The sequence below is a fragment of the Dermacentor variabilis genome, chromosome 1 (assembly GCF_050947875.1).
Source record: "Dermacentor variabilis isolate Ectoservices chromosome 1, ASM5094787v1, whole genome shotgun sequence".
Taxonomy (NCBI): domain Eukaryota; kingdom Metazoa; phylum Arthropoda; class Arachnida; order Ixodida; family Ixodidae; genus Dermacentor; species Dermacentor variabilis.
In genome coordinates this window covers 3733245-3805333 of record NC_134568.1, presented here as the reverse complement: position 1 = coordinate 3805333, position 72089 = coordinate 3733245, and positions in this window count along the sequence as shown.

Sequence of the window (72089 nt, the reverse complement as noted above, 5' to 3'; positions counted from 1 at the left end):
ATTGTCGTTCATTGCTTCAACACTAAGGTCCTCTTCCTGAGTTAAAGCCGAATACCTGTTCTGTAGCTTGATCTGGAATTCCTCTATTTTCCCTCTTACCGCTAACTCATTAATCGGCTTCTTATGTACCAGTTTCTTCCGTTGCCTCCTCAGGTCTAGGCTAATTCGAGTTCTTACCATCCTGTGGTCTCTGCAGCGTACCTTGCCGAGCATGTCCACATCTTGTATGATGCCAGGGTTAGCGCAGAGTATGAAGTCTATTTCATTTCTAGTCTCGCCGTTCGGGCTCCTCCACGTCCACTTTCGGCTATCCCGCTCGCGGAAGAAGGTATTCATTATCCTTATATTATTCTGTTCCGCAAACTCTACTAATAACTCTCCCCTGCTATTTCTAGTGCCTATGCCATAGTCCCGCACTGCCTTGTCTCCAGCCTGCTTCTTGCCTACCTTGGCATTAAAGTCGCCCATTAGTATAGTGTATTTAGTTTTCACTCTACCCATCGTCGATTCCACGTCTTCATAGAAGCTTTCGACTTCCTGGTCATCATGACTGGTTTTAGGGGCGTAGACCTGTACATTCTTCATTTTGTACCTCTTATTAAGTTTCACAACAATACCTGCCACCCTCTCGTTAATGCTATAGAATTCCTGTATGTTACCAGCTATATTCTTATTAATCAGGAATCCGATTCTTAGTTCTCTTCTCTCCGCTAAGCCCCGGTAGCACAGGACGTGCCCACTTTTTAGCACTGTATATGCTTCTTTTGGCCTCCTAACTTCACTGAGCCCTATTATATCCCATTTACTGCCCTCTAATTCCCCCAATAGCACTGCTATACTCGCCTCACTAGCTAACGTTCTAGCGTTAAACGTTGCCAGGTTCATATTCCAGTGGCGGCCTGTCCGGAGCCAGTGATTCTTAGCACCTTCTGCTGCGTCGCAGGTCTGACCGCCGCCGTGGTCAGTTGCTTCACAGCTGCTGGGGACTGAGGGCCGGGGTTTGATTGTTGTGTTCATATAGGAGGTTGTGGCAGAGTACTGCACCAGGGTGGCCAATCCTGCTCTGGTGAGGGAGTGCGTTACCGGTTCTGGTCACCGGGATTCCGCATTTGTAACAGATGTCAAATTGTTTCTTGTAAAGTGCGCATCGAACGAGCGCAGCTCCATAGTTCACATAGCTAGAGACGTAATATCAATAAAAATGACGATTACGTTGTTTGTATTACCCATACGCTTGGCGTAGAGGACGCTGGGGTTGCGAGGAGTGACCAGCTTCCTAACGATGCCTTCCGGGCTTTCATCGGCAGAGATACCTCGGATGACTCCTTTCGAGGTGTTCACCGGTACTGCGAGATAGGCACAGACTTCATATTCCTTGCTGCCAATGCTCAGACTGCTTATTGCAACGTATTTTTGGGCTCTTTCTTTCGATGGTGTGCTGAGGACTATAATGTTCTGCTTCTGGTTGAGGAAAAGATTATCTTCTTCATCCGCTGTGCGTTCAACATTTGCAGCACGTCGTACGCTGTGGTAGATGCGGTCTGCACCGTGTTTGGTCACGTTGAGTCCGCCTGTTGGTCTAATAATGATCGTGTAGTCGTCCACAGGTAAGTTTGGCATGCGGCTTGCGACGATTAATTGTCGAATCTGCCGATTGCCCTTTTTCTTGTTTCAAGCAGCTTCGTGAGCTCACTGAAGTGGTGTTTTATCACTTCGGTGATTTCTTTTAAATTCGAACCAATGGCCTTGGTCCAATTCTTACTGCTGAATATCTTCGCCGTCTACACTTACCACCTCCATGTTAACCGTAATGGTCGTCGAGAGCCGGGTAGAGGGGTTTTCTCCGGCTCTGAGTGCGGCGTTAGGCTTGCTGTAAAACATTCCGTGTAGTAGAAGCGAGAACAAGAGCGCGTTATCAAATCATGAAAACGACAAACCAGTACTATGCCCGAGTCCCCTGCGCTACATGCAGCCGGCTCGCGCTACGAAGTGCGCTCACCTAATTATGAGCTCTTGACGGAAAACAACTTTGCTAAAAGTTACCGTTCAGTGTAGTTGACGCGTGATGCCACAAAGCACATACGCATACACAGACATCAAGGGTCAGGCAGACACCGCACACCGCTACAAGCGTTTACGTGCCTGGCGCACTCGTTGAGGATTCAAATTGACGCGGAACGATGATGCACCGCCATTGCGCATGCGCAGGAGCTCCGTGCGCAGAGGGAGTTCGCGCTCCGAGAACTGTGAGCTCCTTCTCCTTTTTTTTTGTCTATTTCTTTCTCTCTGCGCGCCATGCGTGCGGAACGGGTTGCTTTTCGTTTCCATATTTCTTTTTTTTTTCACGGATGAAGGAAATGCGCTGGCAGGTTGCATTGTAAACGCTTTCGGCTATCGTATGAAATTGGAGCGCACACTTGGGTGAATGCGCTGTTTGTAAAGCCGTTACAGGGCCCTTCAGGCGTTTGCATTATCGCCAGCAACGATGAGTAATAGAGTGCATTGTAGCATATCTTCCAGCATACCGCGAAATGTGATATGCGCACGTATGTTAGTGCAAATTTTCCGTTCCGATGATAGGTCAAAGCAATCAGTACAGCAATTACGTTCTCATATGCGTGGCCGCGCAGGCGTACCGCCTGCGAAGTCCTGGGCGGGGTCAGAGAATTTGGCACATATTTTAAGTGAATGAAAAACTTATATAAGTTTATAGTGCAGGATATCAGTGAACGAAAAACCACCCGATGATTGTGATGCAGCCGAGATATGAGGACAATGTGAAAGGTATCTGAGAATTGGACGACACACTACGCGCCCACCACATGCGCCACATCGGTTCATCGCACATTCACAAAGTCTGCGTTGTCAGCTACAAACATTACGAGTCTCTGTGCTGTTACCTTGATGCCTGTTTAGAATCCACTTGTACCTCAAGTTGGCGTTCATAACATCTATTTTCACCTTTGGATCGGCTTTTTGTTTTATTTATTCTACTGCCGGAAAACGTCATGCAATGACAACCGCAAAAACTTTCTTGTGATTGCTGAAAGCGACTACGTAGATCATATCATGTGGTCAACAAATGTGGAGGCATACACTATCTGTATACTAAAGTCTACAAATAGGCTCTACAGCAACCTCAGCAGTATACAACTTCAGTGGCTTATATCAAACACAGCTCGGTATTATCCACCAGTACTTGCGCTTGGTTACAACGTACACGGGTTGGGTCGAGATTAACGACTTTTGTCTATTTTCAATCTATAGACGGCACGTAAACCTGAAGCGATTGGAATTTTACAGTATCGGCTGTTTTCTACTTCATCTCACGCCTTACCACGATCAGTATACGGGCTGCTCGCAAAAGTTAACATTATATTTGGTGACGTCCCACCCTATGGCCTTTACCGGCGGTGATATAGGAAACCCTGGAAAATAATTCGAATATCAAAGAAGTATACGGGGTGTTTCACTTAATTTGAGCCAGACCTCAAAATATGCAAATGCTACAGCTGGAAAGAACCAAGGTAATGTTGTTTGCCGTCGCTTGGAGATACTCAGATTATTTTTTGAATTCCCCCTGATTAGATAATTAGTGTTAATTTCGCAATTATTATAATTAGATGAAAATTATTAATTATAAAATTGAAGAGCAACACGAGGAACTCCCGATACAGCTTTCTGTTGCTCAACAAGTGCTCCATAGAAATGTGCGTCGAGCACATTTCTATGGAGCACATTTCTATATAGAGAAATATATATATAGAATATATAGAGAGCACATTTCTATATATATATATATATATATATATATATACATATATATATATATATATATATATATATGTGGGGGGGAGGGGGTTGTGTACGTGATGCCTGCAGGTGCGTGTTCGTGAAGAACTTCGTAGACTGGGAATAGACAAGAAGAAATATACACGTTAGCGACTTTTGTCTATAGACAGTCTAAAGACCAAGAATGAGCCACAATAGATAGAGAGTGTAGGAATTTTGTCTATAGGTAGTCTACAGAGGGGAAGTAGACAAAAAAGAAACAAAGCCCTATGGACTTTTTTCTATAGACTGTGTACATACTGCGAATAGACAAAAATAAAGAGAAACGTTATCGACTTTCGTCTATGGAAACTCTATAGACAAATAATAGACAAAAATAAATAGAGACTGTATTGACTTTCGTCTATAGGTAGTTTATAAGGGGAACCAGACAAAAAGAAACAAACAGCTTATCGAGTTTTTTCTATAGACCGTCTATCGACTGCGAAGAGAAAAAAAATAGAAATTTTATCAACTTTCGTCTATAGACAGTCTATAGACATTGTGTAACAAAATTTCAAATCTATAGAAAGGCAAGGCCGTCTATAAAAAGGTCAATAGACTTTCTATAGACAGTCTAAAGTCATTTTTGTAAGGGATAATAAAAAACTAAAGCTAAATTTAATACCCAAATCACAAGTTGGCTCATAAAACTAAACGTACGCTGAAATGTGGGAACACGTAGGTGCTAAATGTGGTCACTGTCCACCTGAACTTTCTTTGCGGGCTACATTCTAGTCCTGTTCTATGTCATGAACACGGAGATAATATTGGGTAGAAGAATAAGTCGTACATTGTTTGCAATTTACTTGAAAAGAAAACCACTCACCTCTTAGAATTTTCGAGAGAAGAAACGGAGCCGTGCCGACATGCGTTGACTCGAAGAGCAGTCATCTTGATTATGTCACGGGGCATCAAAAGCAGTACCGCAAACAGCGCGTTGTGCGTGGTCTACTCGTATGCAAAAAGCGGCGCGTATGAAATGAAAAGAAACACTAAAGGTTTATTTGATAGTTTTTTAATGTAGTTACAATAATTTCAAACGGTTATATTTTAGTTTTGACCCGATTTATCTGATAGAGATCAAGAAGAACCGGAAATTTGTTTTTTTTAACCAGTTTCTCTCATAGAACATTCATAGATAATTTCTTTTGCGGTACCGAGAATTTTTGCAAATTTTCTTTAAATTAATAGCTTTTTTCAAAGGGTACGTTCATATCAATAGGACATACTCGCTACCCTTTTTAACCACACCACTCGCCACCTCAGGATTACACAATCGTCTGATCTTCAAGCGCATTTTCTGTAAGAGACGCGGCTTAAATTTATTTGCCCTGCATCGTGCCATAGCTCACTGGAATGGTCTTCCCGATGAAATTGTTTCCATGCCAGATCACTAGAGGTTCCGCAATCACTTGTGCACGCTTTTCACACAATGTGCCGGCTGCTAAGTACGAGGTCGCGGTATCGAATCCCGTCCGCAGCGGCCGGATTTCGATAGAAGCGAAATGCGAAAACACCCGTGTACTTTGATTTAGGTGCACGTTAAAGAACCCCAGATGTTCCAAACTTCCTGAGTCTCCCACTACGGCGTGTCTTAGAAATAAATATGGTTCTCGCGAGTAAAACGCCAAAATTTAATTTTTTTTTCACACAATGTGCCTAGTGCATATATATATATACTGCGCACTAATGCTTTTGTGTCCTAATTTTCTTGATATTTTCTTAAATATTCTGCTGCGATTATTTGTCGCAGTGCATATCTTCTACACCCAACTCACGTACCCCGCAGTTTTTTACAGCGAAGCTGTTAAGGGTTAATTTCCCCCCTCTCATGCCCGCGTGTAGAAAATAAACTATCGACATCAGCAACGGCTCGAGCGTCGTCGTCTTCTTGCTCTGCGGGCTCCGTTGCCACTCATCATTCTAGCGTAGAATGTCACTTTTGTGTTGTAGTAATGGGGAGACCCTATTTACGGGGATCAGCCTTTGCTTAAGGGGGTACGAGCCATTGAATGAATGAATGAATGAATGGTGTTTTTTTATTTCTTTTCACATTGAAAAAGAGGAGACAGGACTAAAAGCTGGGATACAGCTTGACGAGGGTCCCGCCCCCTTATACGTTTGACAGCAGAGCACTGCAGAAACATCACAAAAAATGCATCACTTGCAATAAAGCAATCTGGGAAAGAAATGCACTTGCAACAAAAGAAAAATCTAGTATAAAATTACACAAAATACATACATACTTATCAGGGGCGTAGCCAGGGGGGGGGAGCTTATGGGGCTTCAGCCCCCCCCCCCCCGCGGAATTTTTTCGGGCTGTCCATGCACCGCCCACCCAAGCAATGCCCAGGGCCAGAAATCATTCTGAATTTTCTCTAGAATGTCTTTTTCACGCTCGAAAAGACATTTCAGCGTGAACCTTGCGAACTTGGGCTGGATTTCGCGGCAGCGCCCATGCACCGGGAGTCACATAACGCCAAGCAGCGCCATCCGAGCACAAAGTTTCGAGGGCGTTTTGATGGCGAACGGGCTCGCCACGGCATCTTGCGGAGGCCGCGGAGTCTACGCAGCGTATGGATATCAATTCCAAAATTTATGGGCATAAAGTTCTCACAAACGTTTGATGGGAAAGGTGGATTGACATTTCCAAAGTTGTGCTTCAGATTTTCAATTGCAGAACTTTGTGGGTTTTATGTTACTATAAATATTGGACACCAAAGGTGCATTGACTTAAGTCTTACATCGGACCATACAACGAGACAAGCCAAATCAACTCACTATCAGACAAGTTTAGAAAGCCAGCAGCGAGGTCGGAGGGGATGAAGCGTTGTGGTGGTTAATTTGTGCCGTCACAACACATAAAAAAATATCAACATTCTTTTTTTTCACCTACGCCGAAGCATCTGTGTCAGGACACTACAGGCAGCCTAGGTAACCACGTTCTTATTTGTTTTTTTCTACTTCAACTTTTATTCGCGAGGACACATTGAGCCTTTTCAATTTTTTTGCCCTCGCTACCCTACCCGCGGGCTGTCAGAGGCAGCCAGAGCGCATGTGTTTTTCTCGTGTTGCTCCGACCACCGCGCGGCGCACTTCGGTGCGCGTTCGCTTTTCTCTGGCCGAGTGGATTTTCGCCTGGCAGACTTTTAGGCACTTTCTGGCTAGCAGACGAGAAAAAGAAACTATCGTCGCTCGCCGCCATCACTGTGAGGACTCGACGAATCGCACCGCGTTCGCTTGAGCGCAACCTCTCCGGAAAGTCTTGTCTCGGCAGCGTAGGGTACCGAGCTGTATGCATATGGTTCTCGGTGGACCAAGCGTCTCACGTTTTCTTCGATATTCTTTTGGTAGCTACATTAGGTGCCCAAAGGAGGCATTCGATTGTGGCCAACATACTTTGCGCTTTTTTCAGTTCGTTGCCCCGGCCCCACAAAAGAAAGAAAAAGACATTGTTGTGGCGCAGCGAATGGTCGTATGGTGAAAGTTTGATTTTGTTACTTCGTTTGCGGACAGTAATGGGCCACGGGACGCTTCAGTTGCCGGATAGTCTTATAATATAGTATTGCTATAGCAATTATATGGACACTCCAGGCGCATTCCTGCCGTTGCCGTCGCCCTCATGTTTCGTATAAAGTACAAGAGGTGAAAGTAATGGACGGGGATTGGGGGGGGGGGGGGCTGGAATGAGTGAGACGACGATGGTGGCTCAGTCTTGTGTGCGCAAAAGAGAAAAGTGGGGAGAAAGCGCGCCGCCTTCCGTCGCGCGCGATACATAGGGGGGTGTGGATGGAATGGGGGTGGGATCTAGGACTCTGTGAATCTCTAATTGCGCAACATGTTTATTTGCTTTGTTTGAAGCCTTGTATACAGTGATTTCTTTAGATACGTAGATTTATTGGAGACATATACGTATATTTAAATATCTTGTTGCGGGGTTTTGTGTATAGGCGCAGTGAACTTTGTTTCCAGTGACACTTTTTTGCCCTTTATCAAGCTATATCTTCGCACTGGTATATTCCATTGTATCTTCGCATTTCTAATGAACCAAGGCGAGTTAAATGAAAGTTAGCCAACCCACCCCGCGCAATAATTGTTCGGTCCATTATCTGCGAGGCATGCACGTGACACAGAGGCATCTCTCTATAACAAAAGTGACACGCAGGTGTGAGTATCAAGGTTGTTTAATGCTCTCATACACTGGACTGAACATGGTTGCGCGACATAATGGACGCTCTAAAAGTTGAGCAGCGTGGTGCCCTGAGGCTTTTGACAGCTGAAGGTATTTCCGAAAAAGAAATTAGTCGCCGTATGGCTGCCATGTACGTTGAACATTGCATTTCATTGGCCACTGTGAAGCGTTCGAGCAAACGGTTCAAAGAAGGACGTGAACGTTGCAAAGACGATCCGAGGCTGGGCCAAAGCCATTGTGCAATCACCCCTAACAAAATTGCAAGGGTTGATGAGCTGATGAGACAAGAACGGAGGATAAGCATCAATGAACTGGCAGAGCGTGTGAACATCAGTCGTGGTCCGGTTCACACCATAATTCATAAACATCTCGGTTATCGGCTCTTGTGTGCGCAATGGATGCCCATGATTTTGAAGCACCGCCAGATAACGGAGAAGTTCGGCGCTGCCTTGACTCATCTGATCCAGTTTCACAATGGGGGTGACGACTTGTTGTCTGCAATTGTGATCTGGGACAAACTGTGGTGCCACTATTACGAGCCTGAGACACGACGGCTAAGCTTACAGTGGAAACATTCGAATTCACCACGCCCAAAGAAAGCAAAGGCCGTTATTTCCGTCGGAAAGGTGGCGTTGACTTTTTTTTTTCGATCGTCAGGGGCCATTACTGAGAGAATTTGCTAAATCTTGAGAGATTATCAATTTGTTTCGTTATTGTAAAACGCCAGATCGGCTGCGTGTCACAATCAAGAACAAACTACGTGGAAAATTGACGAATGGGGTCATCTTGTTCCACAATGCCGCCTCCACGTCACTGATGTGGTTAATACAAAACTGGCAAAGTTCATGTGGGAAACGCTGCAACATCCGCCATACAGCCAAGACCTGTCGCCTTGCGACTTCCACTTTTTGGTGCATTTCAAAAAACAGCTCAAGCGAACCAGATTCGTGTCGGATGATGACGTGAAAGAGCCAGTTGCAGACTTTTTGAAGCAACAACCCAAGGAATTAAATGAGACGGGAATCACGCGACTCGTTAGACAACGGGACAAATGTCTAAATGATCATGGAGACTACTTTTAAATAAGGTACCCCGTTTGTCATATATTCGCATTGGCTGACTTTCATTTGACTCGCGCTCGTTTACTTTGCAGAACTCCTGCTTTTTATACGTGCTCTCTGTTGCGGCTATAATTTCGGGGAAATCACTCACGATACACGACCGGTGACAGCTGCTCTTGCGTAGTACGCTGGAACAAATGACACCATCATTGAGATTTTTCACTGGATGTTGGATATGTACAAGAATCTAAATAAGGTTCTTGAATGACAATGTTTCATTACAATATTTGTCCTCAGCTTGTTAATTTCATGGCCTTTACATTTCTCATATCAGAGGCATGCACTGCCTTGCTGGTTTCGAACTGATATAGTTCTAAAGTTCGCGTGATATTTCATTTACTTATTAAATAGAGAAAAAACATGGAAGCATTGATATCGGTTATTTTGGGCACAATTTTTGGCACATACAAGTATAATCTCTCATGAAAAAAGCATATTTTAATTTTTTTGATAGTGCGTAGCGTTCAAGAATTCATTTGCAGCATCTTTAGCAATGACAATGCAATTATTATTCATGTATTTGATCCCCAGACAAATTGTTTAAAAGGAAGCCTTAGCTCGCGCCCAACTCCGACGCGACCTATTCAAATACATGTAAAACGCAGAAACGCTTTTTTTATAACTCCTGGATCGCTTTTAATGAAATTTGTCGCATTTGAGAGAGAAAGTTAAATTCTAGTGTCTGTTGGAAGCGGAAACTCGATTTAGGCCCTGAACATTGCTTCAATATTTTGAAAAACTCGAAAGTTAAAAAAAGAAATAGAAGCACGACGTTTACAAACTAATAGCTCTGCATCAAGCACACATGTCGCTGTTCAGCAAACGGCATCTATTATAACAGTCAAAGCGGAGAAATTTGGTGTGTCAATTCATATCTTACGTGAATTGGTTACGTTGTGTACAAGGATTCTGCGAAAGCCGTATTTCCATAATGCTAAATTTCTGGAGATTCACGTGTAACATAGAAATTTTGTCCGCTGTAGATGTACTATTAGGTGCAATTCACAGAATTGTGATATCATTTTTCATTGCTGAGTGACATAGTTTTAAACTTGATAGTTTAGATTTCTGAAAATTTGCCATTTTGGTGTAATTTTAATAAAGCATTGACAAGCTAAAAGAATAATTCAAAAGCAACAGTCACTAGAATTTAAGCTTTTCTTTTAAATGCAACAAACCTCGTCAAATTCGGTGCATTGGTTGCCGAGAAAAAGGAATTCTCTTTCTAGATGTATTCAGATACGAGCACCCGAGCTAAAGCTTCCTCCTAAGGAGGAGACCGAGCTCCAATGTGAGCCCCCCCCCGAACGAAATTTCTGGCTACGCCACTGATACTTATATACACATACAATTTCGTATTTACACATATATACACACATGCAGTTACATACTATATGCACAAGCAACGTACACAGATCTATATACACGTATGGACAGGTGTGCTAACATGCACTCATGACTGTAACATGTGAATAAAAATATGTCATTCTAGTCTATTTGGCATAACTGACAAAATAGTCTTATTTCATTATTGGAGTTGCATAAAGAATCAAAGTTTTCCTGTGCGAGTTGATTAAGTAGAACGGGGGCTGTAAGTGTTAATGATTGGTTATCGTAATTGGTCCGAGGTGTGCGTACGTGCCATTCCTCTTTATGCCTAGTATCACGGATGCTACGGTTAGCTTTTAAATCAGCCATGGTAAACACAATATAGTTATTAGACTTCAAGTAGGACCTGTAGTTTAAAATTAAACGATAGTTGTATAAAGAGAATACAGGCAAGATTTCCAAACTTTGGCAACAGATTTGTCGTAGAAAATAAACGAGGGACATTGGCAACGTATCGCACGGCTCTTTTCTGGAGCAAATGCAAATTCGTAAGATTTAACTTGCTAGAAGTGCCCCAAACGAGGTTACAATATTGCAGAACTGACAATACTAAAGTATTATAAAGTAAAATCTTAATTTTAACAGGAAGAAAGGATTTCAATCGACCTATTATACCTACAAGAGAAGGTCGCTTTTTATTTACATTTTCCACGTGATCACTCCAACTTAATTCTTTAGCGAATGTTACGCCTAAGACAGAGACCGTATTAACAATTTCTAATTGATCCGTATCTATTTTCATGTTTATTGTACTGCGTAACTTTTTGCCTCTTTGCACATAGGCAACAACGTTTGTCTTGCTGGCATTTATTCGCAAACAGTTTCTATCGGCCCAATCTTCAAATTCTCTTAACGCTCTGTTCCACTGAAGCTATAGTTCAGTTTCTGACGTAGCAGTGATAAGCATTGTTGTATCAACAGCATAAGAATGGAATTTTGCCCGTTTTGACCTTTGTGGCATATCGTTTACAAACATTACGAACAGGAGTGGTCCAAGGATGCTTCCCTGAGGCACTCCAACTCTTACAGCCTTAAGACTGGACTTTTCCCTTTACAACTCTACATACTGTACTCGATGCGATAAATAAGATTCAAAGAGCTCCAAGGCGATACCACGGATACCATAAGCTAGCAGCTTAGAAAGTAAGATTTTATGATTTACAAGATCGAATGCTTTGGAAAAATCTATATTTATTCCCATAGGTAATATTTTATTGTTGAACGCTTGTAGAATGGTTTCTTTATAAATTAAAAGAGCTGTTTCGGTGGAGCGAGGCTTCCTAAACACATGTTGGAAATTGCCTAACAAATTATTTTTGTCAAGATATGATTATATTTTAGCGTGAATTATTTTTTCAATGCTTTTCGAGAATACTGGTAGGATCGAAATTGGACGATAATTGCCTAGAGAATTTTTGTCACCTTTTTAAACACACGTTGTACTGGAGCAATTTGCATGTCTTTCGGAAATTGGCCAGACGATAGAATCAAGTTGTAAATGTGAGTGAGAACAGGATAAATGATGTCAAGGACATGCTTTATAGGTCCCATTTGAATACCATCTGTGTCCTGCGATTTACTATTATTAACAGAGCTTATAAACGACAAGACCTCAGCTCAATTCGTAGGAGTGAAGGAAAATGATTTCGCTCTCATGTTTTTAATGGGCAGGGGATCATAATGACTAACTCTTGTCTTACGTGAAGGACAGATTTAAGTTTGAAGCAATTTAATTTTGAAGAATCCCAAGCGGTAATGCCGCGCGGATGCTGCTAACCACGCCACCGAGCACACTCGAGACATCGAGCGCGAGCGACGAACGCGGACTGCGGACATACCGTCACTGACGTCGTTGTCTCAGTTGCAGCCGCACGTGTGTGTGTAACCTCATTAAGAAACACAAAGACGTAACCAATAATTGATAAAGACTTTAATGAACCGTCGGGATTTACCCAGTGAATAGCATCGGGGCCACACGTTTCCGCTTCGCTGGTTGACCACCTGTACGGAGTGCTTGGGCCGATAGGTTTTCTTCTTAATTTTTTTTTACGTTGCTGATATTTTTTGCAGCTGCGCGCCATGCACGCGGGCTTGCCTTCACTTCGTATATTTTACGCGATTCCTCGCGGACGCGAGCATCGCATATAGCCTAAGGCGCTGCGATGCTAAGCACTAGGTCGCGGGATCAACTCCCAGCAACGCTGACCGCAGGCGGTGGAATGCTAGGGCTCCAGTGTGCCATTTATTATGTGCACGGTAAAGGACCCAGGTGGTCATAATTCATCCAGAGTCCACCCCTCCGCCCCGCCCTTCGGCGTGCCTCATAATAGTATTTAAGTTTTCGTACGTAAAGCCTCAGAATTTCAATTTTTTTTAAGCACTAACAAATACAACAGGGCAAGATGTAGCAAGTTTGAAACTGTTGAATATGATGTTTTCGAAAGCGACGCACAACTTTTCATTCGAGCGTGTGCAATTATGCGAGTAATATAACGAAAACAAGAAGCCGGCCGGCCGCCCGAACGCCTGTTTTGCTTTCACTCTTTCGTCCTGGCTTCCCCTGTCCAGCTTCCCCACACTCAGCCACACTGCATTCGCTCAGATGAAGCGAAGCAAGCACAACGATGTCAGATCTGACGGGGAAACCATTTTTTCAGGCGGGACATGCGCGCATGGCAAATTTGTTTTTTTCTGCGTCTGTCCGAGCCGCTGTCATATGTTTTACAACTCGCACACCAAGTACTGGTGCCCAGTGGTTCCTTGACCACGAAAGGTCCCTGATATCTTGCGCATAGTTTGTGACTGCGCATCTGCGCTGGCCGCTTTGCTGGCACCTCGTCTCTGAATCCGTACGTTGGCGCTGGACGATGACGCCCATCCTAATGGCGCTTCTTCACCTTCTGTGCGCGGGTAGGTGCCTTGGGTGCCTCGGCTCGTATGTTGCTCCACAACATCGTTATTGCCACGCAGTGCCTAGCATTTACGGGCCTGTCGACATTTAGTGATGCTTTCAGCTTCGACATTTGTCCGTACACAACTATATATGACGTTGTCCCAGCAGAACTCTGAAATGAAGTGTCGACGGCGTACGCAGCTACTCCTAGGTGCTGAACCCAGGCAGCTTCAACCGATTTATTGCTTTTACCGTATGAATACAACCGAACGCGGATGATTTAATTGGACCTTTCAGTTAGACCATTCGTTTGCTAATGGTAGACCGATGCAAAGTGGTGCCGGACACCTGCCGCAGAGAGACAGGTCCGGAGCTCGCGGCTTCGTAAGGTGGCTGCCCCATACGACATGAGCTTCTTTGGTAGACCGTGCCGCCATTATCATCGGTGCTGCAGGAAACCGGCTGCGAAACTGGCGCCGAGAGGAGGTGACCGCCACAAATTTCGACAAGTAATCCACGACAACTAGGATGTACAGGTAGCCAGAGGTTGGGGTAGGGAATGGGCCGATGTGATCAATGCCAACGGTGTCAAAAACGACCTCGGGCACCGGAATTGTGTGAGCCGACCAGGCTGACATCCTGCTAGACGTGTGAGTTGCTTGCCACGTATGAGCGCACGCTCATTTATATTCTTGGCCACCAGAAGCGTTCTTGAGCCTTCCTCAGCACGACTCTCTGACCGGTGTGTCCTCCTACTGAGGTGTCATGGATAGCGCGTAATATTTGTGGGCGCAAAGAGGCGGGAAGGACCAGGAGGTGTTGTTAGTCTCGCCGATGCTTTTGCCAGTGGCGACGGTACAGAGTGCCCTCACTCCTCACAAACTTGTAGCTAGGCGTTGTGATCGGCAGCGAAGTCATGATTTCACTCCGCTCTCTGCAGTTGCGTTGGGTCTTGGCGATGTCTTCCTGGCAAAATAATATGCAGACATCTTTCTTCGTGTGCGAGCCATCGACGCCTGGGTTTCGGGAAAGAGCGTGCGCGACAAGGTTCAGAGCACCGGCGCGATGTTGCACGTCGTAGGTGTGCTCTTGAAGGCGAATGATTTGCCGCGCGAATTTGTGCTTTAGGCGCTTCTTCGAAAACTGTCAGGTAATCGCTGAATTGTCGGTCACCATTGTGAACTTGCGCCGAAACGGATAATGTCTAAACCAGTCGTTGAGACTACAGACCATCGGTAGACCGTGAAATCTAGATCTAAAATCTAGAATCGCTGGATCGTGAAAGAACGAAATCGAGCTTGTTAGCAGGGTAATGACGCTCAGTGTCTGATAGTTTCCGGCCAGCGAAAGCTACGACGATGTTTTCCATACCATGAGAGCCGCGCTGCCTGTCCACGGCCTCAAGACCAACCTCACTGGCACCGGTGTGAACCTCTGTCTTCCATTCTTCACTGAAACGACCCAAAACCAGGCTAGTGCTTTAATGCCTGAAAAAGATCTTCCTGGCGCTGACCCCATTTAGAAACAGCTGTTTACTTAAGGAGGTCTGTTAGGAGAGCTGCCGTTGATGGAAAATTTGAAACAAACTTTCATAGTCAGAAACGGTCCCCAGAAAGGACACTATTTTTTTCACTAATCTTGTTGTCGGGTTTTTCACTACGGCTTTTCTCTCGCGAAGCTGTTGGACGCCATGCTCGGTGATGTAAGTCCAAATTCACATTTCTCGCGGTTTATCTGAAGCAAGAATCATACAGCGTTTATAGAACAGCGTCTAGGTTGTGCAGGTGTTCTTAATTTGTTGTACCAATGAGTAGAATATTGCCAAAGTATAGGATACAGGCTAGATCCTTTAGCGGAACTTGCACAGTGTTCATTGCGCGTTTAAAACTGCTTGAAGCTGCGCGGAACCTGAAAGGCATACGACTAAATTCGTACAGTCCCTAAGGAGTACGGAAGGCTTTTTCGAACTTGTTCCCTTCTGCGACACTTATCTGCCAATATCGGGCACGCAGATAGAGAGACGAAAAATATCTGATCTTTCGTACTGTGTCGATTGAGTCTTCGATACGGGGCAGTGCGTAAGATTCGGGTATCGTACACTTGTTCAGCTCTCCATAGTCAACACAAAATCTCAGAGTACCTTTTTTTTTCCGAACAAGTACAGCAGGTACGGCCGAAGGACTACGAAATGACCTGATAATGCCTGCTGCTAACATTGCAAGCACTTGATTGCTTATAATTGCATGCTCCAGTTCAGCCTATCGTCTTAGCGGTACGCAAACTGCCGTGTGGCTGTGTGTGGGAATTTGATGGCGAAGGAAGCGAGTTCCTGGCAATTAAGCAGTACCGTCAATGAAAAGCTCATTGTGCTGCTGAAAAGCGCAGGAGAGTGTCCGCACTGAAGGCTCATCTCTGCATCTCTGAGCCGTTGAGACTGGTTGCGTAATTGAGGGCAGCTTGTCCACTACACGGCTCGTGATACGATGCTCACCCCTAGGTTCTTTAATCGATGAAGTGTAGAGGATAGGTGAGCAGAGCTTTACTTCACAGACAGCCGGCCATCCGCCAGAATGCCTGTTTGGCTTGGTTTGCCCTCTGGTGGTGGCGCATACACACTGCGGGGTATTGTTGGTGTTGCCTCAAAACATGGCTCGTACCCACGAGGGGGACTGGCCACGCTGGATGAATTGAAATTTATTGCCAAGAACGCCCGTTTACTCCCGCTTCCTCGTCTTTGGCTTCCCCTCATCAGCTTCCCCATAGTATTTACATATTTAGGCATAAAGTTTTGATAATTAGCTAATAAATGAAGCAGAAGAAATTCACCTTTGTGCGCTAGACGATTGGCTCCGAGAATGTCGTTTCGCCCATTGTCGTCTCTCGCAGACCTAATATTCCAACAGTTTGCCACGCGTAAGCTGGAACACATGGTATATTCAGCGTGCCATCCATAAATCAACATCGGTACAAATTGGCTTGTTTTTTTGCCATTGTTCCGATCGGGATTTATCACACTCGTCTCCCGGACTTTCTTGAATTTATCCCTAGTACATACTAGGCGACATGTTGAATCGATGATTATACTACATTCCATTATTCGCTCATTTTGCTGTCTATCAGCTAATGCTTACCGAGAGTTGTTAAGGACTTTTACAGCCTAAAAATGACACAGCCTCAAACTAAAGTCTTTCTTTGGGCGCAATAACAACATCAAACAGTTTATTTCTCTCTAAAATTGTTGATTGTGAGATCGAGAGGCTTGGGTCTGTGTATGAATAGTCACCTTGAAAATTTTCAAATTTTTAGAAGCACTGGAGTGATATTGTGTATAGCATGATGATTATGCCTTCCCGTGGTTAAGTTTACTGGGCTGTTTCTTTATTTTGTACTTGTATCGCGATTCTCCTCCCATCATGGGCCCAGCCTTAATTCAATAAATAAAATAAAGAAATATCCAGAAAACAATCACGTCGCCAAAGCCGAACTTTGGTGGCACTATTAATAACGGTCGGTATTATACGCCGTGGCATTACTTTTTGTCTAAGAGCCCATCTTTTAAGCTAAGAGCTGTCACTGTGATTACCTTTGGGATATCGTAAATCTCGCGTAGCTGTAAACAATACGCTCCTGACAGTGGAGTTTCCCGGCGACGGCCGCGCCACCTGTAGTGTCGGAAGCGCAACCCTGGTACTGATACAATTTCAGTCGACGGCGTAGAATCCAGCTGGCGCAAGTATTGTTGTTATGACCGCGTGTGATTCGAAACTACTGAACCACGTGCGCCACCGTCCTGCGGACAAACGTTCTCATACCAGTGTTTTACGATGGAAAATGTGCAAGACATTGAAACGAGCCCAGGAAAAAATTGCGTGGGGACGGCGGTACTGCTGCGTCAAAGGCTGTAACGGCCGTGCAGGGCCCCCTGCTCTCCGAGTCTACATATTTCCTGGCCTGCCGTGGTTTTGTGCTCGGGCTTCCTTCCTGGAGGATCGCACTAGAAATTATTTTAGTCCATAGACTGAAGTTTTTAGTCCAGAAAGTGTCTTGCTTGGTATATTTTTGCAAATTGTTCATATCCTTTAGAGCTATTTATTTTGCTGTACGAAACGTACTGCGTGGTGGCTGCAGGTGTTCTAGCTTGCGTGAGTCGCTGAGCACTTCACGCTGTGTGGCTCTGCTTGGGTCCATGTTGCCGGATACGGTCACCCGAGTCTTGGCGGCCGGAGCGGCTCAAGGTCGTGCCGGTGCCTCGGCAGTTGTATACTCTTAGACAAAGGCGCACCCTACTCCCTCCCTCTTGGGTTGTATATCTGCCACACAACAATAATCCTCATCTGCCTTGCTTGGGTTCCCTTTCTTGAAAACACCGCGCCCGCTACTTTCCTATCGGGAATGATATGTCTTGCTGATAACGCGCATGCCATTCGTTATTGGGAAGTACCGGGCTCGCAGCGTTAAAGAAAGGAAATCCGGACAAGACAGATGACGTTTATTGTTGTGTGGCAAGATACAACCCAAAGGGTGTAATTTTGTTTTAGAGGGTAAACAAAGTACTGCGGTTGCTTGGCAGAACATAGCAGTGTTGTAACGTTTTTGTGCAAGTAGTTTAAAAGAACTTTTTACTAATTCTAAAAGATATGGCGTCTATCATCCCTGGCAAATGAGGCTTTGCAAGCGTGTCAAAACAGCACCACAGAAGGACACATTTGTCTACGGTAACTCAAAAGGTTGGATAAGAACACCCACACCTAACGCTTAATAAATTAAGCTCAGCCATGCCTGCACACTCAACTGAGCTGCTTGATCAAAGCATAATGTGATAGTTGAGTGCACTCAGGCCAGAGATACGCTGCAGTTGTGTTTGCCCTGCTGGGAGTGACACTTCGCCAGCACAGTCACACTGGTGACTTCTTTCATGCTGTGAACGTGCCCGGCAGCGTAGAGCTTTTCGCCTTTACGACGAATGACAGGGTGTATCCAACCGTGTAATTTTGAGATTGGTCTGAAACCACATAGCAAACTTGCGCCATTTGTTTGTTACAAAATTAACATGAACATGCGATCACGTTGGCAGATCCGCGTGGGCAGCGAAAGTAGCGTGGTCCATCAGTGTCAGTTTCAACGGAAGGTGCCGCAAGAGGAGCTGACGATCACTGCTCGGACGCGCCGCCTGGGCAGTGTCAGGAGCGTATACTGGAAGTACCTTCCGCACTTTACAGTAGCTCCAAGGGTTTGCGATGGTGGTCCTCAATATATCTTAATGTAGAGCATTCTCCGGCGAGCTCTTTGGGCATTTTGCATTGTCGTCGGTAATCGGTCGTCGGGCAGCCTCCGCACTGCAGCCGGCTGTGTGGAGAGCTAGTGCTTAGCTTTAACGTCATTCGATCTTTTCTCTCGTACACACCAGCTGCTCTATCACTTTAGCATCTGACTCTGCGGGGAAAATCAAGACAACGCTACTAAACGAAATATGCCAAAATAATGAATTATATAACGCATAGCAGGACCTAACTAGCGGCGTGACGGTTGACATTTAGAAAGGCTGGCGCCAAGGTTTTCCGTTATCGCCCCTGTATTTTATGATGAACGTGACTTAAAGAAATGGAGGTTAGAGCCAAGTAAGTAAGATAATATTATCCCGTTAACCCAACGTTACGCGGTGGATTCCGTATAGTAGCAGTACAAACATTTTTAAAACTTTCTATCTTTCCGCCCAGACCTTCTTAACGTGCTTTTATTACTGAACCAAACTTATTTTTACTTGCTCACTCGCCACGATCTCATGATACACAGATCGCTTTTATACAGTGGCAAATAGAACCACTAAATCTGCCGATTCGAGATGGATACGAATTCCATTAGACGAAGCAAATCAGAATGTTAAAATTGAAATTCATGACGCTTTTCCTTGAACTTTAAATACGTGTGGATTACGCCGGGTCATTGATAGTTTCATTGACAGAATTCGAACATTTATGCTTTCTTGGATAAACAGATGGTGCCCATCAAGTCAAGTAGTGGTTAGGATTACTAGGTTACTTTGGAGTCTTCCACCGCTGAAGATATATTTAGAAAGGTCAGTTCTGGTGCTGTCGCCCATATTTAGGTTCTGAGAAGGAATATAAAGTCTGTTGATCATTATTTTTTATTATGACACTGGTTTATAATAAAAAAAGACTTTTTGAAGGGCCTCTTCATAAACTTGGCGACACGTTCAATTGATGAAAATACTACACTCCATTATTCGCTCATCTTTCTGTCTATCAACTGATGCTTACCTAGCGTTATTGAGGACTTTAACAGCTAAAACATGACACAGCCTCAAACTAAATCTTTCTTTGGGCGAAATAACAACGTCAGGCAGTTTATTTTTCTCTGATATTGTCTATTGTGGGACTGAGAGGCTTCGGTCTGTTTCTGAAGAGTCAGTTTGAAATATTTCATATTTTGTAAAGGCACGCGAGTGATATTGTGCATACTGACGCAATGAAGTGGGGTCCCCGCACCGCGGGACGGCACGCGCAAAGGTCAGCACCATGAAAGACCATGAAGCGCGTAAGCTGCACGTTTTCCTTCTGGCCCGGCATTAAAGAGAAGCGTCTATTTTGCGAGACTCCGTCTTCAATCTCCGTTACATTTTACTGGTGGAGGTGCTGCGTATATGCTACCACTCCCAAATCAAACACCGTCTACAAGCGCAGTACGAAGTCCGCTCGAGCTGACTCCTGTTCATGTACGGACAAGCCGTCGACTTCAAGGACTGCCACCTGAGCACGAGCCTCTACTGAATCAAATAAGAACGATGACTACATCAGTTCCGTCTTCTTCCTCAACCGCCCCGACTGAGGTCGTCCACATGGGACGAATTCTGACGGCAGCTAATCAGCACATACGCCAGCCTCGATCGTAACGAGCGGGCTGAATCTGCACTTCAGGCGAGAGTGCAGCGCTCGAACGAAAGCGTCGCAATGTGTGTTGAAGATATGTGCCGACTTTTCCGACGTGAAGATCGGTCCATGCCGGAAGAACAGAAGCTCACGAACTTGATGCGGGGTGTCAAGCAGGAGTTATTCGGCGGCCTAATACGCAACCCACCAAAGAGCGTTGCAGAGTTTCTCGCGGAAGCCATATTAATGGAAAAGGCTCTTTAGCAGCGAGCAAGGCAGTACAACTGCGACTTGTCCATCCTATCACGTTTCGCTCTCGCTATAGCCTTGGACAATACCGAATCCTTGAGGGAGCTCATTATGCTTGTTCGAGAAGGGCTCCAAAAGCTTCAGCTGGGTCCGGCATCGGTACAGCAACTCGCTCCGGCTGAGGTAGTCCGTGAGGAAATCAGGCAGGCAGTCCAAGTTCCAGAGCAAAGCGAGACACCACAGCACGAGGTACGGCGGCCACAGCCTCGGAGTTCGTATGCGGAAGCTGCGCGAAGTTTGTTGTCCCCGATTTTTCACGATGTGAGCGACGTCCCGGACTTTCATAGTGTGCGCGCCGTCGATCAAGCAACTGGCGACTTCAGGCATCGCCGCACGCCATTTATGGCTGAAACACGAAAACCCCGCAAGAGCGACGTATGGCGCACTGCTGAATCGAGGCCTTTGAGTTTTCATTGCGGTGAAGCCGATCACCTCTACAGGGCGTGTCCTTACCGCCGAGCTGGGCTCCATGGATTTTCACTGAATGCGCCATGCACCCGCAATAGAGAACGCCCCCTGGAGATTGAAGCCTACCTCGCGAACGCCAGGACCGCGTTTGCCCCACGATTCCGTGACCCTCGGTCACCGTCACCCACCCGAAACAGGTCTTCCAGCCCCCTCTTCACGCCGAGCGCAAGGAGGCGTTGCTCACCCAGCCGTGCCTGCCGGGAAAACTGAGTCCAGCGACCTGCGGAGGTCAGGTCGCTGACGTTACGAACGCTGAAGATCTTCCACTATGAAGGCCGCGATATGACGTAATTGAGACGCAGAGAAAGCAGTGTAGTTCGGTGTCAGTATCTTGCGGCGTACCAGTTACCATAGGTGACCACATAGTCACGGTGGTAATCGACACGGGGGAGGATACGTCTGTTATGAGCCAGAGTCTCGCGCTTATACTGAACGAAGTTTCGACGCAATGGACAGGAACTCAGAATCGTACTGCAGCAGGGCACCTCATAACTCCGATCGTCCGGTTCACGGTATGAGTCAACATTAGAGGCTTCACGTATATTGGCGACTTCGTCACTCTTCCTGTATGATCAAAGGACCTTATAATCAGCATAGATTTCCTTCAAGCGAACGGTGCCATCATCGACCTGCAAGACTCTAGAGTCAGCTTCACTACTATACAAGCCATGACTTACTGTAATGATAACGGCTCTGACATCGCATTTCGCGTAGCTGACGATCATGTCACGTTGCCACCCAAGAGCAGCGTGCTTACCCTTGTCCGATGCGACATGGAGGACGACACTGAAGGAATTGCTGAGGAAAACATCCCCGTGCTTCTTGAGCGCCAGATTTTCATAGCCAGAGGGCTTCTTCAGGTGCGAAACACCGTCGTTTTCCTAACAAACTTTAGCAATAAATATCGGCATGTACCTCGAGGAACGACAATTGCTTTTCTTCGCGAAATCATTCATGTTACTGACATTGCCACATGGGTAATCGGATCGTCTCCGCAACCTGAGTTACCCAGCCGAAAAGAACGGATTCATGTTAACGCTGCTCTGCAAGACTATCAGAAAGACCGTCTACTGCGTCTCGTGAATGAATTTGCGGAATGTTTTTCAACGTCATCCAAAGTACGGCGCACGTCCATCACAAAGCACCGCATTATTACGGACGAGTCCGCACGTCCGGTTAGCCAGTATCATTACAGAATGTCTCCAGTGGAAAGGGAAACGTTCAAGCATCAGGTGAAAGAGATGCTCCAGGACGACGTAATCCAGCCGTCCACAAGCCCGTGGGCCTCCCCTGTAGTGTTAGTCAGAAAGAAATACAACACACTTCGCTTCTGTGTACATTACAGAAAGTTGAACCGTGTCACCAAGAGCGATGTTTATTCATTGCCACGCATCGATGACGCATTAGATCGTCTACAAAATACCAAGGTTTCTTTCTTCGTTGGATCTTAAATCAGGGTATTGGCAAATCGAAGTTGATGAACAGGATAGGGAAAATACAGGGTTTGTGACACCTGACGAGCTTTATGAGTTCAAATTTCTCCCGTTCGGCCTCGGTTGCGCACCTCCCAACTTTCAGGGGCTGATGGATACCGTGCTCACTGAACTCAAATGGCGAACCTGCCTCATTTATTTGGACGACGTCGTCGTATTCTCGAGGACGTTTGACGAACATCTCGCACGACCCGAAAGTGTCCTCGCTGCTATCCGTACTACGGGTCTCACCGTCAAGCCTGATAAATGCTCTGAAGGAAAGCTCGCAGAACTGGCGGGGACACGTGCTTCACGGTGTCGACGCTGCTGCGGCAGACGCGTAGAAGGCTCCGCCATGCGGCGTGGTGGAGAACGACGCAGTGACGGCTGCAGGCGCCGCGGAGGGCGCTGTGTGCGGGCCGACGCACGGGTCCGCGACGTCGAGCTCGGACTCGTCCTGACACGGCGCCGCCACGTTGGGGAAGTTACTGCTGGCGGTGGTGGTAGTGGTCGTCGTCGGTGCGGTCTGCACGCCCATGTCTTGCTTGGCCTGCTGCTGTCGGTGATGCTGCTGCTGCTGCAACTGCTGGACGTGGTCGAGGGCGGAGGAGGCGACGGCCTGCGGCCTGACCACGCTGTTTCTGGCGAGCGCGAGCCAATGGAGGCAGTTGGAGGGCAGCAGGTCGTAGTTGAGGCGAAACAGCTGCTGCGGGGTCGCCGCGCTCGGCGCGCTGCTGCGCGTCCAGCACTCCTGGAGGGCGTGCGCGGCCACGGCAACCGCGGCCGCCGACGAGGAGCTCCCGAACGGCGGCAGCGAGGGCCGGGGTTCCGCGGCAAGCAGCCCGCCGTTGCCTCGGCCGCCGGCAAAGTCGGACAGCGGGGGCCTGGGCTGGGAGATGACGCCGCTGTGATGCACCAGCGACGATAGGGTCTCCCTGTTCTGGTGCAGCAGGGCACCCAGCTCGAGGTGCGCGCCCGGCGCCAGGCAGCTGTGCGGCTGCCGGGCCGACGAGTGCCAGGAGCCGACCGGCGGCTGCTGCGCCGGCTGGTGGCTGGGCTGCGGCTGAGGGGGCAGCGACATCCACACGCCGCCGGAGAAGTGGTCGTGCACCACGATCTTGGCCGACGCGTAGACGGGCCGCAGCGAGGAGGGCGCGTTGGTGAAAAGGAGGGCGCGTTGAGGAGGGCGTGTTGCCTCCGCCGAATCGTATGTCTTCAACACACAGGAAGTGCTCGCGCTTTGCTGGAAAGTTGACGAGCACATGACCGAGGTTGACAAGGTGGGCCATATCCTAAAACACATCGCGGACGACGCCTTCAACCCTGACCACGTAATCCTGCTGAATGGCGAACCCCAGACGACAAACCGCTCTGCTTTCGCTGCCACGGCGTTGGTCATGTATCCCGCAACTGCCGCACTAACTGGATGCCGCCGTACTGGATCTCATTCCCGCTCCTTGCCCATACGCCTCACCGTCTCGCCATCTGTACCCTACTTCCGATACCCCTTACAGCGGCTCCTCCGTGCGATCGCCGTCTCCTCAACGCCGTCGCTTCCCGTCACCCCAACCTCGCCGCTTTTCCTCGCCAAACTAACGGACGGAAGGCCATGCAGCTCTTGGAGCTAGTGCTGCTTCTCGTTCGTCCTGTCCAAATCCTCCGTTGACGCTCCTCTCCAACAGGAACCTAATTTAACTAGACGTAGATGGTGTTCCGTTGACGGCCTTAATTGATACTGGAGCCCAAGTGTCCATAATGAGCGCTAACCTATGTCGTCTGCCTCAAAAAAGTTCTTACGCCTGCCATCACTCGAGCCGTACGCGTCGCCAATGGCACCACTGTTGCCGTCAGGGGTATGTGCACTGCTCGCATAGTAATTGCTGGCCGCCAAGTTCGAGTCCTGTTCACCGTGCTGACCAGCTACGCACATGACCTAATCTTCGGGTTCGACTTTCTGACGACGCATTCTGCCCTCATCGACTGTTCCACCGGTACGCTGTGCCCCGAGCTTCTTCTTCTTTCAGTCGTTCTCCCCGAACAATCGAACACCCTCTGCACTACAGCGTTTGTTCGCTTACCTCCAAAAGCCCTAACCTAAGTTGAATTGATATCAACGGCAACCATGCGTAATGGCGACTAAGTCGTCGCACCTATTCGTGATGTCCTGGTGCGCGACATCTCTGTGCCACACTCCGTCGTAACCCTTGCCGCTAATTGGATGTGTCTCCCCGTTATCTTTGGCTTGACGAAGCAAGTGTTACCTGAAGTGATAGCGATGGTTACGTTGCGGTCAGTGACAGACGATCACGTCACTGCTTTTGCAGGTGACGCGTCTCCAGGTCCTCCTGATTACCCGCAGGATGTTACGTCCCATAGTCGTTCCGGACCTCGCACCTGACCAAGCAGCCGCCCTTATCGCCTTTTGCTTTCCTACCGCGGCACATTTGACACTGACAATCGACCACTTGGTCAGACATCCCTTGTTAAGCATCGGATAAACACTGGTGATGCTGTTCCCATTCACCACCGACCGCATCGCGTGTCCATGGTGGAGCGGCAAATTATTCAGCAGGAAGTAAGCAAGATGCTCGCCAGAGGCATTGTTGAGCCCTCGTCGAGTCCTTGGGCGCTGCCGGTCGTTCTCGTCAAAAAGAAATATTGCACGTGGCGTTTCTGCATTGATTACCGCCAGCTAAACCGAATTACCAAAAAGGACATTTACCCTTCACCGTGAAGCGACGAATCTCTTAGTTGTCTTCATGGTGCCAAATACTTTTCGTCCATTAACCTTCGATCTGGTTATTGGCAAATTTCCGTCGATGTGTTGGGTTGCTGAGCACGAAGTCGCGGGATCGTATCCCGACCACGGCGGCCGCATTTCGACGGGGGCGAAATGAGAAAACACTCGTGTACTTAGATTTAGATGCACGTTAAAGAACCCCAGGTGGTCGAAATTTCCGGAGTTCTCTACTACGGCGTGCCTCATAATCAGAGAGTGATTTTGGCACTTAAAACCCCATAATTAAAAAAAATATTTCCGTCAATGAGCAAGACCAAGAAAAGACCGCTTTCGTCAATCCAGATGGCCTTTACCAATTCAAGGTTATGCCGTTCGGTTTATGCAATGCCCCCGCCAAATTCAAACAGACGATCAACTCTCTGCTGCAAGGTTTAACATGGTCAACTTGCTTTTGTTACCTCGACGACGTCCTTGTGTTTTCTCTTACATTTAAGACCAGGGCCGTATTAAGAAAAATGGGGGCCCTGGGCTAATGCGCATGCAGACCCCCTTTTCCTATACTGACCCCCCCCCCCCCCCATTCGCCTGCTACGCTACTGGAAATATGCCATGTTTCATTTTAATTCCACAAAATTTAAAAGAACGAAGTGCGATCAACGGGATTATTATTATTATTGTTATTATTATAAGGAAAAAGCAAAACTTGCTTGAAACGCCTGCTGTTGTAAACACCAACCCATATGTTCACTTTGTGATTAATCTGTATTCTGTTTTCAGCAAAAGCTAGGCTTTAAGGAGAAGTTTGGTGCATTCAATACGAACAAGTACGTAGAAAAGACAGTACAGCTCAGATGTCGATCCTTTTTAAGCTAGGCTTTGTTGGCATCAATAAGTTTAATCCCGTGAGCAGACGCATGGTTGTATCCAAAATATTCTTTAATAAAATTCAAGCATCAGACTGTAGTAATCGTTATACACGTTACTCTATAAATATGCAATAGATATATACAATACTTAAGGCAATATAAACACCATAAAAATGTACTAGAATTCAGATGAAAATTACCAACTCTAAATACAAAACATTATTTGAAAATATTTTTGTTAGAGGTAAGACAAGCAAGGACGACACCAAATAAACGTGGAACTATCAAAAACAACAAAAATACAGTTCTTTATAAGCACGCTAAATATCACAAGAACAAAGAGACAAACAACGAAGATTTGCATATCTTGAATTACACTGCTGAGCATTTCATTGACAACGTGGAGGCTGGGAGGCGACACAACGAACTTATTGGAACTAGTCATGTGTAGCGCAAACAGCCCTCTTTTAATATAGCACTTTCGCGCCTCCGCTTTGGCGAAATAAGATATAGTCTGTTCCTAGGATAGAACGCGGAGGTCACTTTCAATGAACATGATAGCAAGCAAGTTCACCATGTCGTCAAGGAGGCTCGAAAGAATGCGATTTTTTATCAGCGACAACATGGAAAACGATCGTTCGGTCTTACAGTTTGCCACGGGTGTGCTTAAGTACATTCGCAAAGCAATACAAAAGTTCGGAAACACATCAGTAAGCTTTCTTTCGTGCAGCAACTTCATTATTCCCAGGGGACTCGTGTCCTGGCATAGAGTTGTGCAGAAAGTTCGCAAACTGAATGATTTCAGCGGAAAATGCTGCCTCCAAATCATTTTTGTAGGTTTTCACCAACTTCTCAGCCTGCTTTGCCAGAGAGGCCTCGCTCCCAACTTCTGTCGGTAATTTTAAGAATCCGAACCTTTCGCAGAGTTCAGCGTAGGCAGCCTTTCACACTCAAAAAGCAGAGCCTAGACTGTCAAGTACAACATTGTAGGTCTATACGATAAACTTTTTGCTACCTTGTAGCGCACTATCGCTTTACCCGCCCGGGTGCTTACGCAAAACGATGCGTTTGCCCTCATCCTTATAAAATGGATTGGTACTTAGCGTGCGTGCTCCTTAAGGTATCAAATAGAGGTCGCAAAGAATTACCAAAGCCTTCTAGATAGCTCAGCAGGTCTACAGCAGTTGAAATATCTAGGCCTGGTTTCTGAAGTGCTACGCTCGTTTTGTCAAAGCACTCCAAGATTTCACTCCAGAAAATCGCTATGAATGATTGTCTAGTTTTGTCATTTTCTTCCAGAGAGTGCGCTTCGGTCCTAGTGTCACCGTTTTCTTCCGCGTTCTTTGATATAGCTTCAAGGCAACACAAGACTGCATTGAAATTTTTGAGAATGGCCTTACATGATTCAACGTATCTTGACCACCTGGTCTCAGAGAGGCTTTTCAAAACAAGCTGCTGGCCAGTTCCGCCCATGCTGTCCGAAAGATAACTCCATCGCTTAGGTAAGGCAGCAAATAACGCATACAGCCTCGGAATTGCAGAGAAAAATTTGACTGCCTCAAGGCAACTGTAAACGGTACACGCGCCATCTAAGTTCAGTGAATGACTAGCACACGGGACCTAGACTGACAATTCGTTCTGGTGTTTGATTTGAGCTTGCAGTCCTTTGTATTTTCCTGACATATTACTCACATTATCATAAGATTGGCCCCTACAATCATCAACTGAGATGTCATTTGTCTTCAAGAGGGATATCACGGTACCGAAAAGATACAAGCCGGTATGCGATCCAATTGGAACAAATCCACGAAGGCGCTCGTACGCTTTCCCATTTAAATAGTGTCGTAAAACAACTGGCAGCTGATCAACGTTACAGTTATACTTCTCTACATTATAGATAAGTATTTTGCGCGTTTGACTTCGTCAACGAGACGTTCCTTGACAGACTTTGCCATATGCTCGATAAATTCATCACAAATAGTTTTTGACAGATACGATGGGTGACCTTTTCCTTCGTTCCCGTAGCGTTGATGTGCTCCTCTAGAAAGGGATCAAACATGGAAATGGTCTCAAGCACTCCCATATAATTGCCATTTCTCGGTGAACCAAAAATCTCCTCACTGCCCCTACACGCTAGGTTGCACTCATCTAGAAGCTTAACTACAACGACCACGCGCTTCAACTCCTCTCTCCTGTAAGCGGTCTCAGTGACAAGATGCTCAACCAGCTCCTTGTCAATTGTGCTGCTCGAGTTAGAGCGGGGGAGTCATGCTGCCACGTAGTTCCGGTGCTCGACGCTATTTTCATGTGCGCAAACCTTTTCTTCTGCTCTTTTGCAATCACAAAAGCCGTCCGTGGTGAAAGCACTGGGGTTGCTTGAAATGGAAAATAGTTTCCACATGAAACAGTAAACGGAACCTTTGGACTCCGAATACATTAACCAGTGTCGCTCGTACGCCTCCCCATTTACAGCCTTTCGCACGAAAGGATGAGCTGACATATAGCGTTTCCGATTTTTGTATTGCCTTTCGGGAGACGGAAAATTGTGTGCCCGATTTTGAAAATACAATGGCCCTTTCTCAAGCCATACACTCCGAAAGCTGTCAGTAATAACGTCCGGCCAGTTAGCAGGGTCACTTTGGAAAACCTCGCAACGTACCTCTTGCTGCGGGGGTGTCTGTACTTCTCTGTTGCCGCAACGAGAAGTCGTCTCATTCCTCCTCTCGAGGAACGCTTTGTGGGTGGGAACATGATTATTTGAAGCCAAACTAACAGAAACAAGTGAGTCGGTTCTTCGATTGTTGTTTCCTGACGCTCGTCAGTAGAAGGAGGCTGATCTTGGAGAAGCTCGTCTGTCTGTTACTAGCGCCAAAGCAGGCGTTCGCATACGCATAGAGTTCCTTATACAAATTCCCTCCTTCTCCGTACAAACTCACTCCTTCTCCCTTTCCGGTCTCGTCTTGCTATTGGCTAGGAGGAATAGTCTGTTCTGGGAGGTTCTCGAATTTCCTTTCGCCCCGTCGACGCCGAGCGCGAGAACGAAGAGGAGAGGGTGACTCATAGCGCGGGCGAAGTTACGCGCCTTCCGTCGCCTCTGAGTAATCTTTTTCTACTTCTTTCTGGAAAGTTCGGCGGCCAGTCTGACCTACTTTTTCCGTCGAGCGCGCGCGAAGGTGCGGAGCCACTAGGCAGGAATGGGCCTTGGAAACAGGCCTTTGTGTCCAGCTCTCCAACTTCCCCCTTCACTCTTCCACAACCCTAGCCCAAACAGTGAACATTCCATGCCTCATGGCACGCTGACAAAAGCACGTGTGACATCTTTCCTTTCCGGCCTAGACTCTGCCATCAGACTCATCATCTGCTATCGGACTCATACTCCCCCGCCCAAATTACCATGAGGGTAAAGTCGAATGGGAGGCACTGCTGGGTACTGCAGCACATCCTTTCTATGCGAAGGACAGCGGTGGAACTATTTGATAGGTGGAGGGTGGCGTGGTGGTGAGGTGGCGCAAGGGAGATTTAGGTCCTCTTCCCACAAAACTTGTTTTAGGTGTTTCCCCTTTGCCCCTCCTCTCCAGACAGCACTGGACAGACGGACTCGCAGGAAACCACAAAAACTCTTCCAAGCAAACGCACCTCGCTTCGCAATAAAGAGCGCCCCGCCGAAGTGGTGGGGGATTCCTGTTTTTTCAGCTCGACAAGCTCTCCCCAAATGATTAGGCTAAACGCATGCTGTTACTTTAGGCGGAGGGCCCGTCTGCTCGTTCTGGTTTTCTCGCTTCATACATGTCGTTCGAAGTTCCGTTGCCCATGATCCATATACTAAGCAGTATAGAATAAATGGCCCCCTTCTCCTACTGTCCGAGGTGAGGCCCGGGGTTGCAGCCCCCTTAGACCCCCTTAATGCAGCGCTGTTTGAGACGCACCTTGAGCGTGTCGCAGCTATCCTTAAGGTCTGTCGCAAGGCTGGGCTCCAATTAAACTCATCGAAGGGACACTTCGGGCGCCGACAGATTACAGTGCTAGGCCATCTCGTCGATGCTTCCGGAGTACAATCCGACCCGGAGAAGATTCGAGCAGTAACGGCTTTCCCTGTAGCTCAGTCTGTCAAAGACATCCAGAGTTTTGTGGGGCTCTCTTCTTATTTCCGACGGTTCGTGAAAGATTTCGCAGCGATCGCTCGACCACTCACTGAACTTCTGAAGAAAGACGTGCATTTTAGTGGGGTTCCCCTCAGGCTGCAGCATTTTCACGCCTTATCACAATTTTCACCAATCCACCGGTCTTGGCCCACTTTGACGCGTCCGTACGTGCAGGGGTCCGAACCGATGCCAGTGGTTATGGGACCGGCGCCGTCTAATCGCGCCGCCCGTACGAACACGACCGCGTTATAGCCTACGCTAGCCGGCTCCTGACAACTGCAGAGCACAACTATACGATTACCGAGTGCGAATGTCTTGCTCTCGTCTGGGCTGTTTCAAAGTTCCGCACATGTTTATACGGCGAGCCCTTCAGAGTAATCACAGATCATCGTGCGCTCTGTTGGCTTTCGTCGCTCAAGGATCCTACAATATTTTCATTGACAAAATTCGAACATCTATGCCTTTCTTGGATAAATAGATGGTGCCCATCAGGTCAAATAGAGGTTCTGATTACTAAGTTACATTGCCGCCTTACCCCACTGAAGATATACTTAGAAGGTGAGTTTTGGTGATATCGCCCATATGTAGGTTTTGAGAAGTAATGCAGAATCTGGTTTATCATTATTTTTTATTCTGCCGCTGATTTATAATAAAAAAAGGCTTTTTGAAACGCCTTTTGATAAACTTGGCGACACGTTGAATCCATGAGAATACTACACTCCATTATTCGCTCATCTTGCTGTCTATCAACTGATGCTTACCTAGCGCTCTTGAGGACTTTTGCAGCTAAAAGATGGCACAGCCTTAAACTGAAGTCTTTCTTTGGGCGCAATAACAACATCAAGCGGTTTATTTTTCTCTAAAATGGTCGATTGTGAGACTGAGAGGCCTGGGTCTGTCTATGAAGGGTCACTTTGAAATTTTTCACATTTTTGAGAGGCACGCGAGTGATATTGTGCATAGCATAATAGTTATGCCTTCACATCTTTAAGTTTACTGGGCTGCTTCTTCCTCTTGTACTTGTATCGCGATTCTCTTTCCATCGTGGGGCCAGCTAGCATTACTTCTATAGATAATATAATGGAATATGCAGAAAAGAATGAATGTCGCCAAAGCAGAACTTTGGTGGCACCATTAATAACGGTTACTATCATAAGCCTTGGGAATTAGCTTTTATCTAAAAGCATATCTTTTAAGCTAAGAGCTGTCGCTGTGATTACCTTTGTGATGTCGTAAATCTCGCGTAGCTGTAAACAATACGGCAAGCACCTTCCACTGTTTACAGTAGCTCCAGGGGTTTGCGAGTATGGTCCTCAATATATTTTAATGTAGAGAGAGAGAGAGAGAGAGAGAGAGAGAGAGAAAACTTTATTTGGCCCATTAAGAGTTTAGCGTTCGGTCTTCGTCTTCATCGCTGCAGACGCATGACCTTCTTAGCAGGGTTGGGCCCCTAGTCCAGGGCTCTACTGAGCCGCGCTGCTTCGTTTGCGTGCTGTACCATTGCCCTTTGGGCGGCGATCTCGCAGCTGGTGAGCCGGCTCTCCCACTGCTCTGCACTCGGGGTTTTGTGTTGTTGGAATGTAGAACTTTCTCCGGCGAGAGTGCTCTATAGTCGCTTTCACGGGCAAAGCAATGAAACCGTACGCTATCAGAATTAATGGACAGCCCATTGCCTACGAGAAGATACACCGTTTCCTAGGAGTGATAATAGATCGAGACCTTTCCTGGAGTCCTCATATCTTCTTACCTAAAAAGGATATTAGTCATGATAGCACACGTGCTCAGATTTCTTGCGGGAAAGTGATGGGGTGCGTCTGTGAGTGCGATGCTCCAACTCTATAACGTAATGTTCCTCGGTCTCCTGCGCCATAGCTTACCTGTACTGGATGGGACCGGTAAGACCAACCTCCGTGCCCTCCTGTCTGTACAAGCTCAAGCTCTGCGAATTTCCCTTGGTCTTACCAGAGGTGCATGCACGGCAGCAACAATAGCCATCGCGCATAACCACCCCATCAATACGTATCTTCAAGTCGACGCTTTAAGGATGCATATCAGGCACTTCACCCGACTTCCATCGCATCATCTCGCCTCCCTTTCTGCCGCTCGGCCTCGTTCAGCGTTTAGCAAGATTATTGCCGCCAACCATGCAACTTTATCGTCAAACTTGACGCCTGCAGCACTACCATCTCTACCGCTGTGGTGCCTCAATTCACTCCAGGCTCTTCTTTTATTCCCGGTATCAAAAAGAAGGCGGAGATGTCAACTTTCGCCCTGAAACAAACCGTGCTTTCATTCCTACATTACAAGCACAAAGGACGCATCCACGTTTACACGGACGGTTCTGTCTCCTCTAAAAGTTCACCTGGAGCAGTGGTGATTCCCGCAGAGCCTGTCACTCTCAAGTTCAAGACATCTCACATTACATCATCGACTGTTGCAGAACTAGCAGCTATCCGTGCTGCTCTGGAGTGTATTGTTCACAAATCGTCACATTAATGGTCCATCTTTTGTGACTGGAAGGCATCTCTCCAGTGTCTGATGTCCCCTTTCAACCACGGACTGAATCTGCAACTAGTCGCAGCCATCCGACTACTTCACTATCACGCAATCAACAAGTTTCACAACATCATCTACCAGTGGATGCCGGATCACTGCGGAATTTCGGGAAATCACAGTGCGGATGACGCCGCCCGATCGGCCCACGATGGTGACCATGTTGTACCAATACCACTGTCACGAACAGATGCAGCCACACGTCATCGCTCTCTCGCCCGCCAGCTTACGCAGAATCTGCGGAACACCAGTGAATTCACGAACGCACGTCTCCACAGATTGCATCCACTTCTGCTACTCCGTCTCCCACCAGGGTTACCACGAACGGAAGCAACCCTTCTGTGCCCGCTGTGGCTCGGCGTCGCATTCACGAACTCCTATTCATTCCGCAGTGGAATGGCCAACAGCCCTACTTGTGTCACCTGCGGCTGCGAGCAGACGATTGAGCACCTCCTTTGTGACTGTCCCCGTTACAAAGTGCAAAAAAAGTGCTCGTGACCACGCTCGTAAAACTGCACAATCCCCGTTTACAAGAGGAAAAAGCTCTAGGACACTGGTCCAGACGGGCTTCGGCACTCAAGGCCTTAAGGGCTTTGCTGAAGTTTTTAAGGACATGCGAATTGTGCGACCGCCTTTGAATGTTGTAGCGCGTAGTATAGCGTTACTGTGTGAATTTTCTAGTTTCCATCTTTTCCTCTTCTTTCTCCTTTTATTCCCTTTACCCCTTTCCGCAGCACAGGGTAGCCAGCCGGTACTTACACTGGCTAACTGCCCTGTCTTTCCTCCCCTTTGTCTGCTCCTCCTCCTTCTCCGGTGAGCTCTTTGGGTATTTTGCACAGTCGTCAGTAATCGGTCGTCGGGCAGCCTCTGTGCTGCAGCCGGCTGTGTCGAGAGCTGGTGCTTTGCTTTGACGTCATACATTCCTTTCTCTCGTAAACACCAGCTGGCCCGACAACTTAGCATCTGGCTCTGCGGGGAAAGCCAAGACAACGCTACTAAACAAAATATAAGAAAAGAATAAAGTATGCAACGCATAGCAGGAGCTAACCTGCGGCGTGACGGTTGACATTTAGAAAGATTGGCGCCAAGGTTTCCCATTATCGCCTATGTAGTTTATGATGAACGTGATAGGCAAAGAAAATGAGGTTAGGGCCAAGTAAGTGAGAGAGTGAAGCAACTTTGTTATGAATACCTGCAGAACGGTTAGCCTTCCCGTGTTAGGGAGGCGTCACCGTGACGCGGCCATGATGTCTTCGTGGCGTGTGGCGCCTCTACTTCGACCGCGGCCGCACTACTCCCTTTTGTCGACCGAGCCTGCCCCTTTTTTGGGGTGGCAGCCTGCTTCCGGTTTCGCTCGGTCGTTGCCTTTCGAGGGCCGTCAAGATCTGCTGGACGGCCTGGGCTTCGACATCTTGATCGTATCACCTCGCAGCGCCGTCGAGCCGCGGCGGGATCGTTGTTATCGTTGCAGCTTCGTGCGGATTCTTAGCACAGTCCCAAAGGATGTGAGCTGCAGTGGCTCTTCCCTTTCGGCACACGCAACACAGGTCACTTACATAAACACTTGGACACACGTGCCTCATCAGCACCGGGGTGAATAACGACCCCGGTTGAAGTTGTCGATATAAAACCGCTTCCTTACGGGTCAAGCCCGGATGAGGTGGCGGCATAGTCCTTCTTTCTAGTCTGTACCACTTCACAATTTCGTTGTAGGAGGTCATTTTTTCCTTGGTTTCCCACCACCACGACGGGTCGACCGTAGTAGCAGCGACACCGTTGGTTTGTCCTCGCGCCGCCGCGTTCGCCGTCTCGTTGTGGTTTGCGTTGTCGCGATCCGGCACATCAGTGTCCACGTGGGCCGGAAAGCACTTTATCACGACACCTATTTTTACTCGCGAGATCGACCGCACGCAACACACACGCGGCTTCACCACACACCCTCGCTCTGGCTTAATTTCTCACTGCCGTTCTAGAATCACAGAGCACAGTCGTGCACTCGGGGTCGGCGATGGCCAGGGCACTGGCCACCTCCTCGGCTAAATGCGCCCCTCGAGTCTGAACACTCGCCGTTGTTCTTTCTGCACCGGTCGATGCCCCGACAACTGCAGCAGCGAATGCATTTCTGTCATGTGGATACTCTGCTGCGTCCACAAACACGGCACACCTGTCTTTGGCATGGAGATCGATGAGCGCCTTGGCCCTTGCCGCCAACCGCTCTTTGTGGAACTCAGGGTTCATGTTTCTTGGCACCGGACATACCCGTTGCTGTCTACTAATTGCATCCGGTACAGGCACTTCTGTATTTTCGGGTCCCCTTTCAATTGGCCTCAGGCCTAGGGCACGCAGCACTTGTCTGCCCGTTCTTGTTTCCGATAGTCGCGCGAGCTGAGCGGTGCTCTACGCCTCCGCAATTTCCTCCAGAGTGTTGTGCACTCCCAGGGCCAGGAACTTGTCGGTGCTTGTACAGTCGAGAAGTCCGAGTGCAGCCTTGTACGCTTTGCGTATGAGCGCATTGATCTTATTTCACTCGCACTGCCTCCAGTTGTGGGAAGCAGCAACGTATGTAATGTGGCTTATAGCGAAGGATTCCACTAGCCGGGTGTGGCTTTCTTCCTTCATGCCTGCTGTTCTGTGTGACACCCTCTTGATAAGGCGAATGGCCGTGGTGACTTTGGCCGCGAGACGGTTGACCGTCTCGCCGTTGGCTCATTTGCGCTCAATCAGCATTCACAGCACTCAGAACTTCTCGACATCCGGGATAGTGTGACTGCCGCTCGTCTTGATCTTAATTTTCACTTGCTCTCCCGCAGGTTCGTTGCCTTCCGTCTTCCTAGCTACTCTTTTCGGAGGAGTCACCAATAGCTCAGACTTGCCTGTGTAGCAGACGAGCCCAGATCCGTCCAGTTGCTCCTCGATAGCGTCAACCGCATCTTGCAATATACTCTCGATGTGTCAGTCGCTTCCTTCTGGGACCCAGAGCGTTTTGTCGTCGGCATAGCTGGTGTGTCGGACCCGCGCTACTCGCGAGAGGTGCTCGGCCACCCCTATCATTACAAAGTTGAAAAGTAATGGCGAGATGACCGAGCCCTGGGGGGGGGGGGGGGTGTTCCCGACACTTCCAAGCTTCTTTTTTTGGAGCCGCAGGTCACCGGCGCTGATTTCGGTAGTCCTCTCCGTCAAAAAATCCTTGATGTTCGCATATGTTCTCTTGCCCATGTTTAGCCGTGACACCTGGGCCAGGATCGCAGCGTGCCTCACTTTGTCAAAAGCGCTCTGCAGGTCCAAACCCAAGATGGCTCGCTTGTCTTTCGTGTTGGTTAATCAAACTTTACGGGTTGGATTCCGCCTACTAACAGTACAAACATTTTTAAAACTTTAACTTTTCGCTTAGACCATCTCAATATACCTTCATTACTCAACCAAACTCATTTTCACTTGCTCACTCGCCACGATCTCAAGATCCACAGATCGCTTTTATACAGTGGCAAATAGAACCACTAAATCTGCCTATCCGAGATATATTTCCATCAAACAAAGCAAATCAGAATGTTAAAATTGAAATTGATGATTTTTTTCCCTGAACTTTAAGTACGTATAGATTCCACCGAGTCATTGATATTACTACAGGCGTGCGGTATTTCGTTGTTTGAACGAGGCGCGCGGGTGCCATCACTCGAGAAAAGAGGAAGAAGTACGAACGGGGCTCGCGCTGTGAATCTAACCGGTCAGCGCTGCAACCGCTGTTGTAAATACAACCTGTAAATAGTTGCTCGTCTTACTGACTAGTCCTTCGATTAACATTGTGGTGGAGGTGGAACGTTCCCCGTCCTCGCCACTGAGCTCCAAAGCGGCCGCACCGTCGTCTTCTCAGCCATGGCTTCTGATGGAACCACCCCGTCGCGACCAACACCGGTGGTGCCAACAACAACGTGCGTTACGGTTGCTAGTCTCCGTGATCCTGGGACATTCTCGGCACAATATGACGTTGACGTCGACGACTGGCTCGGCATCTATGAGTGTGTTAGCCAAACCCACCACTGGGACACTACCATCATGCTTACCAATGTGATCTTTTATGTGGACGGGACACCGTGTGTCTGGTTTCGCACCCATGAGATCGAGCTCTGCAGCTGGAACATTTTCAAAGAGGGGCTTGCTTTTCAAAGAGGGGCTGTTGGCAAGCCGTCAGCTCGCCAACAGGCTGCCCGAAAAGAGCTGGCCACCCGTGTCCAGTCGTCGACCGAATCGTATGTCTCCTGCATACAGGAAGTGCTCGCGCTTTGCCGGGAAGTGGACGAGCACATGACCGATGTTGACAAGGTGGGCCATATCCTAAAAGGCATCGGGGACGACGCCTTCAATTTGCACGTCTATAACGACGTTGCAAATTCCACGCCATCGTCAAAGAATACCGCCATTTCGAGGTAGCCAAAAGGCGCCGCGTCGTACCACACATTTCCCTGCTCCCAAACACCTCTGCGGCGTCCTCTTGCTCCGCTCTTACCGCCACACGACCATTTTAAGCGAACGTCACACGTATGGTTCGCCTTCAGGTTGAAGCGGCGAGTCCGCCCCTCTTTATCTGCGACCCCCTGACGGTACCTTTTACCAAGCCACCCCCACAATTTGCGTTGTTCAAGCATTTGTGCGACAAGAAATTGCAAACCTTGGCATCCCTACCGCCTGCACTGTCTCCCGGCCTGATTCGGCACCCATTTCCATGTCCGCAACCTGTAATTACCAGTATTTCGCTCCCCGACTATGCAATCCTGCTGAATGGCGAACCTCAGAAGACAAACTGATCTGCTTCCGCTGCCACCGCGTTGGTCAAGCATCCCGCCACTTCCGCACTACCTGGAGGCCGCTGTACTGGAGCTCATTCCCTGCTCCTCGCCCATACGCCGACGCTCGCCGTTATTCATCTCGCCGTCTGTACCCTACTTCTGATGCCCCTGACAGCCGCTCCTCCTTGCGATCGCCGTCGCCTCAACGCCGTCACTCCCCGTCACCCCGCCGCTTTTCCTCGCCAAACCGACGGACGGAAAACTAGGCCAAGGACCTCTTGGAGGTAGTGCCGCATCACATTCGTCCTGTCCAAATCCTCCGTTGACGCTCCTCACTTTCTTTTGTACTTGTATTGCGATTCTCCTCCAATCATGAGTCCAGCTAGCATACTTCGATAAAATAATAAAATATGCAGAAATAAATGTCGACAAAGTAGAACTTTGGTAGCACCATTAATAACGGTTACTATAATAAGACTTGGTAATCGCTATTTGTCTAAGAGCCTATCTTTTAAGCTCAGAGCTGTCGCTGTGATTACCTTTGCGATATCGTAAATCTTGCGTAGCTGTAAACAGTACTGCAAGCACCTTCCTACATGACTGCATGACATGCATGACAGTCTTGCATGACTGCAAAATGGAGCACGAAGCACGAAACACTCCGCACCCAGCACACCATGACCAGTCGAAAACTACTGCTTAAAAACCCTTTGTCCTCCCTAGATCCTTAGGTGAGGGAAAACTGCCGTCCAATCGGAGCGTCCACAGCCGTCGGAGGCGTAGTCGACCCGCCTTTGAGGGGGAGGGTTCACACACTCACATCCGCACTTTGGATTCACAGAACACACAGAGCCGAGAGGGTCCTCGTAGGCATGTGTTGTTACGCTTGACCCCAGCTGGTGCCTCTTGATTGCAGAGCTGACCCCTCAGGTAGCCGCCGCGACTTTCAGTTGAATGTGACGAATTCTGGGGCCCATGAAAACGCACCGCAAAACACCAATTTCTAGGAGTTCTCTTGCTCCGAGTAGACCGTGAAGGTGACAGCGAATCAACTAACAATGCTCAGTCTGCCAAACGGGGCTAACCTTGCTGACGTCGTCGGTTCTCCGAAGGAGCCGCATGGTTGGTTAACCTTGTTGGCATCGTCGGCTCTTCGGAGGATGTGCATGGTCGGATAACCTTGCTGGCGTCGGCCGTTCTCCTAAGAATGCGCATTGTTGGCTCTCCAAAGCGACTCGTCGCAGCGGGCCAGGAAGGGTTCGAAGGTCGCTACCACTGCAGCATGATCGAAACAGCTGCAGCGGGCTGGGAAAGGTTCGCAGGTGAGTACCCTTGCAGGGCGATCGTAACAGCGGGTTCTGACATTGCATTACGAACACCCTTTCGGCGAAGGTTTGTTCCAAAGATTGATATGGTGGGTGGAGGCTTGATGTAGTGTTCCTCTAGATGCTCCCGCAAGGAGCAGAGTTGGGCATAACTTTACCTACCGGCGCCGCTCGCACCGCTATGCGCCGTACGCTATCTTACCGTACTGTACCGTAAGCTAACTTTACGGGTGCGATGCCGACTCGTTCCGGCAGTGCCGTCGAAATTGCAATCAGCAGACCGTCGAGCGTGCATTGCACCGATCGACTCTGGGTTGCAGGTACTGTATTCGGTGATATTAAGTTAATGACTTTGGTGAAGTGATAAGAAACACATCATTTTGACACTTGTACTCCAGTATTACGGGGTGCAGTGCGCCAAAGTACACAAACCACAAAGAAGGTGGCATAGGTTTCTACGCGGTGCCGTGCCCACAGACGAAACCGGCCGGCTCCGAAAGGTACCAGAATTTGCGAGGTACATTCGCCTTGTTTACAGAGGCGAGTTTGGCTTGTGTACACTAAAGCAGCATTTATCTCAAGTAACACTACTGTACACGCTTAAATACGTGCGCCTGGCATAAGAGGTTGCTCACTTGTGCAATTTTTGGTGTATATGTGCAGAGCGACACAGATGCGGGACAAAGAATGAACTACACGTCTCTATCGCGCTGCACATATACGCAAAGAATGTTAACCTACCAACTTGCCCAATTAGCTGTGTTGCATGTACAACTGTTCTGATTATGCGGCTCTAGAACAGTGTCTTCAAAACAGAGTGAATACTAGCAGATACACTTTGCCCACTGCACCCTGTTTTTTTCTCTCTTGCTCTTTTTTATTTTTTTGTCGGCGTTCTGATTTTTCCTCTAAGGTCGATTGATGTGCTGCTGTTCATTGTTTTGTATTAAGCGAAAACACCATGCGCTTCCGCTGATGATACAGCTGTGTTGGCTCCAGCATTTTCCGCCAGCATATGAATATGTTGCTTGTTCGATCAGCCTTAGTCGACGTGAGGAATGTGAAATTCTTTTTTGTATCTTTAATAACCGCTGCGTTATACTAGACTCAGTAGTATGAAGAGGTAAAGAAAATATGTTCTCATATTACAGTCTGCAATGTATGAATAATTTATTAGCAAGTTTGCCATCTTATGTGAGTAGTGCAATAAAAATAACAACAAAGAAACCGCATTCTCTTAATAACTTGTTGCCTTCCCACTGGCTTTGAATTCTGCCCCCAAGGCTCCAAGAACCAGCACTCATCCCCTGCTGCCAGCTGTCATTGCTCATCCATTCCCTTCTACGAAATAAATTTGATCTACAAGCTCTTGCATCATGAATATTTTGCACTGGCAGATTTGCTGCTACGAAGAAGCTGTAAAGTTGGCGGTATGAATTGCAAAAGTAAGGCTTGCATAAAATGTGCGCATGTGAACATTTGAAATGCGTTGAGGTCTACATGTCTGCACCGCATAAATCGAAAACGTGCAGCTGCTGCGAACGACCGTTAGCGATGAAGAGCGGTCACGGTTAACGGTCACTGACATAACTGCAGGCACGATAGTTCTCTTGGCGACGATCATTATTCGTCTCGTTTCGGCAGCCAAAATGCGCTCACATAGTTGTTCACCACACGTGTGTGAAGTTTTCTCTAAACACTGTTCAAACCATTTCCTGTCTTCCGGCCTCCGCGAGAAAACTTCATATGCATGATGCAAAACATTCCGCCACTTTATTTACAAGGTAATGCGTGTTTGCACGCGAAATTTTGAGCAGATTGAGTCAGGATATTATCTCGAGGGAGTCCTACTCCTTATATGTACGTTCGTACGTGTGTTTGTATATGTACGCGTATATATATGTACATACAAACTAAAGATTTCGGGGGGTTGGCACCCTTCCGGTTACGCCAATCGTTCGAGAGTAGCCTGAATTAAAAGGTGTCATTTTGCTCAGCGCTTGCGAACAAGCGCCGTATGTAACTCGTGACCAAGCAGACAGAAAACCAAATGGAACACCACGCGGCATTTGCCTCCTGCGTGCGTGAGGAGTGGCTTCACTGCAGAGCAGGAACATAAAACGGACCTATGCGCAACACTGCTTCCTGCGGGAACATATACAGGGACACTAGCGGCGATGTGTCTTAAAGCGACAGACAGACCCGCCGCGGCATACGCAATAACTGCTGTAGACGACGGTCTATGCGCACGGCAAGGTGTAAACAGCTCTCCCGCTTTGATTGCGATTCGTGCAGCCCCGTTGCGCGGATCCCCGTGAGGCTCAGAGATGCTGCAGATGAGTTATTGCGCCTCGATGAGGGTGCACGTATATACTACGCCAGTGCGCACGATAAAGTGAGGCCGCTTCTCCGCCGAATTGTCAAAAGTTCTTAGTAAGCATGCGCTACTGCTGCCATGGTGGGACCGCGCCTTTGCTGACGTCGGCATAACGAGAACTGAAGCACGTGGCGTGCCTGGGTTGTTTCTGCCAGGCTGGTTTCTCTGTATCGACATGTATCGATTAGAACGAATGATATCGCTGCGCTAAGCTGCTCTGACTCCTCAGGAAGGAAGGAAAAACTTTATTGCTCTATTTACAGCTTTCAGCGGCTAACAGAGGTCTTCGTGTTTTACTGAAGTCTCCGTCGTCTTGTGTGGTCGTCTTGAGCCCCTATTCCAGTGCACCGCTGAGCCTGGCCACTTTGAGAGCGTGTTGCACCAATCCTTTTTGGACTGTGAGAACGCCGCTGGTGAGCAGGCTCTCCCACTGTTCCGCACTGGGTTTTTTTCTTTGTGAAAAGAGAAGTTATTTCTGCACTCCTATGTGATGTGATATAGTGTTGGGATGGCCCCACACCATGGGCATGTGTCCTTGTATTGACTGGGAAACATTTTATGTAGGATGTGTAGATTGGAGAATGTTCCTGTCTGCAGCCTTCGCCAGCCGACTGCTTCGTGTTGTGTTAAAGATGGGTGGGGTGGTGGATATATTATCATTTTGCCTTTCTGATGGTTTAGTATTTCTGCGTAGGTTGGTTCCACCGTCATAGTGGTATCCAGGTCCATTGACTGTCCCACTCGGTATGCAAGCTCGCGAGCTAGACTGTCCGCCCTGTGGTTACCCTCTATTCAGGTGTGACTCGGCACCCGGAAAATCGCATGCAATATCTTTTCGTTCAGAAGCCCTGCCTCGAGGAGGATTCGCAGCACCCCTTTGTTGATTCTACCTGCCGTGTAATTTCTGCATGCTTCTTTGGAATCTGTGAGTATTATCAAGGATCTGTTTCTATGGAAACCCTCCGCCCCTGCTAGAGCCACAGCTGCTTCTTCCCCCTCTGTTTCCGTGCAGCTCCTTAGGGTTGCGCTGCTTATCAGCTCTCCCATGTGATCCATGGTCAGTGCCGCAACTCTATGTTCTATGGTGTTGTGGTCCCACGGGTATAGGGCTGCATCCGTGTATACCACATTGTTTTTGTGGCCAGGTGCTTTTCTACGTATTCTGTTCGCGCCTGTCTTCAGGCCGCATGCAGATTCGGGTCCATATTCCTCGGTAGGGGGCTAGCTTTCAGTGTCTGTCGAAAAGACTCTGGTATGTTAGCCATCCTATCCTTCGTTGCGTCTATGTTTTTATAGCCCAATCGTTTAAGCAGCGCCCTGCCGGTGGTTGACTGCTGGAGCCTGTACAGCTGCGCACCCTGTTGTGTGTCCTTGAGCTCTTTAAATTTGTGGTGGATACGTAGCTTGAGTAGCTTGTTGTTCGACGTGTTTCTGGGCAGATGCAACGCCGTCTTGTATGCTTTCCTGATGAGAGTCTCAGCTTGTTCTCTCTCTTGTTGCTTCATGTTGTGGTACGGGAGTGAGTACATGACCCAGCTGACCACCAGGCTCCTGACCAGCTTGATCGTGTCCCCCTCCTTCATGCCGCTCCGTCTTCGCGGCACTCTCGTGATCATCCTACTGACTTGCTCCGTCGATTGCTTGAGCAGACCTAGCGTGTGTCCGCACCATTTGCTGCTCTGGATCCACATGCCGAGGATGCGTATTATGTCCTTCTCTGGTATGACTTCACCTTCCAGATACACTTCTATCTTTTCCCTGGTTGTGTTCCTTCCAATCCTCAGAATTTCTGATTTCTCGGTTGAGCACGCGAGGCCTCTCTCCTTGACAAATTGTTCGACGCATGTTGCCGCCTTCTGAAGCTTTTCTTCTTTTTGGCCCAATGATCCCTGATTTACCCAGACCGTGATGTCATCCGCATACATGGCGTGCTGGATGCCCTCGATCTCGTTCAGTTTCTGGGCTAGCCCGATCATCGCGATGTTAAAGAGAATTGGCGAAATGACCGAGCCCTGCGGGGTACCCTCGTTAGGCGTGCGGGCATTCTTGTCAAAGCGCACGGCAACAGTAGGACTCGGAGACCTGCGGAATGATACCTTTGACTCCTCAGTGTTTCTGACGTTAACAGAGGTGTCTCTTGCACTCCTGGAAACAGGACTAAGTACAGAGCGTTGAACGGCGTGTCTTAGCTAATTGAATAACCATTTATTTGGATTTCACGTTGCCTAGACACTAAGGACATAGGCTTAGGCTTAATGAGCCAAACTATTTCAACCGTTATTTCTGTAATTGACATTGCACAAAGCTCGTGCTGTAATAGTTTAGTATGCGTGTTATCGGCAAAAAATGAAAACACGGAAACTTTCATTTCAAGCGCGTTGAACGATTTAGACCCGGTGCAAAATTATCCACACCCGTATTAAGTACCTGATCACGCTGAGTATTTCCCAGAATGTGAGATGGGGGCTAAAGAAAGAACGGACATCCCGAGAAACAATTGCTTGACTAGTATTGGTCTGCGTAATATATCGGTAGTTTTGGTTGACTGATCGTAACGACGCGAATCTGAACAGGGGTGCAATATAGGATGTCGTAGGCCAGGGTATACAAAATGATCTTCATCTAGGGTTTCTTAACGTTCATTACAACGTAAAGATACAAGAGGATGTAGTTTATAATTGGCAAACAAAGATCGTAACAGCCGGGTTTCAAACCACGACCTTAGGCAAATAAGCAGAACATTATAGCCACTCACCAAACGTGGTGTGTTACGCGAGTTTTACATTGGTTGTATACATTGGTCTATATTCGGCTTGATTACGGTTTCACTAATCCTTAGTTTAAAGGCAAGTGCTTGGCATAACGTGCCGTGTCAATTATGAAATAAATGATTTCGGAGAGCTTCTTTAATGCGAGCTTGCGAAAAGAAGAGAACTATTCTAGGTTGTTCAATCTAATACGCCTTACTTGAAGCCCTTTCGTAAAGCAGGTCTTTGAGCATTCACCAGTCGCACATGATTTTCTTCATATAATCTCGTCATTTACTAAGCCCTCAGGAAAGGCACTAGGCTTGTACAGGTCCCCTACGCAAAAATAAAAAAAATATAAAAGAGAAATAGATGTGTGGGGCATTGAACATAACGCGACCAGGTACATACACGGAAATAGACTTGTAAACTGAGGCCAACCGATATTACCGACGTCAATACTGCGCCCGCATATCCAGAAACATGCGCCCGTCACCACCGTTTCGAACGCTTGCGTTATTCTATGAAAATCACGTTTTGAGAATACGAGAACTGCATCGACAAAAGTGCGTTTTTCCTTTTATAAGACGCCCGGTGAAGCCGCACGACAATCTGATCGGACAAAATAAAGGATGGCGGTTTAGGTCAGGCTAAGGACTTTGGCTAGCACCGCTAACCCTAGTTAACACTAACTTTACCGTCGTCGCAGTTCGGGAGTTTCGTTAACGCAAGTGTTTCTCGTGTCCTCGGCATCAGTGTCGACACGACTGAGCGCAGTTGCGCCGTCAGCATCAGGTATGCCTAGACAAGGCCCTGCAACCACCCACACTTTCCTCCGAACATCACCGCAAAAACACTGCCTTTTCCAACCAATATACTGCGCCTCGCTTGCTGTCATTTAAGATTTTCGCTTCCTCTTAGTGCATGAAACTTATTTTAATACAAACGGGCGAAACGCGCAGGCGCGCGGACGCTGCGCTGTATGACGAGACTTCATGCAGACTTTCCTGCAATTTGCCAGAGGGAACTCAGGCGCTGCGGTTATTCAGCCACTATGGGAATGATGGGTAGCACATATATTTGTCTGATCTTCGTGCTTGGGGCTTCATATGTTCATGTGGCTTCGTTTATTGCGCTTTACCTGAGCCTAAATCAGACTAAATTTCAAATCGGGACGGGGGCAGGACGCTTTTTAAAGATCACGCAGCGGCTTTCTGGAAGCGCCTGTCAATGGCAGCGAAACTGCTGATTTGCTATGGACTAGCCGGCTGCTCGTCTTATAGGCGCGGCGGTTATCAGATAAGCAATTCGCGATTCGGGCTCGGGGCTGCAAGCTGTTGACGCCGCCCTGTTATTTATTTATTTATTTTTCGATAGCAATTATATGGACACTCCAGATGCATTTCTGCTGTCGCCGTCGCGGTGAAGTTCCGTAGAATGTCCAAGGGCGTTCACGCTGTCGCCGCGCGCTCTACGGTGTATGTGCGAGTGAAAGCTTGCGAGAGGGGCCATAGATGGCGGTTCAATCTCGCCCGCGAGAAAGGGAGGAGAGCGGGGAGGAAGCGCGCCGCCTTCGTTCGAGCGCCAGGCCCCGGGAGGAGGGGTGGGAGGCGGCGGCGTTCTATCCTACTGCAATTGAATATGCGGCGGCTGTGCACGGTCGCACGGCCGTATCTTGGAAGCGATCTGCGTTTGGACGGAGTCCTTCGCTTGTAGCTTTGAGCGTACTGTGTGTTCTCGGCTCTGAGTTTGTGTTGAAGCGATACACCGCAAGATGGTCCCTTCGCATGCACCGCGCTTGCTTACGCCAGCGTTTCGACCGCGAGTATACGCGTTCATCGAGTGCGATGCATTCAAGCTTGCTGTGCGCGCGGACACCATGCTTGTCGATTTATGCAGAAAGCGAATATACAAGTTTATACGGCCCATAAAAGTGCTATCCTTACTTCTTATGACTGTCTGGTAATTTCCTGTCGCAATCCATGCTTCGCATTTCTGGCGGAACTGGAACTTTCTTTCATTATGAGTGTTCCGTTTTCGTCCAGTAAACTGCGTGTGCCATTACGCGAATTTTGAATCTTGTAGGTCCATACGCCACGTCCTGTGAGAGCTGTGAACTAAGGGAGATGTCCCGACTTGCTGGTCTTGGGTTTATGGAATGTGTGGAAAATGTTGTAGCCTTGGAGTTGTAGCCTTGAACTTCAGTAGTGTAGTACATATTTGTTTCACAGACCTGTCCTTATTGCGACAATCACCGTGTACTTCATTAGGCTGTGGTTTAGCAGCGATGAGAAGTTAAGAAACATACTTGACGATCGCAACAGCGTGGTCGTCTTTCTACTTCAGAATAAATTGTGTTGTTTGCTTAGAATATTGTTCAAACTAATTCTTAGACGCACTGCGCCATTAATTCGCTGCTTAGGTGCGGTATACGTCAACAAATAATTTAATTCTGGTTCGCAATGACGGCTTGCCATACAAACCGCAGGGCCATGAAAACAGCTGTTTCACCGTCTTCGTTGTGCCGCCCCCAACGACAAACCCCCCCCCCCCCGTTTTCCGGTGATTGTTCATAAATGGTCATGGCATTATTTTTATGCGGTTTCTGTGTGATATTACAGCTTTGCAGTACAAGAACTTAGCACTGAGGCGCGCAGCTATTATGTTGGTTTACAAACCAAAGTAATCTATGTTCTGCCTCGTCACGGCCTCATACAGGAGGCTGGACGTAGACATCTCTTCGCAGATTTGAAATGCGTTAGAAGGACACCGATGACAGGACGCAAATACGCCTACCATTGGTGCTTAGTTGTTTCAGGATTGCATTTGGTGGGCCATACAAGAACACTTTTGTGGTTCACTTCCCGTGCCACGCAATCAGGTTGTGTGAAAATTTTTCAATTCCATCTGGTAATTCACAGACGCCTGTTGTCTCAGTTGAGTGGAAACCATTGCAGCTAAAATAGTTCACAACAGATCACCACGGCTGGTGATGCGCATTGCATGTTTGCGCAGTCAAGATTTTCGAATTTATATATCTCGTGATGCACTCAAAAACTACACACTGCTTCCCCGACTACCGTTCATAAGGTGACGCCGCGCAATGATGTTGCAGGAAAAGACAAATCATCTCAAAATTGTTTCAAACCACGCAGGGACGAGATAATCGAGCAGCACCGTGCGGGCTCGCACAAGTAAGAATGAAACAAATGCTCGCCGTGAGTTTGTTGCAAGCACTTTCCCTCTCGCCGGTTGAAGCGGTGTATAAGAAACACAAGGTCAAGTTTATGGAATGAGCGGAAAAAGTTGTCTACCAAGCCCCACTGTCATGCGCTCAACGTTATGTTTAGCAGATTGGCCAGTGTGGTAACGAAAGGTTTAGGGAACATATTTGCAATGCAATACGAATCCGGAAAAGATGGCTTTGAAGGCACCGCAATACATTGAGTTCCCAACTATTTTATCGACGAAAATCGAATATGTGGTGGTGGAGTGGTTATATATGTTAGACGCCACATCCACTGCGAGGCAACAGGAGCAAAGCATATGCGGCGTCATTTAGGCCCCGTACGTAAAAATTTATTCTTATAATTGCTCAAACAACTACAATAACGTATTCCCTTTAACATTTAGCATGCGACTATTGCTCCTTGAACTTTCTAACAGGCATCGTGAACCATAGTGTATTGAAGAATAAAATATATGCAAGCGCTTTCACTAACGTCACAACATGTACCCTCCGCAGTAGTGTAGCGACTTTGGCGTTGCGTTCCTAAGCCCGATGAAATTCCGGCTTCGGTGGCTACATTTCGGTGGGGGCGAAATGCAAAATCTCGCGCGTATCGTGCATTGGTGCAGGTTAAACAACCCTAGCTGGTTAAAAAGAATCGGGAGTCCCACACTACAGTGTGCGTCATATCGATAACGTCGGTTTGGCGTGTACAACTGCAGTATTTAATTTCATTTTCACAATAAATATTATAACACATTGTTTTGATCACATTCAGCGGGATATAAGTGCGCATTTAGAGGAGCTGCGCGGAACACTGTTCGCCAAAAACATATACATATATCATGCAAAAGCCTTGGCGTTGTAGGCACAAAAATGCTAAATTTTGGCAACCGCATACCATGAATTCATTCGAACTTTCGTACTGAGAATCAGGAAGGGGTATTGACGCATGCGGTCCCCGTCACGGGTGATGTATTCAGCCTGAACTAGCGCGTGCGTTACACGATGGCTAGACCTGTGGAAAACAAGACATCCAGGAAACAGTGGTGAACAATCGCGTGCTTCCTAGTGCATTGAAACTCACTCTTCGACGATGTGTGTTACATTGTCATTGTTCCTTGACTCATCGGTCTATCTGTTATCTTGATGCTTGCCACTTGAGTTTCCTGACAATGGCGAAAAACCATATTTGCATGAGAAGTTATTCAGGCGTGGCGATAGGCCGTGCTCGGTGTACCTGCATTACGACGTAGCAATACGCGGCTTGGGTCATTCGACTCTGTGTTGTCCAAGCTTGTCAAGCGTAGCTTTGTAAGTTGCGTTTTAACAAATCACTCAAAAACTCTGCTAATAAAAAGTGACGAAAATTATCCAACAGCAATCGCGGCACATTACGGAAGCAGGCTACACGATCCATGCGCAAGTGCGGGTTGCTGAATGACTTATTGAACTGTTTCTGCGAAGGAAAATAGCAAGGCTTGCACGAGCCACCTGACGAAAATCGAAGAGACGCCGCCATCGTCTACATGCACAACGTTTCTCGTTACTTGAAGAAGGTTGTGCAAAGTGGAAGGCCAAAACTTGTTCTTTCACCATTAAGGCTGTGCGTGATGATTCAGCCAGAGTCTGCAACAAAGCACGACAGCTATAGATAGTTATTTTTCAATGGAGCCCCATAGGATGGATGCTATCATGCTATCATGAACAGATGCTGTGAGCGTTCCCTTTGAAAAGGGGTGGTGGGCTGCGCCACCAAAGTCTTATTATTTTGACTAACGTGCAACCTATCTTCAGAAGTAAAAAAAAACACAAAGAATTCCCAGCATCAAACTTTCTGAACTACCGGGAACTTTGGTTTTTGAATGCCTTCGTTGTTTGTGGTCTCCCCCCCCCCCATACTTTTATACCACCAAACTTCCCATAGACTGCTACTAAGCTCTACTGCGGGCAGGTTTTCTTTACCCCTGCTATCGTTGAACCCAAGGGCTTCAAGAAGGCCAAAGGAGCCAAAGACATAATGAGCAGGCAGTGGCGCCATCTGCGAGTAGTCTTGTTTCGTCGCCATGCTGGCATGCGCGAACGCGTTGTGTTGAATGCCAGGTGTGCTCTCGGCGGTAGTTGCTGGGGGCTTTTTATTTGCTGTTGCGTTGGCTTAGTTCGGCGAGACGCCTTTCACGTTGGAAACGGTTCTTTGAGACGTACTGGAGATATTCAACTCGATGTTGCCGCTGTTTCTGCCTCCGGTGCAAGAGGCGGATGGAGCACTTAGTGCGATGCCTGCTTGTTTCTTTGAACCTACAATCAGCTTTGGACTTCAGTTTGGTAGTAAACATTCGTTTCACAGATGTTTCCTCATTGCAACGATCGCCATTTGCTTCATTTAGGCTGTGGTTCAGAGGCGATGAACCCAACAGCGTGGGTGCCGTTCTGCTACGCAATAAATTCTGCAGTTTACTTAGAAGATCGTTCCAACGTATTCTTAGACGCTCTGCGCGACTACATCGTTACTTAGACGGGGCATTAGCCAAATAAAGAAATTCTGTTTTGGAATGACGTGTTAATCGACGACAGGTGTACGGTATCGCGATTAAAAGACAGAACAAAAGAAGACAAACAGGGACACACACAAAGCGGTGTGTGTGTCCCTGTGTGTCTTCTTTCGTCCTGTCTTTTAATCACGCTAACGTACACCTATTCAAAATTTCTTACCAAGAAGCCCACATTGCAACCCTCGAGAATTTTATCTATAAAGCGCAAGCCGACGAAAAGAAGCTTTCCTCTTTGTCTTGTTTCCACCGTCTCCAATGACAAACTCGCCACCGTTTTCCGGAGGTTGTGTCATACATGGTCATCGCATTCTTTCTGTGCGATTTCTTTTGGGTATTATGGCTTTGAAGGACAAAGACTCACTTCTGACGCACAAAGCTAATGTATCATGTTGGTTTACCAGCCGCACTGATCTCTGTTTAGCCTCGTCATGGGCCTCATACTGGAGGTTCAACGTAGACACCGCTGCGCGGATTTGAAATGCCTGAAAACGATACCTGTGACAGACTCAAATACTCTACTGATTGGTGTCTAGATATTCGGGGTAGCATTCATTCGGCTATACACGATAACTTTTGCGATTAAGTTCCCGCGCCACGCAATCAGGTAGTGCGAAAGTTTTTCAATTCTCTCAGGTAATTCACAGACGCCGGTTGTCTTAGTTGAGTGGAAACCGTGGCAGCTAAAATTCGTATTTCACAACGACACCGACACCACGGTTGGTGATTTGCGTTACATGCTTGCGCAGCCACGATTTCCTAATTTCTATATCTCGTAATGCACTAAAAACCGAACACTGCTTCCCCGACTTCCGTATATGACCTGACACTCGGCCACTTTTTCGCAACAATAGATAAAGCATCTCACAATTCTTTGAAACCACGCGATAACCAGATATTCAAGCAGGAACGCACCGCCTCGCACAAGTAAGAAAGGGGGAAACCTCACCGCAGGCTGGTTGCAAGGACTTTCCCCTCTTGCCCGTTGAAGCGGAAGAACAAATGTATGGAATGTACGGAAAATTTCTACCAAATTCCACTGCCATGCGGTGAACATTATGTTTAGCTGACTGGTCAGCGTGTCGACGACAGGTTTAGGGAACATATCTGCAATGTAACACGTATACTCAAAGATGGCTTTCAAGGCACCGCAATACATTCGGTTGCTCATCATCATCATCAACAGCCTGGTACGCCCACTGCAGGGCAAAAGCCTTTCTCATACTTCTCCACCTACCCCGGTCATGTGCTAATTCTGACCATTAACTTCTTAATCTCATCCGTCCACCTAACTTTCTGCCACCCCCTGCTACGCTTCCATTAGAAATTAAATTAAGGGGTTTAACGTGCCAAAGCCACTTTCTGATCATGAGGAACGCCGTAGTGGAGGACTCTGGAAATTTCGACCACGTGGGGTTCTTTAACGTGCACCTAAATCTAAGTACACGGGTGTTTTCGCATTTCGCCCCCATGTAAATGCGGCCGCCGAGGCCGGGATTCGATCCCGCGACTTCGTGCTCAGCAGCCCAACACCATAGCCACTGAGCAACCACGGCGGGTGCTACGCTTCCATTCTCTTGGAATCCAGTTCTTAACCCTTAATGACAACCGGTTACCTTCCCTCCTCCTTACATGCCCTGCCCATGTCGCTTTCTGTTTTTTTGATTTCAACTAAGATGTCACTAACTCGCCTTTGTTCCCCCACCCAATCTGCTCCCTTCTTAACCCCTTAACGTTACACCCAACATTCTTCTTTCCGTAGCTCATTGCGTCTTCCTCAATTTAAGTAGAGGCCTTTCCGTAAAACTCCAGGTTTCTGCTCCGTAGGTGAGTGCTGGTAAGACAGCTGTTATACATTTTCTTTTGAGCGATATTGGCAACCTGCTGTTCATTATGTGAGAATGCTTGGCAAACACACCCCAGCCCATTATTCTTATTCTCATTAGTTCAGTCTCATGATGCGGATGCACGGTCACTACCTGCCCTAAGTAGATGTATTCCCTTACCACTTCCAGTGCCTCGCTACCTATCGTAAACTGCTGTTCTCTCCCGAGGCTGCTAAACATTAGTTTTCTGCAGATTAATTTTTAGACCCACCTTTCTGCTTTGCCTGTCCAGGTCCGTGAGCATGCATTGCAACTGGTCTCCTGAATTACTAAGCAAGGCAATCTCATGAGCGAATCACAATTACGAAGGTATCCTCCATTAACTCTTATCCCGAATTCTTCCCAATCCAGGTCTTTGAATACCGCCTGTAAACATACTGTGGATACCATTGAGAGATCGTATCTCCATGCCTGACGCCCTGTCTTATTAGGATTCTGTTGCTTTCTTTATGGAGGACTACTGTGGCTGTGCAGCCGCTATAGATATCTTTCAGTATTTTTACATACGGCTCGTCTACCCCCTGATTCCGTAATGCCTGCGTGACTGCTGAAGTTTCGACTGAATCAAACGCTTTACCGTAATCAATGAAAGCTATACAGAAGGGTTGATTATATTCCCCATATTTCTCTGTCACATGATTGATAGTGTAATAATATTATTTGGGGTTTTACATGCCAAAACCACTTTCTGATTATGAGGCACGCCGTAGTGGAGGACTCCGGAAATTTTGACCACCTGGGGTTCTTTAACGTGCACCTAAATCTAAGCACACGGGTGTTTTCGCATTTCGCCCCCATCGAAATGCGGCCGCCGTGGCCGGGATTCGATCCCGCGACCTCGTGCTCAGCAGCCCAACACCATAGCCACTGAGCAACCACGGCGGGTTGATTGATAGTGTGTATATGGTCTATTGTTGAATAGCGTTTACGAAATCCTGCCTGGTCCTTTGGGTGACAGAAGTGTAAGGTGTTCCTGATTTTATTTGCGATTACCTTAGTAAATAGTTAGTAGACAGCGGACAGTAAGCTGATCGGTCTATAATTTTTCAAGTCTTTGGCGTCCCCTTTCTTATGGATTAAGATTATGTTGCCGTTCTTCGAAGGTTCCGGTACGCTCGAGGTGAAGAGGCATTGCGTATACAGGGTGGCTAGTTTTTCTAGAACAATCTTCCCATCATCCTTCAACAAATCTGCTGCAACCTGATCCTCCCCAGCTGCCTTCCCCCTTTGCATAGTTCCCTAGACTTTCTTTACTTCTTCCGGCGTTACTTGCGGGATGTCAAATTCTCAAGACTATTCCCTCTTCCAGTATCTTCGTGGGTACCACTGGCACTGTGCAAATCTATATAGAACTCCTCGGCCACTCGAACTATCTTATCTATAATAGTAATGATATTTCCGTCTTTGTCTCTTAACGCATACATCTGATTCTTTTCTATTCCTAGTTTCTTCTCCACTGCTTTTAAGCTGCCTACGTTCCTGAGAGCATGCTCCATTCTATCAATATTACACTTCCTTTATTCAGCTATCTTACGCTTGTTGATTAACTTGGAAAGTTCTGCCAGTTCTGTTCTAGCTGTAGGGTTAAAGGCTTTCATTCATTGGCATTTCTTAATCAGATCTTTCATCTCCAGCGAAAGCTTACCGGTATCCTGTCTAACGAAGTCGCCACCGACTTCTATTGCACACTCCTTACGCCCTTACACGCCCATAAGATTGTCGTTCATTGCTTCAACACTAAGCTCCTCTTCCCGAGTTAAAGCCGAATACCGGTTCTGTAGTTTGATCTGGAGTTCCTCTATTTTTCCTCTTACCGCTAACTCATTGATGGCCCTCTTATGTACCAGTTTCTTCGGTTCCCTCCTAAAGTTTCACATAATTCCAGATCTAACCATCCTATGGTCACTGCAGCGCACCTTGCCGAGCACGTGTATCATTCTTCTATGATGCTAGGGTTAGCGCAGAGTATGAAGTCTATTTCATTTCTAGTCTCGCCATTTGGGCTCCTCCACGTCCACTTTCGGTAATGCCGCTTGTGGAAGAAGGTATTCATTATCCGCAAATTATTCATTTCTTCAAACACTACTAGTGACTCTCCCCTGCTATTCCTAGAACCTATGCCATATTCCCCCACTGACTTGTCTCCAGCCTGCTTCTTGCCTACCCTGGCATTGAAGTCGCCCATCAGTATAGTGTATTTTGTTTTGACTTTGCCCATCGCCGATTCCACGTCTTCATAGAAGCTTTCGTCTTCCTGGCCATCATGACTGGATGTAGGGGCGTAGACCTGTAGGACGTTTTCCCAACAAGACCTGCCACCCTCTTGTTAATGCTATAGAGTCCCTGCATTTTACCAGCTATATCCCTATTAATCAGGAATCCGACTCCTAGTTCTTGTCCTTCCGCTAACCCCAGGTAGCACAGGAGGTGCCCGATTTTTAGCACTGTATATGCTTCTTTTTGTCCTCCTAACCTCACTGAGCTCTATTATATCCCATTTACTGCCCGTTAATTCCTCCAATAGCACTGCTAGACTCGCCTCACTAGATAACGTTCCAGAGTTAAACGTTGCCAGGTTCAAATTCCAATGGTGGCCTGTCCAAACCCCGAGATTTTTAGGATCCTCTGCTGTGTCAAAGGTCTGACCACCGACGTGGTCAGTTGGTTCGCAGCTGCTGGGAACTGAAGGCCGGAGTTTGATTGTTGTATTCATATAGGAAGTTGTGGCCAAGTACTAACCAGGGTGGCCAATCCTGCTCTGGTGAGGGAGTGCGTTACCAGTTCTGTTCACCGGGATCAGAGCGCACTCCAGGCCTCTTTATGCAATTTTATCAACACGCAATTTTTTTTAATCCGGTGGAAAATTACGCAGTACCGGGATTCGAACCACGGTCCTCTTGCACGCGAGGCGGATTATCTACCTCTACGCCACCACTGCCAACTTTTTAGTTGCTCACCGCTATTTTATTAATGAAAATCGAATAATTGGTGGTGGAGTGGTTATATATGTTAGTCGCTACAGCAAAGTAAACGAAGGAAAGCATATGCAGCATCATTTATGGCCCCAAAATTAAATACTAATTCTTAGAACTCATGTAACAGATAAAATACTGTATTCGCTTCATCAGTTACCGTGTGACTATTTAAAAAAATTGAAATTAAATTGTGGGGTTTTACGTGCCAAAACAATTTCTGATTATGAGGCACGCCGTAGCGGTGGACACCGGAAATTTCGACCACCTGGGGTTCTTTAATGTGCACCTAAATCTAAGTACACGGGTGTTTTCGCCCCCATCGAAATGCGGCAAGGATGCAGGTGCTGCGAGGGAAACGATGGAGGTAGGCAGGTGATTCCAGTCGATGCTGGTTTTTGGTACAAAGGTTCCGTAGTAACGTGTAATACGGCAATTCGGCTCCCCGACTTTGACATGATGCTCAACACGTGACGATACATAACGTGGGGTGCCGAACAGGAGCTGTTTCCGGTTTTCATTGAAATATTAAATGTTGTGAAATACGCAAAGTCGGGCTTACATATTCTAGCCATGGTCGCCGCACAGCCCGTCTTGCGCGTAACTACGCTTTTCTTCTCACGCTTTCGTCCCACCAACACCGAGAGCGACTCTTCGTCGCGGGGAAGTCGTGCCATCAGTGTCAGCAGCGACAACGCTAAAGGGAGCGTCACGACTCTCTGTAAGTCACTGGGACGCGTAAACGTCTCATCAGTTGTAGACGGCAAGTGAAATGGCGTAAGCTGTCGTTTTGGACAAACACAGGCGCTGTGGGAAAAACAACAGCTAGAGGAAGAGTGCTGTGCCTCTTGTTCCGTTTTGTTTCCTACGGCGCCATCCGCATATCGGGCTCAGTTTCGAGGCTATTTTCTACGCGTTCGCGTGTTCCCGCTCATCTTGCTCGCGACAGTACACAGAGATGGCCAAAACACCGTCTTCAAGCCAGACCATGCTAGACGCTCGCAGAATACCTTCTACTCGCAATCACAACAAACGCATGGGTGAAAAGGCTGCTTTCAGTTGTTCAAACGAGTGAATTTGCGAGTTACAAGTTCCGGGTTTTCGGGGAGCTCCACAGCGGTATCTCTTGCCCGCTCTGCCGGCGCAGGCAACACACTCCCATAATTTTGTGGGACTCGGCTCTTATTTCCGATGGTTCGTGAAGGATTTCGCAGCAGTCGCTCAACCACTCACTGAACTTCTGAAGAGCAACGTGCCTTTTACGTGGGGTTGCCCTTAGGCTGCCGTATTTTCAGGCCTTATCACGATTCTCACCAATCACTGTTCTTGGCCCACTTTGACCCGTCCGCATCAAGAGAGGTCCGAACCGATGCCAGTCGTTACGGAATCGGCGCCGTCCTATCACAATTCCAGCACGCACACGACCGCGTTATAGCCTACACTCTAAGAAATAAGAGAGTAAAAAGTGAGTCACGGCAACTTGACTCTCTTTTTTCTTACGAAGACCCATTTTCGCGCTGGTAGAGTCACAAAACAAGAGTCAACATTTGTGTAAGGGTCGCTTGACTCTTAATAGCACGCGAAGAGTCGTCGTGGAAGATCGCGACTCCTCTGATATTCGAGATGAGTCTGGCGAGAGAAAGATTAAAATGCAGGAGAAGAAATACCAGATAACGTCGTCTGTTTTAGGCAGGCCCTCGGGTTCCTGCCCTGGTTGTAATGCGGTGTATCATTCTTTCGTCCTTGTCATGTTCTAAAATTACACCGAACTCTAAATATCGATTTTCCTTGAACATGTTTGTTGATATCTCACACGCTTAAGCGATAGCTGGCTTCCTATGCTAAGGAAGACCCGGATTTGTCACAATGGATTCTGAACATAAGTAAATCTAAAAAAAAAGCATTGGCTACTAAAGAGAGCACGGCAACAAGATAACAAGTTCAGTAGGCGCACTCAACAGTGTCGATTGTAAATGTAATTGCACTACGTAACATTAAATTTTGAGGATTTAGGTTCCAAAATCAAGATCTTGTTATGAGGCGCACGGTAATGGAAAACTGCAGATTTATTTTCAGCAGCTCGGTTTATTTAACGTGCACGGAATGCACGGTATACACGCGTTTTCGCATTCTGCCCCCATTGGAATGCGACTGCTGCGGTTGTGATTGGACCCGTGACCTCGAGCTCAGCAACGCAACACCAAAGCCACTGGGCTACCGCAGTGCGTTGCGTTCCGCGACCAGAAACAAACATTAGCGTACGCAGCACTGCTTTTGAACCCCCTAGAAATGTAAAAACAAAAATGTAGCAGTTTCCCCCCAATGCTGCTTGAAGCACTGCACGAACAACTGAACGAACCAAGGTTCGTAGTTTCATCGCCTGAATAAACTGCAGTAAACAATCGCTTACTCTGTAAATTAGCAAGCGCGGTGTTACGCGCGCACGTGCAAACATGAACAGATCTCACTCAATGACCGCGAACACTCGCTGTCACAGCGTCAACGTGATGAAGGGCGCGAACAGAGCGGACAGAACGCTCCTGCTGCATCGTCCTTCGATGCGTCTCCGAAACTTGAAATGGTGCTATAAAAGCGCGCTTCCCCTCTCTCTCGCCATGTTACAAATGCAGTACTAGAGCAACCATGTTACACAGACAGCTCAATTTTTATTGTAAATGGTGACATCGTAGGACTAAGAACTTTTGTGCAAATTTATTGCAGGTACACTCTGGCGGCTCCTACCCCTGCGTCCTACCACCACCCTGTCCTGACTACGTCCACTAGGAAGTTGGGAGCCTTTGGCGGCTTCTGCCACTGCAGCCTGCCGCCACCATGTCCCGAGTACGTCCACTAGGGAGTTCGCATCCTTAGTGATAATGCCAGCAGTCTGACAGCCGACAGAAAGATTCAAGTAAATACCTGTAATTAAGCGGCGTATTTTTGAGTGAAATGGCTTGTAGTCACTCAGCAATTAAAGAAGCAACTTCCAATCAGTTTAGACTCCCTGCTATCTGTGCAGGGATGCTCAAGTCCATGCATTTTATCTTAGCCGCCAAGAGGCCATGTGTATTAGACGAAATGCGATGCAACTTTTAAAACTACAAGAGACCACTAGTGCAATTTTTTTCTTGCTTAACACAAAAAATACTTTGATAAAGCTTTACCAATTTAAAAACAATAAAATGTACTCTCATACATGGTATTTGGCATAAATTTACTAGGGCTGCCTCAATGGTAAGTAGGCCGATAAACGTACACCAAAACTGACTTCTCTTCCAAGTTCATCCTCCTCTCTCTGCACTGCTGCATAATGTATCTTTCGGAAACCAGTTCTTGCACACAGCACAAGTCCTAAACACATGGATTCCATAAATTTGCAGCTTTTGCTGTAGGTCACTTCTGTGAAAATAAAGTTATAAGCCACTTTGTCCATCTTTAATCAGCCATAATAAACTGAGCAGTGGCTAATAAGCAGTTAAGTTTTTGGTGTAAGGCCTTTCTTCATTGTCGTTAACAATTTGGCCCTCTTAATGAAGGAACCAAATATTTGGCTTTCCCATTTTATGATGCATACTTTGGTGCGTTACACAAAATTTGATATATTGTTTACGCGAGTAAACATTTTTTTTGCCTTAAGTATTGCGTGAAATTCAGATTTGTTCTATATTGACGGGCCCTCAGTTTTAAAAAAGAAATTCCAAGTGGTCGTGTGCCAGGCTGGAACAGCTGGCATGGAATAGCCTACTGGCACAAATAGGGAGGGTCATGTACACCTGACTTTATGTTAAGATACTATTATTGATCCACAAAAGGCAAAATGAAGGATTCCATCCTATAAGCAGCTCTTCACATTCATTTACACTTTTGCACATTTATATACCTTGAGTCTGGTGACTTGTGTCTGTTTTCATCATCTGCTATGTGTAGATGGTAAACTTCAGATTTGCCCTATGGTACAGAATATTTTGGTGCTTAAATATATGGATCTGTGTTTTTCAGGTTGCCTCGAAATTTTACCCAAGCCATGCCGCACACACGGGCCAGGCCTCTTGCGAACTACGTGTAACCAGGCTCAACACATCAGTGTCGAGTGAGTCCGGAGATCAAGGAAACCTGCTGTGCAACCAGCGTGCAACCTTTGGTGACCCCTCTACATGTTCTACCTATTTCACAGCTGTGCCTCATCACGATCTATCGAAACAGCATCACCAGCTGTGATCACTTATCGAACCATGGATGAATGTTGGGGTGGAGTGATTTGAACAGACATTCTATTTGTCTCTTCAAATTCTTTGCAAATATTTGTTATTATAATTCATATGTGTCTTTAGTGCCTTGTTTTAATAGTTCCTTTCTCCTAGAATTCTCACCATCAACTCCTGCTATTATAATGTATACCTGCCTTTAAGCCCCATTTCTCGTAGTTCTTTTGTACTTGTGGTTGTAATTGATAGGTTCTTAATCCTTGTTGTACAGAAGGCTAAAATGCAAACTTAAGGTATTTTTTTCTTCCTTTGTTAATCTGCAGCACTGCAATGTGTTAGGTAATGTAACATAACACGGGCTCTGGTGCAGGATAAATATAAGAGCAATGTAGAGTGCTTATTTCAAGCAGCCGTTATTTTTGAAGAACTCAAGGATTTAGGAGCACAAGAAAGAAAATATTGAACTAGAGAAACATGCGTTCCCCTCATAAGTATGGTAATAATGTGACTTCCTTTCACTGCAAAGATACTGGTACTCGCATACAAGGTTTGAGACATGAAAGCTATGATAACCTTGGCATTTCGCAGTGCTTATTTGCCACACTCACGAATGTCAACGGCAGCATAGGTTTCATGCGCACATTGGTTGTATTAGACCTTTTGAGTATGGCATTTCTCAAATACACAGGTTTGCAGCAGTGCTTTAAATAGCAGATGTATTTCCTAATTTGCTGAATTTGTTAGTGCAAGAGTAACGCTACAGATCATTTAAAAATAATTTTACAGACTATATGTCCATGGATGCATGCTTCTTCTGATGACGTAGCAGTGCCATGTGGTCGGGGGATGAATGTCTATTTCAGATTTAAATATTGGCTTCCAGGCCTGGGTTAGTCTCCTACACTAAGTATTTAGGTCAGAGCCCAGTTACTAGAGGAAAGTGAATTAAAATGGGAATTATAAATATCAAAATATCTTGTTCGGGACACTAATGTAACAATCAGCAAGGTTCATTGTGCATTCATTTCCAGATTAGCGAGATTATATTTTGGCTGGTTTCATTAATGCGAGAACAAATATTTGTTTATTCTCATGCTAGAGTTGGCTGCCCCCATCCGCATACAACCCCTTTAAAGGCTAAAAATTCAGTGTATTAATAGGCTGTTTTTTGGTTGTGCGCCCTCAGTGTTAAGGGATGCAAATGGTGACATACAACAAAATGCAGAAAATGTGTAAGGAATGCAAGAAGGGCATGGGGCTTTTTAGGCAGATGCGTGCGTGTGTTATTTATAAAACTCCCTATGGTATGCCTCAAGGCATTTTCTAATCCTTTGGTAGAAACACTGACACCCGCTTATTAAGGGGAAATGCTCCTCGAAACATCTTTTCTTTAATTATTTGTACTAGAGATTTGAATGTACTGCCATTCATAGGGAGTTTTATGTAGATTTGAATTGTCATTGGTTTTTGTGTAGCTGGTGTTCTTTAGTTATGTCCTACTAGTGGCAATATATCTTTATGGGCACTTGTGTATAAAAATTTCAAATAGCTTCATGCTGTATCTTATTTAGCTAGTTGTATACTGCAAAGTGGCGATACCTATCCAAACGGCTTGTACAATTACTGGAACTATTCGAAAAAATATTAAGCCACTTTAAGTAATTTTACAGATTGCAATTTCAATTAGATATCAGCATTCTGCAAATCTTCAAGAGTATGTATACATACTCTTTAGTAGTAGGCAAGCCTGCTTGCCTGCCTGCCTACTAAACTTGCATGCTTCTTGTAACTTTACATGCTGTTTGAATAGATATCGGCACCTTGCAGCCTACAGGGAGCTGAGTTAGCTGCAGCACACTGCTTTTTGTGAAAATTTGAAACGAAATCTGCATGAAGAACTCTACAATTGGCTATTTTTTCAAACCTCTAGTACAAATAATAAAAATATTTAGAGTAATATTCAATCAGCAAAACCTTCCCCTTGCTGCAGTGACCTACAGCATAGGGACGCAAAGTTTAAGGCAAGTCCTCTTGTCGAAGCGAATCTGGTCTGTCTTCCCAAGGGCTTCTGTTAAGGACGGTGAATTTTCCTGCATTTGCCAGAAGTGCAATACTAAAATATTTGTGAATGTGCAATTGTTATTGGCACACTAACAAATAAAAAGACAGTTCTGTGAAATGTAGGGTTGATTATAACTGTGTTCGACATTTACACTTTTACTCCATATATTTATTTTGTGTTTTGTACTGAGTGTTTCAGCGGTGACTGCCACCAATTATTGAACGTAACTGCTTCGTGACAATGTGACAATTTTCACAAACAGAAATTTATAGCAGTGGCAGGCATTAGAATTACAGTACTCAATAACGTCTACTTTTTAAGAACTCAGACTAGCACCAGTTCTGAGATACACAAACCCAAGAAGTAATGATCAAATAGATTTCTCTTCCACAGGGAATTGTCCCACCGGGCTTACAGAAGGCTTTTAGGCAAAGTAATATCTGAAAGAGCAAAGCATGTTCCACCAAGTATGGTGACAAATATTTCAGAGCTGCCAGTCTCAGGGCTCTTACAAACTAAGAATACCTTCAGCACTGACCAGCTTCAATAATGAGATGTCAGCATTTTGCTGAAATTAATGAAACTTCAATTATTGTGATCTTGTTTAAGAAAACATTTGAAATTGACATGCATTTCTAATCTCTGTCACTTTTGTAAATATTTCCCAATTATTTTTTCAGGCTACAATTTTTGGTAATAATGGTATTCATTGCAGAAAAAGCTAGTACATGGCATTTAATAAAAAGGTACTTGTCATTGTAGATTTTCTGTCTTCAGCATTTGTTCTGTTCCACAGCTGTTTCTTGAAATCTGAAATGATGTACCCATCTCTTTGTTAGCGATAAACAGGGGAATCTGTCAGTATGTTTTGTTTAAAACGGAGCTGATCAACCCAATAGATAGGCTATTTGCTAACTATAATTTAGAACGATAATTGTACAGGACCATAAAAACACATTGATGCTGAATAACAGCTGTGCCCAGCTACATCTACGCATCTGTGCCACACAATGTGCATGTGTTCAGAAGAGCCAAATGCTCGAAAGAGAAAGCAACAGTAACTTATTGTTCGGCATCTTGTACAAGCAGATTATGCGCCAGATGTAATTTATGCTCATAAATACATGTGAGGTGTCTCACTTTAGGTTGCAAGTTCGAACTTCTTGAATCTTGCTTGTTTTATTTTGTTTCCTTTGTGAGCATGAGTGACTTAGTTGCCTTGGCAAATATTGTCAAAACTGTTTCTTCATCACTGGGAATCACAAAATTTCAATTACACATAAAATTCCCAGTTTCTGATATGGTAGACTTCGAGCTTAATTCTCTTGCCTTTCATATGTTTATCTCCCAAATAGTATATTTTGTGGTCCTGCCAGCAATTCCAAGATGAAAGAGACACTCTCCTGAAAAATCTGCAAAACAAGGACCTTCCGCATGCGCGCCTGCAAGACCTTATATTTCCCGAGGGATCAGTTATAGCCCGCAAAGAAACTTCACGTCTCCTCATCGATTTCTTAAGGGAGACCGGTTTGATGGACATATGGTCAAATCCTTCAGCGGTATTGTGCGAGACGCTCGGGCGGAGCAATTGCCGGCCTTGTTCGCCAGGCTAAACCCACCTGTTGCTACACTTCACCACCACCACCACCACCACCACCACCACCACCACCACCAAATAGTATTATCATTCATTGAAACATATCCCTGCAATGCACAGTGGGAACCGAAATTATAAATATCTGTTCTTGCTTTCTACCCTGCTCTACAACATAATCAAGATACAAAGCAAAACTATAGGTTTGCAACTGTCCCCCATAACCAGAGTTTCGCTTAGATTTTGAAAAACAAAATTGACATCCTGCTATGGTGTCATAGTTCCTTTGGGCACGAAGTGAACTGCGTAGCACCTGTGCTAGAGTACACAACAAAGCAGAAAATCGCACCAGATTGGAATGGCAGTGGTAAGTTAAGAACAGATGTTTTATTTCACGCACCATTAATGTCGCTTATCATCTGCTCCTGTTTTGTTTTGTGGGAACGCATACATTGGGAAGACAATTTTTTGCACCAATCTTACCTTAGCGGGACACCAGAGAAAGGTAGAAATCAAGAATAGGTATTCACACTTTGCAGCCCACAGTGTATTACCTGTATGTGTATCACTCTACAAAAGAATACTGTGGTAGATAATCATAAAGACAAAGACAAAAGAATTAAAAGAGGTATGTGTCAGTCATACTACCATGACCTCCAGTGTTTATAGAAACACTTCTTTCTGTATATGTGCCCAGCCGTACGTGTGTTTGTATATGTACGCGTATATATGTACATACAAACTAAAGATTTCGGGGGGTTGGCACCCTCCCGGTTACGCCAATCGTTCGACAGTAGCCTGAATTAAAAGGTGTCATTTTGCTCAGGGCTTGCGAACAAGCGCCGTATGTAAGTCGTGACCAAGCAGACAGAAAACGAAATGGAACACCACGCGGCATTTGCCTCCTGCGTGCGTGAAGAGTGGCTTCACTGCAGAGTAGGAACATAAAACGGACCTATGCGCAACACTGCTTCCTGCGGGAACATATACAGGGACACTAGCGGCGATGTGTCTTAAAGCGACACAGACCCGCCGCGGCATACGCAATAACTGCTGTAGACGACGGTCTATGCGCACGGCACGGTGTAAACAGCTCTCTCGCTTTGATTGCGATTCGTGCAGCCCCGTTGCGCGGATCCCCGTGAGGCTCAGAGATGCTGCAGATGAGTTATTGCGCCTCGATGAGGGTGCACGTATATACTACGCCAGTGCGCACGATGAAGTGAGGCCGCTTCTCCGCCGAATTGTCAAAAGTTCTTAGTAAGCATGCGCTACTGCTGCCATGGTGGGACCGCGCCTTTGCTGACGTCGGCATAACGAGAACTGAAGCACGTGGCGTGCCTGGGTTGTTTCCGCCAGGCTGGTTTCTCTGTATCGATATGTATCGATTAGAACGAATGATATCGCTGCGCTAAGCTGCTCTGACTCCTCAGGAAGGAAGGAAAAACTTTATTGCTCTATTTACAGCTTTCAGTGGCTAACAGAGGTCTTCGTGTTTTACTGAAGTCTCCGTCGTCTTGAGTGGTCGTCTTGAGCCCCTATTCCAGTGCACCGCTGTGCCTGGCCACTTTGACAGCGTGTTGCACCAATCCTTTTTGGACTGTGAGAACGCCGCTGGTGAGCAGGCCCTCCCACTGTTCCGCACTGGGTTGTTTTCTTTGTGAAAAGAGAAGTTATTTCTGCACTCCTATGTGATGTGATATAGTGTTGGCATGGCCCCACACCATGGGCATGTGTCCTTGTATTGACTGGGAAACATTTTATGTAGGATGTGTAGATTGGAGAATGTTCCTGTCTGCAGCCTTCGCCAGCCGACTGCTTCGTGTTGTGTTAAAGATAGGTGGGGTGGTGGATATATTATCCTTTTGCCTTTCTGATGGTTTAGTGTTTCCGCGTAGGTTGGTTCCACTGTCATAGTGGTATCCAGGTCCATTGACTGTCCCACTCGGTATGTAAGCTCGCGAGCTAGACTGTCCGCCCTGTGGTTACCCTCTATTCAGGTGTGACTCGGCACCCGGAAAATCGCATGCAATATCTTTTCGTTCAGAAGCCCTGCCTCGAGGAGGATTCGCAGCACCCCTTTGTTTATTCTACCTGCCGTGTAATTTCTGCATGCTTCTTTGGAATCTGTGAGTATTATCAAGGATCTGTTTCTATGGTAACCCTCCGCCCCTGCTAGAGCCACAGCTGCTTCTTCCCCCTCTGTTACCGTGCAGCTCCTTAGGGTTGCGCTGCTTATGAGCTCTCCCATGTGATCCATGGTCAGTGCCGCAACTCTATGTTCTATGGTGTTGTGGTCCCACGGGTATAGGGCTGCATCCGTGTATACCACATTGTTTTTAGTGGCCAGGTGTTTTTCTACGTATTCTGTTCGCGCCTATCTTCAGGCCGCATGCAGATTCGGATCCATATTCCTCGGTAGGGGGCTAGTTTTCAGTGTCTGTCGAAAAGACTCTGGTATGTTAGCCATCCTATCCTTCGTTGCGTCTATGTTTTTATAGCCCAATGGTTTATGCAGCGCCCTGCCGGTGGTTGACTGCTGGAGCCTGTACGGCGGCGCACCCTGTTGTGTCTCCTTGAGCTCTTTAAATTTATGGTGGATACCTAGCTTGAGTAGCTTGTTGTTCGACGTGTTTCTGGGCAGATCCAACGCCGTCTTGTTTGCTTTCCTGATGAGAGTCTCAGCTTGTTCTCTCTCTTGTTGCTTCATGTTGTGGTACGGGAGTGAGTACGTGACCCAGCTGACCACCAGGCTCCTGACCAGCTTGATCGTGTCCCCCTCCTTCATGCCGCTCCGTCTTCGCGGCACTCTCGTGATCATCCTACTGACTTGCTCCGTCGATTGCTTGAGCAGACCTAGCGTGTGTCCGCACCATTTGCTGCTCTGGATCCACATGCCGAGGATGCGTATTATGTCCTTCTCTGGTATGACTTGACCTTCCAGATACACTTCTATCTTTTCCCTGGTTGTGTTCCTTCCAATCCTCAGAATGTCTGTTTTCTCGGTTGAGCACGCGAGGCCTCTCTCCTTGACAAATTGTTCGACGCATGTTGCCGCCTTCTGAAGCTTTTCTTCTTTTTGGCCCAATGATCCCTGATTTACCCAGACCGTGATGTCATCCGCATACATGGCGTGCTGGATGCCCTCGATCTCGTTCAGTTTCTGGGCTAGCCCGATCATCGCGATGTTAAAGAGAATTGGCGAAATGACCGAGCCCTGCGGGGTACCCTCGTTAGGCGTGCGGGCATTCTTGTCAAAGCGCACGGCAACAGTAGGACTCGGAGACCTGCGGAATGATACCTTTGACTCCTCAGTGTTTCTGACGTTAACAGAGGTGTCTCTTGCACTCCTGGAAACAGGACTAAGTACAGAGCGATGAACGGCGTGTCTTAGCTAATTGAATAACCATTTATTTGGATTTCACGTTGCCTAGACACTAAGGACATAGGCTTAGGCTTAAAGAGCCAAACCAATTTAACCGTTATTTCTGTAATTGACATTGCACAAAGCTCGTGCTGTAATAGTTTAGTATGCGTGTTATTGGCAAAAAATGAAAACACGGAAACTTTCAGTTCAAGCGCGTTGAACGATTTAGACCCGGTGCAAAATTATCCACACCCGTATTAAGTACCTGATCATGCTGAGTATTTCCCAGAATGTGAGATGGGGGGCTAAAGAAAGAACGGACATCACGAGAAACAATTGCTTGACTAGTATTGGTCTGCGTAATATATCGGTAGTTTTGGTTGACTGATCGTAACGACGCGAATCTGAACAGGGGTGCAATATAGGATGCCGTAGGCCAGGGTATACTAAATGATCTTCATCTAGGGTTTCTTAACGTTCATTACAACGTAAAGAAACAAGAGGTTGTAGTTTATAATTGGCAAACAAAGATCGTAACAGCCGGGTTTCAAACCACGACCTTAGGCAAATAAGCAGAACATTATAGCCACTCACCAAACGTGGTGTGTTTCGCGAGTTCTACATTGGTTGTATACATTGGTCTATATTCGGCTTGATTACGGTTTCACTAATCCTTAGTTTAAAGGCAAGTGCTTGGCATAACGTGCCGTGTGAATTATGAAATAAATGATTTCGGAGAGCTTCCTTTAATGCGAGCTTGCGAAAAGAAGAGAACTATTCTAGGTTGTTCAATCTAATACGCCTTACTTGAAGCCCTTTCGTAAAGCAGGTCTTTGAGCATTCACCAGTCGCACATGATTTTCTTCATATAATCTCGTCATTTACTAAGCCCTCAGGAAAGGCACTAGGCTTGTAGAGGTCCCCTACGCAAAAATAAAAAAAATATAAAAAAGAAATAGATGTGTGGGGCATTGAACATAACGTGACCTGGTACGTACACGGAAATAGACTTGTAAACTGAGGCCAACCGATATTACCGACGTCAATACTGCGCCCGCATATCCAGAAACATGCGCCCGTCACCACCGTTTCGAACGCTTGCGTTATTCTATGAAAATCACATTTTGAGAATACGTGAACTGCATCGACAAAAGTGCGTTTTTCCTTTTATAAGACGCCCGGTGAAGCCGCACGACAATCTGATCGGACAAAATAAAGGATGGCGGTTTAGGTCAGGCTGAGGACGTTGGCTAGCACCGCCAACCCTAGTTAACTTTAACTTTAGCGTCGTCGCGGTTCCGGAGTTTCGTTAACGCAAGTGTTTCTCGTGTCCTGGTCTCGACACGTGAGAGAAGAAGAAGCGGTGCAGTGCGGACGTTCGTCGCATGGGCTCCGTAGATTTCGACCCTCACCGACTATCTCGACCCACCGGGCCGCCAACTTTTGGGTTGGATCTGAGAGAGCTCACAAGCTGGATCACCCGGACTCCGATTTCAAGACGGTAGGACCATTTTTTGGCAAATTACCAGACTTTGACGGGAAACGCTCGCCGCTAAGCCTACCGAGGTTTAGCACGACTACGGGCGTTTGCGGGCAGCTAGGCCCGCTCAGCGATAGCGATGCAGCCTGGACCCGACTCCCGCTCCACGAAATATCCGAATTTTGAGCCATCGACGAGTAGACCAACCCAGAATTTGCGAGAAGCACAACAGATGGATGACGACCACCTCGGTGCCTCCGACTCCGAGAATTCGGCGGACGGGGAGATCGAGGACTCCGCCATGCAGGAGCAGCAAGACACTCACAAAGAAGACGAAGCAAATTGGGAATTGGTTAAGACCAAACGCCAAAAGAATCGACAGAGGAAGAACGGACGGAACGCCGCCAGCGCCGGGAATTCCCCGGCCCCACCGCCGACAACTGGCGCGCCAGCTTCCGGCGCGCTGAAAAAAGACGGGAAAGGAGCGCAGCGGCAGCCTAGGCAGAGGCTGCCCCGCTCCTCAGAGACGACTTAAAGATTATTTTGCGACCGAAGGGACTCGTAGTCAAGTCGCTCCAGCAATTTCAAGTGGCCCGGGCCGTAGCCGCGGCATGCAGGAACAAGTTCGAGGGAAGAGACCTGATCACGAGACTCCGCACAGGGTCCAACATACTAATCGTGAGCACGCCGAACGAGGAGGCCGCCCAGCTCGCGAGACGCATCACTAGCCTCACTATCGAGGGACGCTCATATGACGTGAACGCTTACGTGGCCGCACCGGAAAACACCCGTCGTGGCGTGATACACGGAGTGGACCCCGGAGCGACACCGGAGGAACTGAAAACCGACTTGTGGACGCGCACACAGGGTGTCACCATCCACAGCGCCCGAAGACTAGGCAAGACCAAGACGGCCGTCATCACCTTTGATGGACCCATCACACCGAAACACGTCATCTACTGCGGAGCCGAGTACAAGTGCTACCCGTACCGGCCCACAAGACAAATCTGCCACGTTTGCTGCCAACAAGGCCACCGCTCCGACGTGTGCCCCACACCGGACGCCCAGGCTTGCAAACAGTGCGGGATGCAGAACCCGCCAAAGGATCACCAGAGTACCCCGAGATGCCTGATCTGCGGAGGCAACCACGCTACCGGATCGCGGGAGTGCCAAGACCGACTAAAGAAAGCCAGGGACCTGCGAGGCAAGACCAACGGTGGCAACAACGGCGGTGGACGCGAGAGCAGACGTCGCAGCCGGGACGACCACGGCAAGAAGCCGAGATGGTTCAGCTCGGAGAGGGAGACTTCGCGGAGCCGTTCGAGATCCCGGGCGTCGCGGAGCCGTTCACGGAGCCGGTCACGGTCCTTCCCGCCCCTGCCGCCCCTGGCCATTAAAGGAGGGAGCCAGCTGCAGCAGCAGCAGCAGAAGAAGAAGACGAAGAACGAGCCAACCGGAAAGAGCGGATGGCGTCAAGGTGAGCTGGGGAGCCGAAAACCCTTGATTTGCTCCGCACTCGGGTGGGGTAGCTAACGAAAAGAACAACACAAACAGCAACCGCGAACAGCCTAGACAGGAGGACGCAGAGAAAATAGCGCTGAGACGCGAATGAGAGCTATCACGCTCTAGGCAGAAAGAGCTAGAACGCCAAATAGCAGAGCTAACGAAGGCAGTGCGAGACCTTAGGTCGAACAGCTCTCCGCAGCCACAGACCGTACAAACCCAAGCCCCATGGCAAGCAGGCAACGAGGATTTCGCCACGTTTAAAGCAGAGATTCAGCAAATGATGCAGCAGATGATGCAGCAACAGCAGCAACAAATGCAGCAAGTGCAATTACAAGTCACAGAGCTCCGGAGCAGCATCCGCAAGCAGAAGTTTACCGAGAACATTAGAGAGAAGGCCTACCACCACCCCGCGCTGGCATCCCTCGCCGACACATCCGCAAACAACAAGGAGGCTTAAACATGGCCAGTACAACTTTAAGCAAGCAAGAAACCTTAGATATATGGCAATGGAACTGCAGAGGCTACCGTAAGAAGCAGGGCCTCCTCCAACAATACATTCACACACAACAAACACCGCCCGACATCATATCACTTCAAGAGACGGGCACGACACCAACACTCGCAGGATACACGTGTTACGAGACTCAAGAGAAATGAAGAACGGCAACCCTAGTCAGCAAGGCACTCATCGCCATAAACCACGACAGGATAGCCGACACCGACGTAGAGCACGTGATTGTAGAAATTATACAAAAGAAGAAAAGAAAGAGGGGCAGTATATTTATTGTAAATGCATACAGCCCCCCGAAACAGAGGAAGGCAAAATTCTACGAGCTTTTCCATGGCGCACGCAAACTAGCGAAAGACAGCACGCTAATCATCCTAGGAGACTTTAACGCCATGGACAAAAGCTGGGGATACCAAACAGCAAACCGAAAAGGCAAAACGCTAGCGGAGGCAGCAGAGAACACCGACTGCAACCTCCTCACAGACCCAGACACTCCAACCAGAATCGGAAACAGCGTTAGTACCGACACCTGCCCCGACCTCACGTTCATACGAGGAGCGGAACAAGCAGTGTGGGAGAACCTGTTAGAGAACCTGGGTACTGACCACTACATACTCAAGACGCAAGTAACTTCGGACAGGCTAAGGCGTCAGTTGGGATCGGCAAAAATTACGGACTGGAGCGCTTTTCGAGAGGCATGCGATAGGAATCTCGCCGAGAACGGGATCCAATCGATAGAAGAGTGGGGGAAAATGCTCATTGAAAAACAGCGCAAGTACACCAAAGAAATCGCGCTAACGACGCAGACGCCCGAGGTAGACGCCAGACTGCTCAAGCTGTGGGAAGCTAGACGCGGGCTCACCAAGAGGTGGAAGGAACCAAAATACAACAGGAAGCTAAAGATAAAGATCGCAGAAGTCACAGCGAAAGCAGAGGAGTACGCGGCGCAATTGGCAAGGCAAAATTGGCAGCAATTCAGCGACTCCCTCAATGGAACTTTGAACACAGCGAGGACGTGGCATATCCTCAAGGCTCTCATACATCCGACCAAGACCAAGGCAGAAAACAACAAAACCATCTATCGGTTCATCCACCAGTTCAAGGGACCAGACTCGGAACTCCTGGAGAAGGTACGCGTTAAATGCTTCGGGGACACAAACCCAGCAGCTTACGCAGAGCGCTACCGCGGAAGAGAAAACGTTAACCTGGACAGACCCATCACGCGAGAAGAGGTCTACGCAGCGATTCGAAACACAACCAGAAACACAGCCGCGGGTGCAGACAAGATAAATAACGCACTCATCCGCAACCTCAGTGAAGAGTTAGTCGCAGAATTAACCGACTTTCTCAACAAACACTGGGAAGCTGAGACCGTTCACGAGGAGTGGAAGCATGCGGAGGTAGTGATGATTCCTAAACCGGGCAAGAAACTGCAAATTGAGAACCTCAGACCGATCTCGCTCACATCGTGCCTGGGAAAACTGTACGAACGACTGGTGACGCTGAGACTACAACAGTACATGGAGGACGACGAACTGTATCCCCACAGCATGTTTGGATTCAGAGCAAAATTATCGACCCAAGACGTACCGCTTCAAATCAAAGAAGTACTCGGGAACGTCCCCAGGAGCGGGGAGAATATAATAATGGCATTGGATATCAAGGGGGCTTTTGACAATGTAAGCCACGAAGCTATCCTCACGGGCATGAACGACCTGAACTGCGGGAGGAGAGTCTACGGCTACGTGAAAGCCTTCCTTTCAAACAGAACGGCAACGATTGGCCTCGGAGGGCTCCGATCAGAGAAGTTCCTTACTCCAAACAAAGGGACGCCTCAAGGGTCGGTCATCTCCGCCACGCTTTTCAACATAGCAATGATTGGCTTGGCAAAACAGTTAAATGAAATCGACGGCATACACCATGCCATGTATGCCGACGACATCACCATCTGGGTTAACACAGGCTCGCTCAGACAGAAAGAAGAGAAGTTACAAGAGGCAGCCACCTGCGTAGAGGACTACGTCAGAGCAAGAGGGCTAGCCTGCTCCACTGAGAAGTCCGAGCTGCTGAGAGTTTGGAGAGGAAAGCAAAACCGCACAGTCCCCACCAGGGACGAGTTAAAGCTCAACGTCTACCTCGAGGGGAAGCCGATACCGGAAAAGACGCTCATCAGAATTCTGGGGATGTGGATACAGACAAACCAACGCTGCACCCACACCCTCGCCCTACTCAAGACATCCACCCTACAAGTGGCCCGCATGATCACGCGCATCTCACACAGACGCCACGGCATGCGAGAGGAGGACACACTCAAGCTGGTCAGAAGCTTGGTCGTCAGCCGAGTGGCATACACCCTTACATACTACAATCCCATCAAGAGTGAGGTACAACAGGCGGACGCGATTCTACGCAAAGCCTACAAAACCGCACTCCACCTTCCCCACAACACCTCAACCGAAAAGCTCCTAGCCTTAGGACTACACAACACCTTCGACGAATTGAAAGAGGCGCAACTAGCCTCCCAACAACGCAGACTACAGCAGACCGCATCTGGCAGGGAGCTCCTGAAGAAACTAGGCTGCGCCGATCAACTTCAAGAGATACAGAGGACCGAAACAATTCCGGACGAGTA